The sequence below is a fragment of the Hemiscyllium ocellatum genome, unplaced genomic scaffold (assembly GCF_020745735.1).
Source record: "Hemiscyllium ocellatum isolate sHemOce1 unplaced genomic scaffold, sHemOce1.pat.X.cur. scaffold_3063_pat_ctg1, whole genome shotgun sequence".
Classification (NCBI taxonomy): domain Eukaryota; kingdom Metazoa; phylum Chordata; class Chondrichthyes; order Orectolobiformes; family Hemiscylliidae; genus Hemiscyllium; species Hemiscyllium ocellatum.
This window is the reverse complement of record NW_026868295.1, coordinates 1-58364: the sequence shown is the minus strand read 5'-3', so window position 1 is coordinate 58364 and position 58364 is coordinate 1. Positions and strand designations below refer to the sequence as shown.

Here is a 58364-nt window from a genome sequence, read left to right as displayed (position 1 = left end):
TCATTTGCTCATTAATGGAAATATAAAAGCAGCTGGTCTCCACTCCTCCTATTTCTGACCTGCACCGTCCAACACAAGGGCAACAATTATTGTCCGTTTTCTTATTCTCTCTGATCTGGAACTTCATTGTTGCACAAGTTAGTGACCGCTACTGACCACAAGTGGGAATTGAAACCAACCCGCAGAAATACTCAAGAGTCTGTCAGGGTGAATGAAGTCAGCAAACAGATTCTGTCTGTGCACGACACAATCAGATTGGTGTACATTTCGATTCAAAATAAAATAACCGACCTGATAACATAAGTAATGCTGTGCCCATAAACAATGGACTGCCCAGACAGTTTTTACACTGATATTAGGCTGTAATTCACAAAAACACTGCGAGTAATGTTGAAAGGAGGGAAATCTAGAAATAAAATGAAAAACTCAGGATTTCTGTCAAGACGCCAGTTTATATGAAACGGGTATCGCCCTGACTCCTTAATCTTCTAGGGTCCCTCCTCAATTTCAAAGTGGTGGGAAACCGCACTGCAGAGGTTTGGCGCCGTTCGTGTGGCTGACTCAAGCTTCTGTGCATATCGAAGTGTTTCATTCCCACAGCGGAAAGTGGTCTTTTGGTGTTGAGCGGTTTAAAAGCCGCCGCATGCGATGGCCGGGAATCGAACCCGGGTCAACTGCTTGAAAGGCAGCTATGCTCACCACTGCACCCCCTTTGCTACACAATGCAAGTGTTGGAGAAATCCGCTGATGTGCAATTCAAGCAATAGTTGTTGATTCTAAATTTCGTTCTTCTTTTATTAGAAATGTTGCAGTGAAATGTTCGAATTGAGAAGTCACAACAGAAAGAGTGTTACTGTGTGGATAGATCTCATTATGCCCCGCCTCACTTTTAATACACACAAAGCAGTATTTCGGATTTCTCATGATCTGAAATCAATCAATAACAAAAGTACCAAGGAAGTCTCAGGGCAACAGTGAAACCATCACACAATTCAAACTTGTGAAGTTCTCAGAAAGGGTCACCCGACCGAAATATGAACTCTTCATACAGCTTTCCCCCCGACTTCGGTTTTGGTTTCTGATTTACAGCATCCGCAATTCTTTCGGGTTTTAAAACTTGGGAAGGCTTTTTGGAAACCAAAACGGCACCAAAAAACAGGAACTGTTGGACAGACTGAGCAGATGCTGCAGTAATTGTGCAGAGTCGGAAAACCCTCTCGAGAAATGTGCACTAATGCACAGTTGGATTCCGTTGATCGATTTGCAGTTTCTTCTTTTGCTTTGTAGAAGAGGGGGAGGGTGGAGTCGCCGCTGGGAGGGAGAGAAACCAGGCTCATTTCCAAATTTTAGAATCAGAGTGTTATACAGCATGGAAACAGATCCTTGGGTCTCACCAGATCACACTGACCATGTTCCCAAACTCAACTTGAACCACCCGCGTGTGCTTGAACATTTCCCATTTGCCAGTATTTCGTCATATCCCTCTAGACCTTTCCAACTCATGATTCGAAGGTGCCGGTGTTGGACTGTGGTGGACAACGTTAAAATCACACTACACCCGGGGTATAGTCCAGCAGGTTTCTTTGGAAGTATAACCTTTCCAAACGCTGTCTCTTCATCAGGTGGTTGTGGAATGAACTATTAGACACAGAATTATAGCAACAGATTGCAGGTATCATGGAATGTAATATTAAATAATATTAGATTAAGTATCTCATCTTTAGAATGACCATGTTAGTTTCAGTTCTTTCATATGTAAATCCCAGAACTTTTTTAGAAGTTATCTTCTCAAGATATCTTTAACAATAGTGCCACCTCAGCTCAGATAATGCATTGAAGAGTGAGGTTAAAGTTTGTCTGGTCCAGTGTACAGATTCTTGCATGATTTATGCCGTTTTTGACCAAAATAAAATATAATTCTGTAAGTACAAATTCACCCCACAAACTTATAGTGTGTGCGTGATGGGGAGACCGAGTGTGTGTGTGCAATGAGAGGTGTGAGTGTCTGTCAGAGAGTGTGTGTGGGTGTATGTCTGAGTGTATGGTGTATCAGACTGTGAGAGGGCGCATGCGTGAGTGTGACTGTGGGGAATGTGTGTTTGAGCTTATGAGAGAGAGCTTGCATATGAGAGGGCCTGCATGAGTATGGAGTGTGTGTGTGTGTGTGTGTGTGTGTGAAGTGTGAGAGAGAGTGAGAGAGAGAGAGAGAGAGAGTGTAAAGTGCAGTGGGGTCACCTGTAGTGTGACATGAACTCAAGGTCCCTGTTGAGGCCAGCCCCATGGCTACCAAACTTAACCATCAGCTTCTGCTTGGTCACTTTGCGTTGTTGCCTGCGCCAAAGTCCGCCTTGAAGGATGGTCACCCAAATGACCAAGACTGAATGTCCCAGACTGCTGAAGAGTACTCCGAATGGGAAGGAATCAGTGTGGCCATTCCCAATGTTTTAAATAATCAATAACCATCAGAGCCCTCATCAGAACATAAGTGCGGAACATCTTGGTGCATGGAATCATCAACCTTTCCCTTTCAGATAGATTGATCCAGCTCATAACAACCAGCTGTTCGAAAACAAAACACATCTCCTGTAACAATGTTTTACTACTATCAAATATCGCAATTCCATTTTCTGATTTTTCTCATTCTTTCTTGGTAATGTAAACACTTTGTTTTTCATTATGCAAATGTATTTCACTGTGAACTCCTTTATCAATTAGAGGATCATAATTCTGTTTTTCGATATTTCCAGTATTTTTGTTTACCAGTGGAAGCACATTGTTCCTTATTACTGAAATTGATTTCACTTTCAACTCCTTTGTCCAATCACCATTTCATTGTTTAGGTGAACAAATCAACTTCTTATCACTGACTCTTCGCATCAGTGAAGTATTTTTTGTTGTTTGTGGGTTGTGGACAGACCATAACATATAGGAGCAGCTCACTGAGTCTGCTTTGCCATTCAATCATGGCTGATGTGAGACACAAAGCTCACTCACTGCAATAATTTCAGTCCGAGACAAGATCTGAATCAGTAGTGCCCTTTATTTCACACTTGCAAGTGGGTGTGATGTCCACAAGGCAGGGACAAAACACACTGAATTCAACAAATACTCGATATTTATATAATTTGGTTCCTACATATTTTTTCTTATTTCATTGCTTCCCCCCTGTTTACATCCTCCACTCCCTAAGACCGGTACCCATTACTCCTGTTTATCTCGTGTCTTATCCGGTCTTGTCTGTGAAAAAACATGCTCATTCCTGTTCTCAAGGCCATTTGACCTCTTCCTGCTGTGGGCACATCCTGGCCTTACCATTAATTACTCCCTCCATCTGTGCCGCCCCTCTCAGCATCTTATCATTAAGACTCGTTTAATTGGGGTTTGTTCCTGTGTTTCTGTAAAAGTGGGAAACAGATGTTTATACCTATTGTTTATACAGGCATATTGAGTTTAACTGTCTGTCTTCACAGCATCTTATCACGAAGCCCCTTTAATTGGGGTTACCATTGTTGTGTAGTCCCTTTTCTTTCTTGCATACATTTTTAGCTAACACAAAAAAAACAATTATGCATTTCCTCCACATAACTCCCATTCTTGTTGACTCAGCTCCTGGCTAAAACAATTACACACTGATGTGCGTTCAGTTATTTTTTCTATAATGTATTAGAATTGCAGAAGCAACATTAATTTACCATATCCCACAGCTGATATGGTTTTTAACCCCATTCTCCTGCCTTCTCTCCATAATCCTCAATCCCCTTACCAATCAAGGTCTTACCTATCTGAGTATTACATACCCTTAATGATTTGGCCTCCATAGCCCTCTGCAGCAGTGAATTCCTCAGATTTACCACCCTCTGGTTGAAGAAATTCCTCATTGTTTCATTTCTAAAGAGTCGTTCCCTTCACTCTGAGGCTGGGTGCCCCAGATCCTAGTCAACAGTGGAAAGGTCTGCTTCACATCCACTCTGTCTAGGCCTCTCAGTATTCAGTAAGTTTCAATGAAATCTTCTCTCATCCTTCTAACCTCCAATCAGTACAGATTCAAAGTTCTCAATCACTTATTTTTATTTCACCTGCAAACTAGCAACAGTGCCCTCAATCCCTTCATCCAGATCATTAATGTATAACATGAACAGTTGTTGTCCCTAAACTGACACATGCGAAATTCAACTAGTAACCAACTGCCACCTGAAAAAGACCCCTATCCCACTCTCTGCCTTCTGCCTCAATGTTGCTGGCAGTATCAGCACTTTTTGCCCATTGTTAATTCTTTTTCAGAATGTGATGCTGAGTCACTAGCTGAGGTGCTGTCGTCCACCTTGTAATATGTCTTGTCTGTGGCATTGTTTTGGTAATTCGGCTCTGCATCTTTTCTAGTTCCTGAAGCGTGAGACCTACAATTAGATGCAGTGTGTTTGTCAGGTCTAAACCAATAATTTGAAAAGATTAACTATACTGTCCTCATTAAAGAATTGTCTCAACATATCCTGTTTTCTTTTAAAATCTGTGAATGCAATTCTTCAAGACTCTCTGTTCCTGAACCACTGCTCAAATTGTATCACAAACTGGCATTTTAAATGTGAAGGGTTCAGCTGCAAATCTGGAATCTATCATTAAATAAGCGTTGGTTAAAGCATATTTAGATGTGATAATGAGGTGGCATTTTAGACCATCCAGGTTCGTTCTGAAGTTTCTTTGTCGATCTCCTGTGTGATGCATTCCCACCTGTGCCTTGAACAGAGTCTGTGAATTCTGACTATTCCTCAATGGATATCAAAGTGTTCTCATACAGGATGATAGAATCATGCTGTACTGAAGAGGCCCTTTGGCCCATCAAGTCTGTACTTTCCAAAAATACAGTATTACTTACACCAATCCTACATTACAGCACTAGGCCCACAGCTTTGAATATTATGATGTCTGAATGCTCATCAAAGTGCTTTAAAAAACATTTTGAGGTTTTCCATCTCAAAGACTCTCCCCCGACAGTGAGATCCAGAGCCCCAACTTCCTTTGGTTGAACATGTTTTCGGCAAATCCCCTCTTAAACCTCCTGCCTTTCACTTTAAAGTTATATCTCCTTGTTATTGACCCTTCATCTGAAGTGAACAGCTGCTATCTATGCCCTTCAAAATATTTTATACCTCTTTGAATACGCCCCTCTCTGCTCCGAAGAAAACAAGCTGAGCTTATCCAATCTCTCTTCATTGCTGAAATACTCCATCCCAGAACCATCCTGGCGAATCTCCTCTGCAGCCCCTCCAGTGCAATCACATCATCCTTATAATTGCAGTGATGATATAGAAGCAGGATAGAAGATGAAAGCCTGACTAACAGGAAGCAGAGACTCAGAATAAACAGTTCCATTTCAAACTGGTAACTAGTGGAATGCCACAGGGATCAATGCTGTGATCTCAAATATTTACAAATTGCATTAAACTACTGGATTCGGTTGAGCAAATGGGAAGAAAAAGTATAATGTGGCCACAGCATAGTGGTATCTTATTGACAGGAATAATAGAAAGCAGTGGAAGGAGACAGACTGCAGAATTCAGCAGGAGAGGGATCTGGCTGTTGTTGTACATGAATCACAGAAAAAGTAGCATACATGTGCATTAAGTAATTAAGTACTCAAATGTAATATTGACCTTTAATGTTAGGGGGTGAAGCCCTCCCACCGGCTGTGGCCCGATCAGTCAATGTTCTATCTTGGTAACTCAACGTGGAGATTCTGTGCCCTCCCCTTCACTGTTTGATCATGCTGCATTGCCCTTTGAGAAGGGCACTGCTTGTGACTGGCCACTCAGGTGTTTCCTTTCTTCCTGGTGGTGGAATTTAAATAAAGTACAGACTAGTTGTTTTCACTGTGACCAACACCTGCACACACACGACATGGGTGCTGGGGAAAAATAAGCACAATCGCTGTCAGGTGATAGTGTTGGGGTAAAAAACAGAATTGTCAGAGGTTGTGTTCACTCTGACAGTGGCAAAAAAAAAGGGGGTGATATATAAATGCAGGGTGGTCTTAAGACGGGAACCATCAAAACCATTTGAGAAACATTTAGAGATTAAATATAGAAAGCTATGGGTCAAGTACTGGAAAATGGGATTAGGAATAGACGGATATTAGGTAACTGGCACAAATGTGATTGGGCAATGGTCACTTTTCTGTGCTGTAAAAAGAAATTCCATGACTCCATCTCCCACTTTCTAACTATGAAGTCAATCTCTTTGTCCTCTCTCTCTCTCTCTCTCTCTCTCTAGGTTCCGCCTCCATTCTCTGGATTACACTGAATTCTCAACTAAAGGAACTGTGGACCTTGGAAATCAGAAGAAAAGTAAGAAATTGCTGGAAAGTATCATCATGCCCATGCAGTGATCCTTCTTCTGAACTTTTTCCATGAACACACCCACTTCCCTTATTCCAACCTCAAACCAATCCCTGCCCCATTCCCACTCATCCCACACGGACTCCGGACCACCTTTAAACCAGCAGTGTTCAGACCCGAACAGGACAAACGGTACAGACTACAGATTCAAAAACACCAGCAACAGCTCTCCTTCAAGATCCTCCGCTCCACGCTCGCAGCAATGCGCCGCACCTAACCTCTCTACAGTCAGCCCTGCCTCAGCTGAGGGCCACACTCTCTCAGAATTGCAAAGGACCCACTCTGTACTACATCCTCAGGAGAATTCATATTCTCAACAAACAGTATTTCAATTCCATTTCAAACATCAAAAACTGTAAGTACAACAAACTTATATCTACCCACCTCCATAACCAGTGCTCCTCAAACATTCCAGCAGATTCCCCGGCCTCAGAAATGACTCAGACGCCATTAACCATCCAGCTGATGCAGCTACCACCCGCACGCTGATTGATGATGTCACTTCCGATCCACACATCACTTCCGCCCCTCACAATTCCTCATGCATCACACGTGACACTACTTATGCCCCCACCAGCGCCACTCACCTGCATTCTGCTGACACGCCCCCCACGGATCCCACTGTCACTATCCCCACCCGCCAGAACCCTGAGGGGAACACTACCCCCGCTCATGACTCCACCCCCATCCCCCCACAATCACACCCACTCCAGTTACAGGTTCCGCCCCCACTCCCAGCTCCACACCCACACCAGATCCCAGCTCCCAGCCCTGCTGAGTTTTCACTATCCCCACAAACCTCCCCCTCACTGAGGATGAACGATCAGTCCTCAGCAAAGGACTCCCCTCCGTCCACGCATCAATGAATTTAATCCACGCCATGACGTCGAAAATTCTTCTGTCGCCTTTGCCTCCGAGCTTACTTTCACAAACAGGATTCCCGACCACCTTTCGAGGACCCCTTCGCCCACCTCCAACATACTGCATCCACCTGGACACCCCGCGCTGGCCTATTCCCTGTCCTCGACCTCCTCATTTCCAACTGCCGCCCGGACATTAACCGCCTCAACCTGTCTACCCCCCTCCCCTACTCCAACCTCTCACCCTCACAACGCGCAGCCCTCCAATCCCTCTGCTCCAATCCCAACCTCACTATCAAGCCAGTGGATAAAAGTGGTAGTCTGGGACACTGACCTCTACACCGCTGAAGCCAAACGCCAACTCGAGGACACCTCTTCCTACTGCCCCCTCGACAATGACCCAACCCCCCCATCACCAAACCATCATCTCCCAGACCATACAGCACCTCATCAACTCAGGAGGTCTGCCACCCACAGCTTCCAAACTCATAGTCCAGGAACCCCGCACTGCCCGGTTCTAACTCCTTCCCAAGATCCACAAGCCTGACCACCCTGGCCGACCCATTGTCTCAGCATGCTCCTGCTCCACTGAACTCATCTCTACCTACCTCGACACTGTCCTATATTCCCTAGTCCAGGAACTCCCCACATACATTCGAGACACCAACCATGCCCTCCACCTCCTCTAAGACTTCCGTTTCCCCAGCCCCCAATGCCTCATCTTCACCATGGATATCCAATCCCTCTACACCTCCATCCGCCATGACCAGAGCCTCCAAGCCCTCCGAATTTTCCTCTCCAGATGTCCCCAACAGTACCCTTCCACCACTCTCATTCGTTTGGCCGAACTGGTCCTCACCCTTAACAATTTCTCCTTCGAATCCTCCCACTTCCTCCAGACCAAAGGCGTAGCCCTGGGTACACGTATGGGCCCCAGTTATGCCTGTCTCTTTGTTGGCTACATAGAACAGTTGATCTTCCGTAATTACACCAGCACCACTCCCCACCTCTTCCTCCGCTACATTGATGACTGCATTAGCGCCACCTCGTGCTCCCGCAAGGAGGTTGAGCAATTCGTCAACTTCACCAACACATTCCACCCTGACCTTAAATTTACCTGGACCATCTCCGACACCTCCCTCCCCTTCCTGGACCTCTCCATCTGCATTAATGACGACCGACTTGACACTGACATTTTTTACAAACCCACCGACTGGAATGTGTTGGTTTTTCACCAACCGTAACAAGGACAGAACGCCCCGGTGCTCACCTTCCACCCTACAAACCTTCGCATAAACCAAATAATCTGCTGACGTTTCTGCCACCTCCAAACAGACCCCACCACCAGGGATATATTTCCCTCCCCACCCCTTTCCGCCTTCCGCAAAGACCGGTCCCTCCGTGACTACCTGGTAAGGTCCACGCCTCCCTACAACCCACCCTCCCCTCCTGGCACTTTCCCCTGCCACCGCAGGAACCTTCTACCTCACCTCTATCCAAGGCCCTAAAGGAGCCTTCCACATCCATCAAAGTTCTACCTGCACATCCACTAATATCATTTATTGTATCCGTTGTTCCCGATGCGGTCTCCGATACATTGGGGAGACTGGGCGTCTCCTACCAGAGCGCTTTAGGGAACATCTCCGGGACACCCGCACCAATCAACCACACCGGCCCGTGGCCCAACATTTCAACTCCTCCTGCCACTCTGCCGAGGACATGGAAGTCCTGGGCCTCCTTCACCGCCGCTCCCTCGCCACCAGATGCCTGGAGGAAGAATGCCTCATCTTCCGCCTCGAAACACTTCAAACTCAGGCATCAATGTGGACTTCAACAGTTTCCTCATTTCCCCTTCCCCCACCTCACCCTAGTTCGAAACTTCCAGCTCAGCACTGTCCCCATGATTGTCCAGGCTTGTCCAACCTGCCTACCTCCTTTTCCACCTATCCACTCCACCGTCTCCTCCCTGACCTATCACCTTCATTCCCCCCCCCCCCGCCCATCCATTGTACTCTATGCTACTTTCTCCCCACCCCCACACGCCTCTGGCTTATCTCTCCACGCTTCAGGCTCTCTGCCTTTATTCCTGATGAAGGACTTTTGCCTGAAACGTCGATTTCGCTGCACTTTAGATACTGCCTGAACTGCTGTGCTCTTCCAGCACCACTAATCCATTCCAACAAAGCTGACCAATCGGATCATAAGAACGTCAGTAGACTGGTCCTCTCCAGCCTCCCATTGGCTAGAACCGGAAAAATGACAGCCTCGCGATCGAATCGGACAGACCAGGATCTAAGCCCCGCCCCATAACAATGTAGCCGTTTCATGCACCCGGAAGCTGGTGTTGGCTGCAGTCGGAGGGAAGTTGCTGGTTGGTTTGTGAAGACGGTGAGAAATGGGATTGGTGTTCTTTCTGCTAGTGGAAGATTATAGTGAGGATATGTAGTCATACTGTAGTGTTACTACAAGCACAGATTGTTCCGGGAAGTCCAACTGCAGTTTCCACATGGGGGGAAAAATATAGAAACTCCCGTCTTGAGGAGCATGGAGCTCCTATCACTGAGCAGGCAGTGTGTGACCCAGGGAGAATGGAGATAGAGAGATCAGAGAGTGTGCAGCTCCCAGCAAAGGGACAATTAAGCAGCTACTTTTAAATTGTAACCTCCCTATTTTGTTCTATAAATCTACAATAGTAAGTGGAGTTGGTTCATCTTGATTCCATGTTTTTATTGAGATCTGTAATGAGCTGCCAGAGGAAGTGGTGGAGGCTGGTACAATGAAAAACATTTAAAAGTAATCTGGATGGGTATATGAATAGAAAGGATTTAGAGGGATATAGGTCAAATGCTGGCAAATGGGACCAGATTAATCTGGTCAGCATGGACGAGTTTGATAGAAAGGGTCTGTTTCGGTGGCTATAAATCTCTATGACTCTACGACCTGGCGAAGGTGTGAGATCAGACGTTATGTGACCCTGTGCGGTGGGTGGGAAGTTGGAGCCAGTGAGACCAGACGCACTTAGATGGCAGCAGGGGGAGGTGGGGGGTTGGAGCCAGTGAGATTAGATACTGTGTGACCTGGGAAGCCAATCTCCATCAGATGCCTCATGTGCAGTTTAATGTCTGTCATTGCAGCTGCTAAAGTTGTGCTGATGCAGTATACTGGCATTGCCTCACACTATATAAAAAAAAGGAGAGGACTTACACGGCAAATGGTAGGGCCCTGGGGATTGCTGACAAGCAGAGACCTTGACGTGCACGTACTATACAAAACGCTGGTGCGGCGGTACTTGGAATATTGTGTACAGTTCTGGTCGCCCCATTACAGGAAGGATGTGGAAGCATTGGAAAGGGTGCAGAGGAGATTTACCAGGATGTTGCCTGGTTTGGAGGGATGCTCTTATGAGTAAAGGCTGAGAGACTTGGGTCAGTTCTCATTGGAAAGAAGAAAGCTAAGAGAGGATTTGGTAGAGGCATACAAGATGATCAGAAGATTTGATGGGGTAGATAGTGAAAGTCGTTTTCCTAGGATGATGACACCAGTTTGTACGAGGAGGCATAGCAACAAATTGAGGGGCTTAAGACTGATGTCAGAGACAGGTTCTTTACTCAGAGAGTGATAAGGGTGTGGAATGCCCTGCCTGCCAATGGCTTTTGCCCGAAATGTCGCTTTTACTACTCCACGGATGCCGCCTGAAGTGCTGTGCTTTTCCAGTCCCACTAATCCAGAATGTAGTTAGCTCAGCCACATTAGGGTGATTTAAACAATCCTTGGATAAGCGCATGGATAATGATGGAGTTGAAAATCACACAACACCAGGTCATAGTCCAACAGGTGTAACTGGAAGCACATTAGCTTTCCAATTAAACCTGTTGGATTATGACCTGGTGTTTTGTGATTGTTAACTTTGGACACTCCAGTCCAACACCAGCATCTCCAAATAATGGATAATGATGGGATAGTGTAGGAGGATGGGCTTAACTTAGTTCACAGATCAGCACAACATCGAGGGCTGAAGGGCCTGTTCTGCGTTGTATTGTTCTATGTTCTAAGTTCGTTGAAAATGGAAGACAGAGTGCTGAAGGAAGTGTTTGGAACACTTGCCTTAATTGGTCAGGACCAAAGCCATGTGTGGACTACTGCCTATAATTTAGGTCGCCCTGCTAGAGGAAGAATGTTATTAACTTGGAAGAGTGCAAAAAAGACTTACTGGGATGTTACAAAGATGAGAATATTTGAGTTATAACAACAGGCTGGTTAGGCTGTGATTTCTTTTCCTGGGGTGCAAGGGGTGACCTTATAGAGGGTTTATCAAATCATGAAGGGGATGGCTAAGGTTAATAGCAAAGGTCTTTACCCCAGGTTGGTGGTTTCCAAACCTAGAGGGCATAGGTTTAAAAGGGACCTGAGAGGCAACTTTTTCACACAGGATACTGTATGTAGAGGTGGGTACAATTATAACATTTAAAAGACATTTGGACAAGGACATGGTTGGGAAAGGTTTACAAAGATATGGACCAAATGCTGGCAAATTGTAAATGTACAGTTCCCAAGCTAACAGCAATTGTATTGACACAGAGGAAGGTTTAATGGGCAATTTAATGTATTCAAAAACACTCCAATTTTTTGTTCCAGAGTATTATTATTTGGGAAGGTGTAACACCACCATGGCTAAAGGTTTGAACAGGAGAGAAAATTTGGTATCTTCAAGAGTGGAAATGGATGCAGGTACTTGCATAGAATTTTTGACCTGGAAAAAAGCTTCTGATCTCAAACAAGAACTTTACATCGGAAATGGGAACAGGCTAAGGGCTGAGCAGAATGAGGAGAAAGTGATCACGTAGAATAGGCTTGTCCATTTGGGGACCCAGCAGCCAAAATGAGGCTTAGCAGGGTGTTTTATTCATGTTTTATCAACCTGCTTGAAAATCCTACAACACGCCTTCTGGGGTGACATTCAAACATGAGCCTTGTGACCCAGAAGCAGAGACACTGCCCCCTGTGCCACTAGAGCCCAGGACTAAATTATTTTGACTGCCTCCTGTTTCATTACATGCTGTGCTACTTTCAAATAATGTCTAACCAACTCACCCATGCTATTTAATCGCTCCCTAAAATTTTACACATAATCCAAATATCTGGTCTCTGAACTCAGACTCACCAATTTCTCCTTAATTAATTATCAACTCATGCCCGAAAAGTAATTCAAATAAACTGAATTTACTTGATTCATTAGGTGCATACTTAATTACACAGAGTACAAATGGAATTCCTTTATCCCAATCCTCTGGAGGACCTTGACTATAACCCCTGAACATGGTCTTTAAATTTTGATGCCACCATTCAATGCTTCCTGCAATTCTGGATGGTATGCAGTGGATTTGAATTGTCTTAGAACTACTATTGTTGAATATTTCCTTGAATATCTTTGATGTAAAATTTTACCTTAATCTGATTGTATCTCTGTGGGTAGTCTGTATTTGATTAAAAAAAATTGAGTAGCCCTTCTACAATCTTTTTAGCCATGATACTGTGGCCTCTGGAATTTTAGTAGATACGTCAATTATGGTTAACAAGTATTGATTCCCACTTTTTGTTTAAGGTAGGGGTCCTACACAATCAATTAAAACTCTTGTAAAAGGCTCTTCAAATGCTGCAATGGGTGTTAAAAGTGTTGATTTTATCACTGCCTGAGATTACCCAATTGCCTGAAATGTATGATGTGTCTGGCAAATGCAAGCACATCCTTGCGCAGTCCAGACCAAAATAAAAGTTTGCTTTTTGAACTGAGTTTTTCTTACTCCCAAATGACCTCCTGCTGGTAATTCATTGCTACCTGCAACATTTCCTTTCCATACGATCTGATGAACTTCTGCCCATTTTTCATCTGCTCTCACTTTCTGATAAATGACATCTTGGTGAGGAAATGAACAAGGAGCAGGAGAATCGACGTTTCAGGCATGAGCCCTGCTTCAGGAATAAAGTGGTTGGTTCGGGCTCACGCCCGAAATGTCGATTCTCCTGCTCCTTGGATGCTGCCTGACCTGCTGTGCTTTTCCAGCACCACATTTTCAGCTCTGATCTCCAGCAGCTGCAGTCCTCACTTTCTCCTCTGAGGAAATGAACAGTCTGGGATACACTCAGATTCTTCTTCTATATTGATTTTGGATACAGCTGCTTTAGTTTTTCATCTTTCCACTGGAACTCAGCTAATTTTTCTGACCTAAAAATATCCAATTCATTCGCCACCTGTTCTTGTTTTTCCCCTGCCATCCCCCCACCCCACCCCACCCCCAACTATTTGATCAAACATAGTTTCTGATAATTGAACTTATCTCTTTTCTTTGATTTCTCCTCCTGTGGCTTTGTGACCTTTTCCCAGAGAAACAAAAACCTGGACATACTTCCTGTAAAACCTAGTTGCCTGATTTTCCAATAGCTTTTCAACCACAGTAGGCATCACTCTCCCAGCCTGCCCCTTGATGCACCTATGTCATCACCAAAGATAAATTGTATTTCTGGAACTGAGAATCTCTCTATTACCCCTACCACTTCGACACCATTTTTCACCAGATCCTGCACCCCCACTTTATATCATGGAACACTGCTCTTCTCACCATGAATTCCACATACTGCCACCTTCTCTAGCAATACTCTTTCTGAAGTATATATCTCATCTCTCATCAAAGATCAACTTGCTCCTGTATCTCTTAAAATCTTAATTTCTTTACATACTCCTCTGGCACATTGGAGTAAACTTTATCCATGCCAGTAAATTCTTTAGAGATCTGGCACATTCTTCTCAACCAACCCCTGACCAGGCTGTACATTCTTTTGCAGCATTTTAGCTTCCACTGTGCTTTCCTTTACCACTTCAACAAAACTCGCTGGCTTATTCTGTTTCCTCTCTGCATTCTCAGTGCTTTTTCTAAACTATCAACACTACAACTTCAATGAAAACACCTGAGATTTTTTACTTCAGTTTCCCCTCATGGTACGTTTTCACCCTGTGATAAAGTATCTTCAACGTGATCCCCCTTTACCTCACTACCTGAAAACTTCTCTTTTCCCCAATTTCTATCCCTCAAAGATTGAAATTGATATTAGAAACCAACTTTGATTTATGAACTAACTCATAGGCATTTCTGTTCCTAATCTTGAAGTCTGAATTCTTTGCTCTTCCACATTTGAACTCCTCCAAACTAATCATCAAAGAGCATCATACCTTGATCTATTTCAATGCCTTTATCGATCTATCGAAATTACTTTGCTTCACATTTTCAAACCCAATGTGTGTTTGACCAGGGTCCGTCCTTAGCACTGAAACATTGTCCCTTGGCAAAGTTTGTCCGAAGATTTGTAGCTCGGGTGCTTGTTGCAGTGGTTCTGTTTGCCGATCTGGAAGTTTATGTTGCAAACGTTTCGTCCCCTGGCTAGGAGACATCATCAGTGCTCTGGAGCCTCCTGCGAAGCGCTTCTTTGATGTTTCTTCCGGCATTTATAGTGGTCTGTCCTTGCCGCTTCCGGGTGTCAGTTTCAGCTGTCCGCTGTAGTGATTGGTATATTGGGTCCAGGTCGATGTGTCTGTTGATGGAGTTTGTGGATGAATGCCATGCCTCTAGGAATTCCCTGGCTGTTCTCTGTCTGGCTTGCCCTATGATAGTAGTGTTTTCCCAGTCGAATTCATGTTGCTTGTTGTCTGAGTGTGTGGCTGCTAGGGATAGCTGGTCGTGTCGTTTCATGGCTAGTTGATGTTCATGTATGCGGATTGTTAGCTGTCTTCCTGTTTGTCCTATATAGTGTTTTGTGCAGTCCTTGCATGGACTTTTGGCGCGCAATTTCTTGTTTGTATTTGTGCAGGGAAACAGCCAAGCAGAACGGACTCAGGATGATCCAGGTAATGATCACAGACGCTCACAACCGACTGCACAAATACAAACAAGAAATTGCGCGCCAAAAGTCGTTAATTTCAAAGACCGCTAATCATGAATGGACCCGGGCCATAGAACATGCTGTCACTATAGGACAGAACAGGACAACACATCGCAAAAAAACGGCATTAAAAGAAAAGCTGGCCAAACTAACACACAAAAAAGAGGACACTACAACACACACCTGGGTTAAAAACTTCTCCCACAAACAGCTCACAGACATGGAAAGAACTATACTGACCAAGGGACTCAACTACAACCACAGGGACGCCAAGACAGCAGACTTCCTAGCAGCACTAGAATGCACACTCAGGAACAATGGACTGACTGAAGAGACACAACAAACAGTGAGACAAACGGTCGTACCTATGATGATAAGAAAAAGACAAACACATAACCTCAACACCAAGGAGAGGGAAGCACTGAAAGCACTAAGAAATGATAAGAACATAATCATACTACCAGCAGATAAAGGCAGAATGACTGTCATCCTAGATAAATCAGACTACATCAAAAAAGCACAACACCGACTAGCAGACACCAACACCTACCAAATGAAGGATTCGGACCCCACGCCACAACTCACCAATAGAATAAATAACACTCTAAGGAATCTATAAAAAAAAACGGACAGATAACCAAAGCGGACCTACGAAGAATGAAACCGGAAAGCAACAACACCCCCAGATTCTATGGACTACCCAAAGTACACAAACCAGACATCCCACTCAGACCCATAGTATCACTACCAGGGACACCAGCATACAAACTGGCCAAAGAACTACAACAGAAACTGAAACACCTGGTCAGCGGATCCAAACACTCCATACAATCAACACAGGAATTCTTGGACGCCATCAGGAATACACACACAGACAAAGAAGAAACCATGATCTCATTCGACATGACAGCACTGTTCACTTCGATTGACAAAACCCTAGCCAGAGAAACAATAGCCAACCTACTGGACATACATAACAGAAACCAGGAGGCGGAACCTATCAACAAAGACGGCATACTTAAACTACTGGACTTATGCCTCACTACACACTTTACATTCAACAATCAGATATACGAACAAATCAACGGAACACCCATGGGATCACCAATCTCGGGACTCATAGCAGAGGCAGTTATGCAAAGGTTAGAACAAACAGCCCTACCACAAATTCAACCCAAACTCTGGGTCAGATATGTCGATGACACTTTCGTAATCATCAAAAACACGGAAATAGAAAAACACACCAGATCATCAACGCCACATTCACAGGAATCTGATTCACGAGAGAAGTAGAAAAGGATAGCCAACTCCCATTCCTAGACGTGATAGTACAGAGAACACCGAACGGAGAATACACCACAAGGGTACACAGGAAAAAACACACACAGACCAAGTCCTAAACTATGAAAGTAACCACCCCAACACACACAAACGAAGCTGCATCAGGACACTGTTCAAAAGAGCTACAACACACTGCAGTACACCAGAACTGCGAAAAGAGGAAGAGGAACACCTATACAAGGTATTCGCCAAAAACGGATACCCGCGCAACTTTATCAACAGATGCCTAAGCGATAGACCACGGAACGAGGACATGCCACAACCAAAAGGACTAGCCACACTATCATACATCAGGAGCGTTTCAGAACTGACAGCCAGACTACTGCGACCCCTAGGACTCATAATGGCACACAAACCAACAGCCACGCTCAGACAACAACTTACTAGAACAAAGGAGCCAATACCCAACATAAGCAAAACTAATGTAGTTTATAAAATACCATGCAAGGACTGCACAAAACACTATATAGGACAAACAGGAAGACAGCTAACAATCCGCATACATGAACACCAACTAGCCATGAAACGACACGACCAGCTATCCCTAGCAGCCACACATTCAGACAACAAGCAACATGAATTCGACTGGGAAAACACTACTATCATAGGGCAAGCCAGACAGAGAACAGCCAGGGAATTCCTAGAGGCATGGCATTCATCCACAAACTCCATCAACAGACACATCGACCTGAACCCAATATACCAATCACTACAGCAGACAGCTGAAACTGACACCCGGAAGTGGCAAGGACAGACCACTATAAATGCCGGAAGAAACATCAAAGAAGCACTTCGCAGGAGGCTCCAGAGCACTGATGATGTCTCCTAGCCAGGGGACGAAACGTTTGCAACAAAAACTTCCAGCTCGGCGAAGAGAACCACTACATTGTCCCTTGGCTTCTGGTACGAGCTCATATGCGCTTAAGATAGCACATTTCATCTCCTCATACTCCCAGATACCTCCTCTGACAGTGATGCAAATATCTCACTAACTTTGAATCAAAGAAAGATACTCTCATAATCACTGGCTATAATTTTTGTTTAGCCACTGTCTTAAATGAAATGAAAAAGGCTTCTACATTCTGTTGGTCAAACTTTGGCAATGCTTGGACCTATATGAACAGTTCCCTACCAGGCCTTTGACTACAATGGGATTGCTGTCCATCACTGTCCTCATCGCTACTCCTACTTTCATCTCCACCTCTGCCATTTTGAGATGAATTTGAGTATTCAGTTCCAACCACCTTTTCTCTTTCTTTTTGTTTTGCCTCTAAATTGGAGCAAGTGAATGGCCTGAGTGTGAGGACATGTATTGGCTGAAATTGAGTACAGTAACAGAATTGTTGAAACTTACATTTACTTTCATATAAACAAGAGGGAGGTTGGAACTGTGAGGGAGCCGTGGTTTAATAAGGAATTGGAATCCCTTGCAAAAGGGAAGAGGGCGGCCTATGTAAAGATGAGGCGTGAAGGTTCAGTTGGGGTGATTGAGAGTTATAAGGTAGCCAGGAAGGATCTAAAGAGAGAGCTAAGAGCAGCGAGAAGGGGACATGAAAACTCCTTAGTTGGTAGGATTAGGGAAAACCCAAAGGCTTTCTATAGGTATGTCAGGAATAAAAGGATGACTAGGGTAGGTATCGGTCCAGTCAAGGATAGTAGTGGGAAGTTGTGCGTGGAGGCGGAGGAGATTGGAGAGACACTAAATCAATACTTTTCGTCAGTATTCACTTAGGAACAGGACACTATTGCTGATGTGAATATAGAGTCACAAGTGATTAGAATGGATGGCCTTGAGGTATGTAGGGAAGAGGTCTGGGGAACACCGGAAAGGATGAAAATAGATAAGTCCCCTGGGCCTGATGGCATTTATCCTAGGATCCTCTGGGAAGCTAGGGAGGAGATAGCAGAACCATTGGCCTTGATTTTTATGTCGTCATTATCTACGGGAATAGTGCCAGAAGACTGGAGGATAGCGAATGTGGTTCCCTTGTACAAGAAGGGGAGTAGGGATAGCCCGAGTAACTATAGGCCAGTGAGTCTTACCTCTGTTGTGGTCAAAGTCTTAGAGAGAATTGTAAGGGATAGGATTTATGAACATCTGGATAGGAATAATGTGATCAAGGATAGTCAGCATGGTTTTGTGAAGGGCAGGTCGTGCCTCACAAACCTTATTGAGTTCTTTGAGAAGGTGGCTAAGGAGGTGGACGAGGGTAAAGCAGTAGATGTGGTGTATATGGATTTTAGCAAGGCGTTCGATAAGATACCCCATGGGAGACTAATGCAAAAACTACGGAGGTATGGCATTGAGGTTGCATTAGAGGTTTGGATTAGGAATTGGCTGGCTGGAAGGAGACAGAGGGTAGTAGTTGATGGAATAAGTTCACCTTGGAGTGCAGTTACTAGCGGTGTACCACAAGGATCTGTTTTGGGACCATTGCTGTTTGTCATCTTTATAAATGATCTAGAGGAGGGGCTTGAAAGCTGGGTGAGCAAGTTTGCGGATGACACAAAAGTCGGTGGAGTTGTGGACAGCGAAGAAAGATGTGCCAGGTTACAGCGGGATATAGATAAGTTGCAGAGCTGGGCAGAAAGGTGGCAAATGGAGTTCAATGTAGCTAAGTGTGAAGTCATTCACTTTGGTAGGAGTAACAAGAAGTTGGATTACTGGGCTAATGGTAGGCTACTTGGTAGTGTGGATGAGCAGAGGGGTCTTGGTGTCCATGTACACAGATCTCTGAAAGTTGCCACCCAGGTAAATAGTGCTGTGAAGAAGGCATATTGTGTACTGGGCTTTATTGGTAGAGGAATTGAGTTCTGGAGTCCTGAGGTCATATTGCAGTTGTATAAGACTCTGGTGCGGCCTCATCTGGAGTATTATGTGCAGTTTTGGTCGCCAAACTATAGGAAGAATGTGGAGGCATTGGAACGAGTGCAGAGGAGGTTTACCAGGATGTTGCCTGCATGGTAGGAAGATCATATGAGGAAAGGCTGAGGCACTTGGGGCTGTTCTCGTTGGAGAAAAGAAGGTTTAGGGGAGATTTGTTGGAGGTGTACAAGATGATTAGGGATTTAGATAGGGTTGACACTGAGAACCTTTTTCCGCTAATGGAGTCAGCTGTTACTAGGGGACACAGCTTTAAATTAAGGGGAGGTAGGTATAGGACAGATGTTAGGGGTAGATTCTTTACTCAGCGGGTTGTGAGTTCATGGAATGTCCTGCCAGTAGCAGTGGTGGACTTTCCCTCTTTATGGTCATTCAAGCGGGCATTGGATAAGCATATGGAGGTTATTGGGCTAGTGTAGGTTAGGTAGGCTTTGGTCGGCGCAACATCGAAGGCCGAAGAGACTATACTGTGCTGTATTTTTCAATGTTCTTTGTTCTAAGATTTCGGGGACAGTTAAGATCTCTGCCGGTTCATGTTGACCAGTCTGAAGAGAGGATGATAGATGTGGAACCAGTGATCGTTCACTGAATCCCAACCTTCTCCAGATCGAATCCTTTTTCACAGCTTTTCTGTGCAGCTCACCAGCTGATGTAAATCTCCCCACAGTCTGCAGACAGCTTCCCCAAAACCAATGACTAATGTTTTATCATCTGCAAATTTGATATCCGACACCAATTCCACATCAGTGATAGATACACCAGATAAACAGGCGACTAATACTGAAGCCTGAGGAAAAATCAAAGAATTGCGAAACTTCATCAAATGGGGACGTACCAAACTCAAAATGTCAACTCTGCTTTCTCCCCACTGAAGGTGCAACACTGCGCAGATTCTCCGGCAATTTCTGTTCAGTTTCTGAACCTTGAGGAACTGAAGTTTTTCAAAACACATGCAGCATTCTTCTTACCATCAGGTTGGTCTACATCACAAACACCTCCTTCATTCTTTATCCTTTAAAGAAAATCAGTCAAGTTCATCCGACACTGCCTACCCTTAACAATTCCATGATGACTATCTTGGATGATGGCGTGGAGGAGCTGGTGTTGGACTGTAGTGGACAATGTTAAAAACCACATAACACCAGCTTATAGTCCAACAGCTTTATTTGGAAGCAATAGTTGCTCCTTCTTCAGGTAACAATGTGCGTTTTTTTTCCAACTTCATCTTGGATTAAACTTTCACTCACCGTGTGGTTATTTCTATCATCTCTCAGAGTTTTACCGAGTCATTTGCTCATTAATGGAAATATAAAAGCAGCTGGTCTCCACTCCTCCTATTTCTGACCTGCACCGTCCAACACAAGGGCAACAATTATTGTCTGTTTTCTTATTCTCTCTGATCTGGGAACTTCATTGTTGCACAAGTTAGTGACCGCTACTGACCACAAGTGGGAATTGCAACCAACCCGCAGAAATACTCAAGAGTCTGTCAGGGTGAATGAAGTCAGCAAACAGATTCTGTCTGTGCACGACACAATCAGATTGGTGTACATTTCGATTCAAAAATAAAATAACCGACCTGATATCATAAGTAATGCTGTGCCCATAAACAATGGACTGCCCAGACAGTTTTCACTTGATATTAGGCTGTATTTCACAAAAACACTGCGAGTAATGTTGAAAGGAGGGAAATCTAGAAATAAAATGAAAAACTCAGGATTTCTGTCAAGACGCCAGTTTATTTGAAACGGGTATCGCCCTGACTCCTTAATCTTCTAGGGTCCCTCCTCAATTTCAAAGTGGTGGGAAACCGCACTGCAGAGGTTTGGCGCCGTTCGTGTGGCTGACTCAAGCTTCTGTGCATATCGAAGTGTTTCATTCCCACTGCGGAAAGTGGTCTTTTTGGTGTTGAGCGGTTTAAAAGCCGCCGCATGCGATGGCCGGGAATCGAACCCGCGTCAACTGCTTGGAAGGCAGCTATGCTCACCACTATACCACCATCGCAACTGGGACATGTCCTCCACACATCAGCTAATGTGCAATTCGACCAATAGTTCTTCATTCGAAATTTCAGTCTTCTTGCAAATTTTACGCTGAAATATTGCAATTCACCAGTAATAAAAGACTGACTTTTACTCGTTCCATACTTCTCATTATACCTTTTCATTCACACTTTCTCATGCACACAAACCAGCATTTATCATCATCTCAGATAAATCCACAGCTAAAATATCAACAAAATCTCACCGCAACCCGGGATCTGTCACACAATCAAAACTTGTCAACTTCTCACAAACGCTTTTGCCCCAAACATCCATTCTCCTGCTCCTCGGATGCTGTCTGACCTGCTCTGCTTTTCCACCACCACTCTCATCTCCACCAGTGGCAGTACCCACTTTCGCCTTTCTCTTCATACACTTTTCCCACCAACTTTGCTTTTTCTTTCTGATTTACCGCATCTGTACTACTTTCCGCTTTTAACATTTCTGAAGGGTTTTCCACAAACAAAAAGGCAAAAAGAAGGAACTGTTAGACTGAGTACATGCTGCAGTAATTCTGGAGAAGAGGAAACTCCTGGTAACAGTTCACGAAGCAGAAATCTCTCGAGAAATCTGTATTAATCCGCACTTCCATTCTCTTGATCGATTTGTAGTTTTCTCTGTTACATTGTAGAAGAGGGGGAGGGTGGAGTCGCAGCTGGGAGGGAGAGAAACCAGGCTGATTTTCAAAGTTTTAGAATCAGAGTGTCATACAGCATGGAAACAGATCCTTAGGTCCAGCCAGTTTATGCTGACCATTTCCCCAAACACAACTGTAACCACCTGCATGCAATTGAACATTTCCCATTTGCTAGCATTTGGTCATATCTCTCTAAACCTTTCCTATTCGTGAACTTATCCAAGCGTCTTTTCAACGTTGTAACTGTACCTGCGTCCACCACTTTCTCTGACAGTTCATTGCACGCACCAAGCACTCGATGTGTAAAAAAATTGTCCCTCATTTCCTTTTAAAATCCATAATCCCCCTGTCCACGCAACAGTAAATCAAAGATCCATCTCAATGCTTTTCACAATAAGTACCTCCCCCAGTCCCTCACTAATAAATCAATGGTCCATTTAAACAAACTGGGAATTGCATTCCACAGTCTGCAGACAGCTTCCCCAAAACCAATGACTAATGTTTTATCATCTGCAAATTTGATATCCGACACCAATTCCACATCAGTGATAGATACACCAGACAAACAGGTGACTAATACTGAAGCCTGGGGAAAAATCAAAGAATTGCGAAACTTCATCAAATGGGGACATACCAAACCCAAAATGGCAACACTGCTTTCTCCCCACTGAAGGTGCAACACTGCTCAGATTCTCCGGCAATTTCTGTTCAGTTTCTGAACCTTGAGGAACTCAACTATTTCAAAACACATGCAGTATTCTTCTTATCATCAGGTTGGTCTACATCACAAACACTTCCTTCTTCTTTATCCTTTAAAGCAAATCAGTCAAGTTCATCCGACACTACCTTCCCTTAACAATTCCATGATGACTATCTTGGATGATGACGTGGAGGAGCCGGTGTTGGACTGGAGTGGACAATGTTAAAAACCACATAACACCAGCTTATAGTCCAACAGCTTTATTTGGAAGCAATAGCTGCTCCTTCATCAGGTAACAATGTGTGATTCCTTTTCAGCTTCATCTTGGATTGAACTTTCACTCACCGTGTGGTTATTTCTATCATCTCTCAGAGTTTGACCGAGTCATTTGCTCATTAATGGAAATATAAAAGCAGCTGGTCTCCACTCCTCCTATTTCTGACCTGCACCGTCCAACACAAGGGCAACAATTATTGTCTGTTTTCTTATTCTCTCTGATCTGGGAACTTCATTGTTGCACAAGTTAGTGACCGCTACTGACCACAAGTGGAATTGCAACCAACCCGCAGAAATACTCAAGAGTCTGTCAGGGTGAATGAAGTCAGCAAACAGATTCTGTCTGTGCACGACACAATCAGATTGGTGTACATTTCGATTCAAAAATAAAATAACCGACCTGATATCATAAGTAATGCTGTGCCCATAAACAATGGACTGCCCAGACAGTTTTCACTTGATATTAGGCTGTATTTCACAAAAACACTGCGAGTAATGTTGAAAGGAGGGAAATCTAGAAATAAAATGAAAAACTCAGGATTTCTGTCAAGACGCCAGTTTATTTGAAACGGGTATCGCCCTGACTCCTTAATCTTCTAGGGTCCCTCCTCAATTTCAAAGTGGTGGGAAACCGCACTGCAGAGGTTTGGCGCCGTTCGTGTGGCTGACTCAAGCTTCTGTGCTTATCGAAGTGTTTCATTCCCACTGCGGAAAGTGGTCTTTTTGGTGTTGAGCGGTTTAAAAGCCGCCGCATGCGATGGCCGGGAATCGAACCCGGGTCAACTGCTTGGAAGGCAGCTATGCTCACCACTATACCACCATCGCAACTGGGACATGTCCTCCACACATCAGCTAATGTGCAATTCGACCAATAGTTCTTCATTCGAAATTTCAGTCTTCTTGCAAATTTTACGCTGAAATATTGCAATTCACCACTAATAAAAGACTGACTTTTACTCGTTCCATACTTCTCATTATACCTTTTCATTCACACTTTCTCATGCACACAAACCAGCATTTATCATCATCTCAGATAAATCCACAGCTAAAATATCAACAAAATCTCACCGCAACCCGGGATCTGTCACACAATCAAAACTTGTCAACTTCTCACAAACGCTTTTGCCCCAAACATCCATTCTCCTGCTCCTCGGATGCTGTCTGACCTGCTCTGCTTTTCCACCACCACTCTCATCTCCACCAGTGGCAGTACCCACTTTCGCCTTTCTCTTCATACACTTTTCCCACCAACTTTGCTTTTTCTTTCTGATTTACCGCATCTGTACTACTTTCCGCTTTTAACATTTCTGAAGGGTTTTCCACAAACAAAAAGGCAAAAAGAAGGAACTGTTAGACTGAGTACATGCTGCAGTAATTCTGGAGAAGAGGAAACTCCTGGTAACAGTTCACGAAGCAGAAATCTCTCGAGAAATCTGTATTAATCCGCACTTCCATTCTCTTGATCGATTTGTAGTTTTCTCTGTTACATTGTAGAAGAGGGGGAGGGTGGAGTCGCAGCTGGGAGGGAGAGAAACCAGGCTGATTTTCAAAGTTTTACGATCAGAGTGTCATACAGCATGGAAACAGATCCTTAGGTCCAGCCAGTTTATGCTGACCATGTCCCCAAACACAACTGTAACCACCTGCATGCAATTGAACATTTCCCATTTGCTAGCATTTGGTCATATCTCTCTAAACCTTTCCTATTCGTGAACTTATCCAAGCGTCTTTTCAACGTTGTAACTGTACCTGCGTCCACCACTTTCTCTGACAGTTCATTGCACGCACCAAGCACTCGATGTGTAAAAAAATTGTCCCTCATTTCCTTTTTAAATCCATAATCCCCCTGTCCACGCAACAGTAAATCAAAGATCCATCTCAATGCTTTTCACAATAAGTACCTCCCCCAGTCCCTCACTAATAAATCAATGGTCCATTTAAACAAACTGGGAATTGCATTCCACAGTCTGCAGACAGCTTCCCCAAAACCAATGACTAATGTTTTATCATCTGCAAATTTGATATCCGACACCAATTCCACATCAGTGATAGATACACCAGACAAACAGGTGACTAATACTGAAGCCTGAGGACAAATCAAAGAATTGCGAAACTTCATCAAATGGGGACATACCAAACCCAAAATGGCAACACTGCTTTCTCCCCACTGAAGGTGCAACACTGCTCAGATTCTCCGGCAATTTCTGTTCAGTTTCTGAACCTTGAGGAACTCAACTATTTCAAAACACATGCAGTATTCTTCTTATCATCAGGTTGGTCTACATCACAAACACTTCCTTCTTCTTTATCCTTTAAAGCAAATCAGTCAAGTTCATCCGACACTACCTTCCCTTAACAATTCCATGATGACTATCTTGGATGATGACGTGGAGGAGCCGGTGTTGGACTGGAGTGGACAATGTTAAAAACCACATAACACCAGCGTATAGTCCAACAGCTTTATTTGGAAGCAATAGCTGCTCCTTCATCAGGTAACAACGTGTGATTCCTTTTCAGCTTCATCTTGGATTGAACTTTCACTCACCGTGTGGTTATTTCTATCATCTCTCAGAGTTTGACCGAGTCATTTGCTCATTAATGGAAATATAAAAGCAGCTGGTCTCCACTCCTCCTATTTCTGACCTGCACCGTCCAACACAAGGGCAACAATTATTGTCTGTTTTCTTATTCTCTCTGATCTGGGAACTTCATTGTTGCACAAGTTAGTGACCGCTACTGACCACAAGTGGGAATTGCAACCAACCCGCAGAAATACTCAAGAGTCTGTCAGGGTGAATGAAGTCAGCAAACAGATTCTGTCTGTGCACGACACAATCAGATTGGTGTACATTTCGATTCAAAAATAAAATAACCGACCTGATATCATAAGTAATGCTGTGCCCATAAACAATGGACTGCCCAGACAGTTTTCACTTGATATTAGGCTGTATTTCACAAAAACACTGCGAGTAATGTTGAAAGGAGGGAAATCTAGAAATAAAATGAAAAACTCAGGATTTCTGTCAAGACGCCAGTTTATTTGAAACGGGTATCGCCCTGACTCCTTAATCTTCTAGGGTCCCTCCTCAATTTCAAAGTGGTGGGAACCGCACTGCAGAGGTTTGGCGCCGTTCGTGTGGCTGACTCAAGCTTCTGTGCATATCGAAGTGTTTCATTCCCACTGCGGAAAGTGGTCTTTTTGGTGTTGAGCGGTTTAAAAGCCGCCGCATGCGATGGCCGGGAATCGAACCCGGGTCAACTGCTTGGAAAGCAGCTATGCTCACCACTATACCACCATCGCAACTGGGACATGTCCTCCACACATCAGCTAATGTGCAATTCGACCAATAGTTCTTCATTCGAAATTTCAGTCTTCTTGCAAATTTTACGCTGAAATATTGCAATTCACCACTAATAAAAGACTGACTTTTACTCGTTCCATACTTCTCATTATACCTTTTCATTCACACTTTCTCATGCACACAAACCAGCATTTATCATCATCTCAGATAAATCCACAGCTAAAATATCAACAAAATCTCACCGCAACCCGGGATCTGTCACACAATCAAAACTTGTCAACTTCTCACAAACGCTTTTGCCCCAAACATCCATTCTCCTGCTCCTCGGATGCTGTCTGACCTGCTCTGCTTTTCCACCACCACTCTCATCTCCACCAGTGGCAGTACCCACTTTCGCCTTTCTCTTCATACACTTTTCCCACCAACTTTGCTTTTTCTTTCTGATTTACCGCATCTGTACTACTTTCCGCTTTTAACATTTCTGAAGGGTTTTCCACAAACAAAAAGGCAAAAAGAAGGAACTCTTAGACTGAGTACATGCTGCAGTAATTCTGGAGAAGAGGAAACTCCTGGTAACAGTTCACGAAGCAGAAATCTCTCGAGAAATCTGTATTAATCCGCACTTCCATTCTCTTGATCGATTTGTAGTTTTCTCTGTTACATTGTAGAAGAGGGGGAGGGTGGAGTCGCAGCTGGGAGGGAGAGAAACCAGGCTGATTTTCAAAGTTTTAGAATCAGAGTGTCATACAGCATGGAAACAGATCCTTAGGTCCAGCCAGTTTATGCTGACCATTTCCCCAAACACAACTGTAACCACCTGCATGCAATTGAACATTTCCCATTTGCTAGCATTTGGTCATATCTCTCTAAACCTTTCCTATTCGTGAACTTATCCAAGCGTCTTTTCAACGTTGTAACTGTACCTGCGTCCACCACTTTCTCTGACAGTTCATTGCACGCACCAAGCACTCGATGTGTAAAAAATTGTCCCTCATTTCCTTTTTAAATCCATAATCCCCCTGTCCACGCAACAGTAAATCAAAGATCCATCTCAATGCTTTTCACAATAAGTACCTCCCCCAGTCCCTCACTAATAAATCAATGGTCCATTTAAACAAACTGGGAATTGCATTCCACAGTCTGCAGACAGCTTCCCCAAAACCAATGACTAATGTTTTATCATCTGCAAATTTGATATCCGACACCATTTCCACATCAGTGATAGATACACCAGACAAACAGGTGACTAATACTGAAGCCTGGGGAAAAATCAAAGAATTGCGAAACTTCATCAAATGGGGACATACCAAACCCAAAATGGCAACACTGCTTTCTCCCCACTGAAGGTGCAACACTGCTCAGATTCTCCGGCAATTTCTGTTCAGTTTCTGAACCTTGAGGAACTCAACTATTTCAAAACACATGCAGTATTCTTCTTATCATCAGGTTGGTCTACATCACAAACACTTCCTTCTTCTTTATCCTTTAAAGCAAATCAGTCAAGTTCATCCGACACTACCTTCCCTTAACAATTCCATGATGACTATCTTGGATGATGACGTGGAGGAGCCGGTGTTGGACTGGAGTGGACAATGTTAAAAACCACATAACACCAGCTTATAGTCCAACAGCTTTATTTGGAAGCAATAGCTGCTCCTTCATCAGGTAACAATGTGTGATTCCTTTTCAGCTTCATCTTGGATTGAACTTTCACTCACCGTGTGGTTATTTCTATCATCTCTCAGAGTTTTACCGAGTCATTTGCTCATTAATGGAAATATAAAAGCAGCTGGTCTCCACTCCTCTTATTTCTGACCTGCACCGTCCAACACAAGGGCAACAATTATTGTCTGTTTTCTTATTCTCTCTGATCTGGGAACTTCATTGTTGCACAAGTTAGTGACCGCTACTGACCACAAGTGGGAATTGCAACCAACCCGCAGAAATACTCAAGAGTCTGTCAGGGTGAATGAAGTCAGCAAACAGATTCTGTCTGTGCACGACACAATCAGATTGGTGTACATTTCGATTCAAAAATAAAATAACCGACCTGATATCATAAGTAATGCTGTGCCCATAAACAATGGACTGCCCAGACAGTTTTCACTTGATATTAGGCTGTATTTCACAAAAACACTGCGAGTAATGTTGAAAGGAGGGAAATCTAGAAATAAAATGAAAAACTCAGGATTTCTGTCAAGACGCCAGTTTATTTGAAACGGGTATCGCCCTGACTCCTTAATCTTCTAGGGTCCCTCCTCAATTTCAAAGTGGTGGGAAACCGCACTGCAGAGGTTTGGCGCCGTTCGTGTGGCTGACTCAAGCTTCTGTGCTTATTGAAGTGTTTCAGTTCCACTGTGGAAAGTGGTCTTTTTGGTGTTGAGCGGTTTAAAAGCCGCCGCATGCGATGGCCGGGAATCGAACCCGGGTCAACTGCTTGGAAGGCAGCTATGCTCACCACTATACCACCATCGCAACTGGGACATGTCCTCCACACATCAGCTAATGTGCAATTCGACCAATAGTTCTTCATTCGAAATTTCAGTCTTCTTGCAAATTTTACGCTGAAATATTGCAATTCACCACTAATAAAAGACTGACTTTTACTCGTTCCATACTTCTCATTATACCTTTTCATTCACACTTTCTCATGCACACAAACCAGCATTTATCATCATCTCAGATAAATCCACAGCTAAAATATCAACAAAATCTCACCGCAACCCGGGATCTGTCACACAATCAAAACTTGTCAACTTCTCACAAACGCTTTTGCCCCAAACATCCATTCTCCTGCTCCTCGGATGCTGTCTGACCTGCTCTGCTTTTCCACCACCACTCTCATCTCCACCAGTGGCACTACCCACTTTCGCCTTTCTCTTCATACACTTTTCCCACCAACTTTGCTTTTTCTTTCTGATTTACCGCATCTGTACTACTTTCCGCTTTTAACATTTCTGAAGGGTTTTCCACAAACAAAAAGGCAAAAAGAAGGAACTGTTAGACTGAGTACATGCTGCAGTAATTCTGGAGAAGAGGAAACTCCTGGTAACAGTTCACGAAGCAGAAATCTCTCGAGAAATCTGTATTAATCCGCACTTCCATTCTCTTGATCGATTTGTAGTTTTCTCTGTTACATTGTAGAAGAGGGGGAGGGTGGAGTCGCAGCTGGGAGGGAGAGAAACCAGGCTGATTTTCAAAGTTTTAGAATCAGAGTGTCATACAGCATGGAAACAGATCCTTAGGTCCAGCCAGTTTATGCTGACCATTTCCCCAAACACAACTGTAACCACCTGCATGCAATTGAACATTTCCCATTTGCGAGCATTTGGTCATATCTCTCTAAACCTTTCCTATTCGTGAACTTATCCAAGCGTCTTTTCAACGTTGTAACTGTACCTGCGTCCACCACTTTCTCTGACAGTTCATTGCACGCACCAAGCACTCGATGTGTAAAAAAATTGTCCCTCATTTCCTTTTTAAATCCATAATCCCCCTGTCCACGCAACAGTAAATCAAAGATCCATCTCAATGCTTTTCACAATAAGTACCTCCCCAGTCCCTCACTAATAAATCAATGGTCCATTTAAAGAAACTGGGAATTGCATTCCACAGTCTGCAGACAGCTTCCCCAAAACCAATGACTAATGTTTTATCATCTGCAAATTTGATATCCGACACCAATTCCACATCAGTGATAGATACACCAGACAAACAGGTGACTAATACTGAAGCCTGGGGAAAATCAAAGAATTGCGAAACTTCATCAAATGGGGACATACCAAACCCAAAATGGCAACACTGCTTTCTCCCCACTGAAGGTGCAACACTGCTCAGATTCTCCGGCAATTTCTGTTCAGTTTCTGAACCTTGAGGAACTCAACTATTTCAAAACACATGCAGTATTCTTCTTATCATCAGGTTGGTCTACATCACAAACACTTCCTTCTTCTTTATCCTTTAAAGCAAATCAGTCAAGTTCATCCGACACTATCTTCCCTTAACAATTCCATGATGACTATCTTGGATGATGACGTGGAGGAGCCGGTGTTGGACTGGAGTGGACAATGTTAAAAACCACATAACACCAGCGTATAGTCCAACAGCTTTATTTGGAAGCAATAGCTGCTCCTTCATCAGGTAACAATGTGTGATTCCTTTTCAGCTTCATCTTGGATTGAACTTTCACTCACCGTGTGGTTATTTCTATCATCTCTCAGAGTTTGACCGAGTCATTTGCTCATTAATGGAAATATAAAAGCAGCTGGTCTCCACTCCTCCTATTTCTGACCTGCACCGTCCAACACAAGGGCAACAATTATTGTCTGTTTTCTTATTCTCTCTGATCTGGGAACTTCATTGTTGCACAAGTTAGTGACCGCTACTGACCACAAGTGGGAATTGCAACCAACCCGCAGAAATACTCAAGAGTCTGTCAGGGTGAATGAAGTCAGCAAACAGATTCTGTCTGTGCACGACACAATCAGATTGGTGTACATTTCGATTCAAAAATAAAATAACCGACCTGATATCATAAGTAATGCTGTGCCCATAAACAATGGACTGCCCAGACAGTTTTCACTTGATATTAGGCTGTATTTCACAAAAACACTGGGAGTAATGTTGAAAGGAGGGAAATCTAGAAATAAAATGAAAAACTCAGGATTTCTGTCAAGACGCCAGTTTATTTGAAACGGGTATCGCCCTGACTCCTTAATCTTCTAGGGTCCCTCCTCAATTTCAAAGTGGTGGGAAACCGCACTGCAGAGGTTTGGCGCCGTTCGTGTGGCTGACTCAAGCTTCTGTGCATATCGAAGTGTTTCATTCCCACTGCGGAAAGTGGTCTTTTTGGTGTTGAGCGGTTTAAAAGCCACCGCATGCGATGGCCGGGAATCGAACCCGGGACAACTGCTTGGAAGGCAGCTATGCTCACCACTATACCACCATCGCAACTGGGACATGTCCTCCACACATCAGCTAATGTGCAATTCGACCAATAGTTCTTCATTCGAAATTTCAGTCTTCTTGCAAATTTTACGCTGAAATATTGCAATTCACCACTAATAAAAGACTGACTTTTACTCGTTCCATACTTCTCATTATACCTTTTCATTCACACTTTCTCATGCACACAAACCAGCATTTATCATCATCTCAGATAAATCCACAGCTAAAATATCAACAAAATCTCACCGCAACCCGGGATCTGTCACACAATCAAAACTTGTCAACTTCTCACAAACGCTTTTGCCCCAAACATCCATTCTCCTGCTCCTCGGATGCTGTCTGACCTGCTCTGCTTTTCCACCACCACTCTCATCTCCACCAGTGGCAGTACCCACTTTCGCCTTTCTCTTCATACACTTTTCCCACCAACTTTGCTTTTTCTTTCTGATTTACCGCATCTGTACTACTTTCCGCTTTTAACATTTCTGAAGGGTTTTCCACAAACAAAAAGGCAAAAAGAAGGAACTCTTAGACTGAGTACATGCTGCAGTAATTCTGGAGAAGAGGAAACTCCTGGTAACAGTTCACGAAGCAGAAATCTCTCGAGAAATCTGTATTAATCCGCACTTCCATTCTCTTGATCGATTTGTAGTTTTCTCTGTTACATTGTAGAAGAGGGGGAGGGTGGAGTCGCAGCTGGGAGGGAGAGAAACCAGGCTGATTTTCAAAGTTTTAGAATCAGAGTGTCATACAGCATGGAAACAGATCCTTAGGTCCAGCCAGTTTATGCTGACCATTTCCCCAAACACAACTGTAACCACCTGCATGCAATTGAACATTTCCCATTTGCTAGCATTTGGTCATATCTCTCTAAACCTTTCCTATTCGTGAACTTATCCAAGCGTCTTTTCAACGTTGTAACTGTACCTGCGTCCACCACTTTCTCTGACAGTTCATTGCACGCACCAAGCACTCGATGTGTAAAAAAATTGTCCCTCATTTCCTTTTAAATCCATAATCCCCCTGTCCACGCAACAGTAAATCAAAGATCCATCTCAATGCTTTTCACAATAAGTACCTCCCCCAGTCCCTCACTAATAAATCAATGGTCCATTTAAACAAACTGGGAATTGCATTCCACAGTCTGCAGACAGCTTCCCCAAAACCAATGACTAATGTTTTATCATCTGCAAATTTGATATCCGACACCATTTCCACATCAGTGATAGATACACCAGACAAACAGGTGACTAATACTGAAGCCTGGGGAAAAATCAAAGAATTGCGAAACTTCATCAAATGGGGACATACCAAACCCAAAATGGCAACACTGCTTTCTCCCCACTGAAGGTGCAACACTGCTCAGATTCTCCGGCAATTTCTGTTCAGTTTCTGAACCTTGAGGAACTCAACTATTTCAAAACACATGCAGTATTCTTCTTATCATCAGGTTGGTCTACATCACAAACACTTCCTTCTTCTTTATCCTTTAAAGCAAATCAGTCAAGTTCATCCGACACTACCTTCCCTTAACAATTCCATGATGACTATCTTGGATGATGACGTGGAGGAGCCGGTGTTGGACTGGAGTGGACAATGTTAAAAACCACATAACACCAGCGTATAGTCCAACAGCTTTATTTGGAAGCAATAGCTGCTCCTTCATCAGGTAACAATGTGTGATTCCTTTTCAGCTTCATCTTGGATTGAACTTTCACTCACCGTGTGGTTATTTCTATCATCTCTCAGAGTTTTACCGAGTCATTTGCTCATTAATGGAAATATAAAAGCAGCTGGTCTCCACTCCTCTTATTTCTGACCTGCACCGTCCAACACAAGGGCAACAATTATTGTCTGTTTTCTTATTCTCTCTGATCTGGGAACTTCATTGTTGCACAAGTTAGTGACCGCTACTGACCACAAGTGGGAATTGCAACCAACCCGCAGAAATACTCAAGAGTCTGTCAGGGTGAATGAAGTCAGCAAACAGATTCTGTCTGTGCACGACACAATCAGATTGGTGTACATTTCGATTCAAAAATAAAATAACCGACCTGATATCATAAGTAATGCTGTGCCCATAAACAATGGACTGCCCAGACAGTTTTCACTTGATATTAGGCTGTATTTCACAAAAACACTGGGAGTAATGTTGAAAGGAGGGAAATCTAGAAATAAAATGAAAAACTCAGGATTTCTGTCAAGACGCCAGTTTATTTGAAACGGGTATCGCCCTGACTCCTTAATCTTCTAGGGTCCCTCCTCAATTTCAAAGTGGTGGGAAACCGCACTGCAGAGGTTTGGCGCCGTTCGTGTGGCTGACTCAAGCTTCTGTGCATATCGAAGTGTTTCATTCCCACTGCGGAAAGTGGTCTTTTTGGTGTTGAGCGGTTTAAAAGCCGCAGCATGCGATGGCCGGGAATCGAACCCGGGTCAACTGTTTGGAAGGCAGCTATGCTCACCACTATACCACCATCGCAACTGGGACATGTCCTCCACACATCAGCTAATGTGCAATTCGACCAATAGTTCTTCATTCGAAATTTCAGTCTTCTTGCAAATTTTACGCTGAAATATTGCAATTCACCACTAATAAAAGACTGACTTTTACTCGTTCCATACTTCTCATTATACCTTTTCATTCACACTTTCTCATGCACACAAACCAGCATTTATCATCATCTCAGATAAATCCACAGCTAAAATATCAACAAAATCTCACCGCAACCCGGGATCTGTCACACAATCAAAACTTGTCAACTTCTCACAAACGCTTTTGCCCCAAACATCCATTCTCCTGCTCCTCGGATGCTGTCTGACCTGCTCTGCTTTTCCACCACCACTCTCATCTCCACCAGTGGCAGTACCCACTTTCGCCTTTCTCTTCATACACTTTTCCCACCAACTTTGCTTTTTCTTTCTGATTTACCGCATCTGTACTACTTTCCGCTTTTAACATTTCTGAAGGGTTTTCCACAAACAAAAAGGCAAAAAGAAGGAACTCTTAGACTGAGTACATGCTGCAGTAATTCTGGAGAAGAGGAAACTCCTGGTAACAGTTCACGAAGCAGAAATCTCTCGAGAAATCTGTATTAATCCGCACTTCCATTCTCTTGATCGATTTGTAGTTTTCTCTGTTACATTGTAGAAGAGGGGGGGGTGGAGTCGCAGCTGGGAGGGAGAGAAACCAGGCTGATTTTCAAAGTTTTAGAATCAGAGTGTCATACAGCATGGAAACAGATCCTTAGGTCCAGCCAGTTTATGCTGACCATTTCCCCAAACACAACTGTAACCACCTGCATGCAATTGAACATTTCCCATTTGCTAGCATTTGGTCATATCTCTCTAAACCTTTCCTATTCGTGAACTTATCCAAGCGTCTTTTCAACGTTGTAACTGTACCTGCGTCCACCACTTTCTCTGACAGTTCATTGCACGCACCAAGCACTCGATGTGTAAAAAAATTGTCCCTCATTTCCTTTTTAAATCCATAATCCCCCTGTCCACGCAACAGTAAATCAAAGATCCATCTCAATGCTTTTCACAATAAGTACCTCCCCCAGTCCCTCACTAATAAATCAATGGTCCATTTAAACAAACTGGGAATTGCATTCCACAGTCTGCAGACAGCTTCCCCAAAACCAATGACTAATGTTTTATCATCTGCAAATTTGATATCCGACACCAATTCCACATCAGTGATAGATACACCAGACAAACAGGTGACTAATACTGAAGCCTGGGGAAAATCAAAGAATTGCGAAACTTCATCAAATGGGGACATACCAAACCCAAAATGGCAACACTGCTTTCTCCCCACTGAAGGTGCAACACTGCTCAGATTCTCCGGCAATTTCTGTTCAGTTTCTGAACCTTGAGGAACTCAACTATTTCAAAACACATGCAGTATTCTTCTTATCATCAGGTTGGTCTACATCACAAACACTTCCTTCTTCTTTATCCTTTAAAGCAAATCAGTCAAGTTCATCCGACACTATCTTCCCTTAACAATTCCATGATGACTATCTTGGATGATGACGTGGAGGAGCCGGTGTTGGACTGGAGTGGACAATGTTAAAAACCACATAACACCAGCGTATAGTCCAACAGCTTTATTTGGAAGCAATAGCTGCTCCTTCATCAGGTAACAATGTGTGATTCCTTTTCAGCTTCATCTTGGATTGAACTTTCACTCACCGTGTGGTTATTTCTATCATCTCTCAGAGTTTTACCGAGTCATTTGCTCATTAATGGAAATATAAAGGCAGCTGGTCTCCACTCCTCCTATTTCTGACCTGCACCGTCCAACACAAGGGCAACAATTATTGTCTGTTTTCTTATTCTCTCTGATCTGGGAACTTCATTGTTGCACAAGTTAGTGACCGCTACTGACCACAAGTGGAATTGCAACCAACCCGCAGAAATACTCAAGAGTCTGTCAGGGTGAATGAAGTCAGCAAACAGATTCTGTCTGTGCACGACACAATCAGATTGGTGTACATTTCGATTCAAAAATAAAATAACCGACCTGATATCATAAGTAATGCTGTGCCCATAAACAATGGACTGCCCAGACAGTTTTCACTTGATATTAGGCTGTATTTCACAAAAACACTGGGAGTAATGTTGAAAGGAGGGAAATCTAGAAATAAAATGAAAAACTCAGGATTTCTGTCAAGACGCCAGTTTATTTGAAACGGGTATCGCCCTGACTCCTTAATCTTCTAGGGTCCCTCCTCAATTTCAAAGTGGTGGGAAACCGCACTGCAGAGGTTTGGCGCCGTTCGTGTGGCTGACTCAAGCTTCTGTGCATATCGAAGTGTTTCATTCCCACTGCGGAAAGTGGTCTTTTGGTGTTGAGCGGTTTAAAAGCCACAGCATGCGATGGCCGGGAATCGAACCCGGGTCAACTGCTTGGAAGGCAGCTATGCTCACCACTATACCACCATCGCAACTGGGACATGTCCTCCACACATCAGCTAATGTGCAATTCGACCAATAGTTCTTCATTCGAAATTTCAGTCTTCTTGCAAATTTTACGCTGAAATATTGCAATTCACCACTAATAAAAGACTGACTTTTACTCGTTCCATACTTCTCATTATACCTTTTCATTCACACTTTCTCATGCACACAAACCAGCATTTATCATCATCTCAGATAAATCCACAGCTAAAATATCAACAAAATCTCACCGCAACCCGGGATCTGTCACACAATCAAAACTTGTCAACTTCTCACAAACGCTTTTGCCCCAAACATCCATTCTCCTGCTCCTCGGATGCTGTCTGACCTGCTCTGCTTTTCCACCACCACTCTCATCTCCACCAGTGGCAGTACCCACTTTCGCCTTTCTCTTCATACACTTTTCCCACCAACTTTGCTTTTTCTTTCTGATTTACCGCATCTGTACTACTTTCCGCTTTTAACATTTCTGAAGGGTTTTCCACAAACAAAAAGGCAAAAAGAAGGAACTGTTAGACTGAGTACATGCTGCAGTAATTCTGGAGAAGAGGAAACTCCTGGTAACAGTTCACGAAGCAGAAATCTCTCGAGAAATCTGTATTAATCCGCACTTCCATTCTCTTGATCGATTTGTAGTTTTCTCTGTTACATTGTAGAAGAGGGGGGAGGGTGGAGTCGCAGCTGGGAGGGAGAGAAACCAGGCTGATTTTCAAAGTTTTAGAATCAGAGTGTCATACAGCATGGAAACAGATCCTTAGGTCCAGCCAGTTTATGCTGACCATTTCCCCAAACACAACTGTAACCACCTGCATGCAATTGAACATTTCCCATTTGCTAGCATTTGGTCATATCTCTCTAAACCTTTCCTATTCGTGAACTTATCCAAGCGTCTTTTCAACGTTGTAACTGTACCTGCGTCCACCACTTTCTCTGACAGTTCATTGCACGCACCAAGCACTCGATGTGTAAAAAAATTGTCCCTCATTTCCTTTTTAAATCCATAATCCCCCTGTCCACGCAACAGTAAATCAAAGATCCATCTCAATGCTTTTCACAATAAGTACCTCCCCCCAGTCCCTCACTAATAAATCAATGGTCCATTTAAACAAACTGGGAATTGCATTCCACAGTCTGCAGACAGCTTCCCCAAAACCAATGACTAATGTTTTATCATCTGCAAATTTGATATCCGACACCAATTCCACATCAGTGATAGATACACCAGACAAACAGGTGACTAATACTGAAGCCTGGGGAAAAATCAAAGAATTGCGAAACTTCATCAAATGGGGACATACCAAACCAAAATGGCAACACTGCTTTCTCCCCACTGAAGGTGCAACACTGCTCAGATTCTCCGGCAATTTCTGTTCAGTTTCTGAACCTTGAGGAACTCAACTATTTCAAAACACATGCAGTATTCTTCTTATCATCAGGTTGGTCTACATCACAAACACTTCCTTCTTCTTTATCCTTTAAAGCAAATCAGTCAAGTTCATCCGACACTATCTTCCCTTAACAATTCCATGATGACTATCTTGGATGATGACGTGGAGGAGCCGGTGTTGGACTGGAGTGGACAATGTTAAAAACCACATAACACCAGCGTATAGTCCAACAGCTTTATTTGGAAGCAATAGCTGCTCCTTCATCAGGTAACAATGTGTGATTCCTTTTCAGCTTCATCTTGGATTGAACTTTCACTCACCGTGTGGTTATTTCTATCATCTCTCAGAGTTTTACCGAGTCATTTGCTCATTAATGGAAATATAAAAGCAGCTGGTCTCCACTCCTCCTATTTCTGACCTGCACCGTCCAACACAAGGGCAACAATTATTGTCTGTTTTCTTATTCTCTCTGATCTGGGAACTTCATTGTTGCACAAGTTAGTGACCGCTACTGACCACAAGTGGGAATTGCAACCAACCCGCAGAAATACTCAAGAGTCTGTCAGGGTGAATGAAGTCAGCAAACAGATTCTGTCTGTGCACGACACAATCAGATTGGTGTACATTTCGATTCAAAAATAAAATAACCGACCTGATATCATAAGTAATGCTGTGCCCATAAACAATGGACTGCCCAGACAGTTTTCACTTGATATTAGGCTGTATTTCACAAAAACACTGGGAGTAATGTTGAAAGGAGGGAAATCTAGAAATAAAATGAAAAACTCAGGATTTCTGTCAAGACGCCAGTTTATTTGAAACGGGTATCGCCCTGACTCCTTAATCTTCTAGGGTCCCTCCTCAATTTCAAAGTGGTGGGAAACCGCACTGCAGAGGTTTGGCGCCGTTCGTGTGGCTGACTCAAGCTTCTGTGCATATCGAAGTGTTTCATTCCCACTGCGGAAAGTGGTCTTTTTGGTGTTGAGCGGTTTAAAAGCCACCGCATGCGATGGCCGGGAATCGAACCCGGTCAACTGCTTGGAAGGCAGCTATGCTCACCACTATACCACCATCGCAACTGGGACATGTCCTCCACACATCAGCTAATGTGCAATTCGACCAATAGTTCTTCATTCGAAATTTCAGTCTTCTTGCAAATTTTACGCTGAAATATTGCAATTCACCACTAATAAAAGACTGACTTTTACTCGTTCCATACTTCTCATTATACCTTTTCATTCACACTTTCTCATGCACACAAACCAGCATTTATCATCATCTCAGATAAATCCACAGCTAAAATATCAACAAAATCTCACCGCAACCCGGGATCTGTCACACAATCAAAACTTGTCAACTTCTCACAAACGCTTTTGCCCCAAACATCCATTCTCCTGCTCCTCGGATGCTGTCTGACCTGCTCTGCTTTTCCACCACCACTCTCATCTCCACCAGTGGCAGTACCCACTTTCGCCTTTCTCTTCATACACTTTTCCCACCAACTTTGCTTTTTCTTTCTGATTTACCGCATCTGTACTACTTTCCGCTTTTAACATTTCTGAAGGGTTTTCCACAAACAAAAAGGCAAAAAGAAGGAACTCTTAGACTGAGTACATGCTGCAGTAATTCTGGAGAAGAGGAAACTCCTGGTAACAGTTCACGAAGCAGAAATCTCTCGAGAAATCTGTATTAATCCGCACTTCCATTCTCTTGATCGATTTGTAGTTTTCTCTGTTACATTATAGAAGAGGGGGAGGGTGGAGTCGCAGCTGGGAGGGAGAGAAACCAGGCTGATTTTCAAAGTTTTAGAATCAGAGTGTCATACAGCATGGAAACAGATCCTTAGGTCCAGCCAGTTTATGCTGACCATTTCCCCAAACACAACTGTAACCACCTGCATGCAATTGAACATTTCCCATTTGCTAGCATTTGGTCATATCTCTCTAAACCTTTCCTATTCGTGAACTTATCCAAGCGTCTTTTCAACGTTGTAACTGTACCTGCGTCCACCACTTTCTCTGACAGTTCATTGCACGCACCAAGCACTCGATGTGTAAAAAAATTGTCCCTCATTTCCTTTTTAAATCCATAATCCCCCTGTCCACGCAACAGTAAATCAAAGATCCATCTCAATGCTTTTCACAATAAGTACCTCCCCCAGTCCCTCACTAATAAATCAATGGTCCATTTAAACAAACTGGGAATTGCATTCCACAGTCTGCAGACAGCTTCCCCAAAACCAATGACTAATGTTTTATCATCTGCAAATTTGATATCCGACACCAATTCCACATCAGTGATAGATACACCAGACAAACAGGTGACTAATACTGAAGCCTGGGGAAAAATCAAAGAATTGCGAAACTTCATCAAATGGGGACATACCAAACCCAAAATGGCAACACTGCTTTCTCCCCACTGAAGGTGCAACACTGCTCAGATTCTCCGGCAATTTCTGTTCAGTTTCTGAACCTTGAGGAACTCAACTATTTCAAAACACATGCAGTATTCTTCTTATCATCAGGTTGGTCTACATCACAAACACTTCCTTCTTCTTTATCCTTTAAAGCAAATCAGTCAAGTTCATCCGACACTATCTTCCCTTAACAATTCCATGATGACTATCTTGGATGATGACGTGGAGGAGCCGGTGTTGGACTGGAGTGGACAATGTTAAAAACCACATAACACCAGCGTATAGTCCAACAGCTTTATTTGGAAGCAATAGCTGCTCCTTCATCAGGTAACAATGTGTGATTTCTTTTCAGCTTCATCTTGGATTGAACTTTCACTCACCGTGTGGTTATTTCTATCACCTCTCAGAGTTTTACCGAGTCATTTGCTCATTAATGGAAATATAAAAGCAGCTGGTCTCCACTCCTCCTATTTCTGACCTGCACCGTCCAACACAAGGGCAACAATTATTGTCTGTTTTCTTATTCTCTCTGATCTGGGAACTTCATTGTTGCACAAGTTAGTGACCGCTACTGACCACAAGTGGGAATTGCAACCAACCCGCAGAAATACTCAAGAGTCTGTCAGGGTGAATGAAGTCAGCAAACAGATTCTGTCTGTGCACGACACAATCAGATTGGTGTACATTTCGATTCAAAAATAAAATAACCGACCTGATATCATAAGTAATGCTGTGCCCATAAACAATGGACTGCCCAGACAGTTTTCACTTGATATTAGGCTGTATTTCACAAAAACACTGCGAGTAATGTTGAAAGGAGGGAAATCTAGAAATAAAATGAAAAACTCAGGATTTCTGTCAAGACGCCAGTTTATTTGAAACGGGTATCGCCCTGACTCCTTAATCTTCTAGGGTCCCTCCTCAATTTCAAAGTGGTGGAAACCGCACTGCAGAGGTTTGGCGCCGTTCGTGTGGCTGACTCAAGCTTCTGTGCATATCGAAGTGTTTCATTCCCACTGCGGAAAGTGGTCTTTTTGGTGTTGAGCGGTTTAAAAGCCGCCGCATGCGATGGCCGGGAATCGAACCCGGGTCAACTGCTTGGAAGGCAGCTATGCTCACCACTATACCACCATCGCAACTGGGACATGTCCTCCACACATCAGCTAATGTGCAATTCGACCAATAGTTCTTCATTCGAAATTTCAGTCTTCTTGCAAATTTTACGCTGAAATATTGCAATTCACCACTAATAAAAGACTGACTTTTACTCGTTCCATACTTCTCATTATACCTTTTCATTCACACTTTCTCATGCACACAAACCAGCATTTATCATCATCTCAGATAAATCCACAGCTAAAATATCAACAAAATCTCACCGCAACCCGGATCTGTCCACACAATCAAAACTTGTCAACTTCTCACAAACGCTTTTGCCCAAAACATCCATTCTCCTGCTCCTCGGATGCTGTCTGACCTGCTCTGCTTTTCCACCACCACTCTCATCTCCACAGTGGCACTACCCACTTTCGCCTTCTCTTCATACACTTTTCCCACCAACTTTGCTTTTTCTTTCTGATTTACCGCATCTGTACTACTTTCCGCTTTTAACATTTCTGAAGGGTTTTCCACAAACAAAAAGGCAAAAAGAAGGAACTCTTAGACTGAGTACATGCTGCAGTAATTCTGGAGAAGAGGAAACTCCTGGTAACAGTTCACGAAGCAGAAATCTCTCGAGAAATCTGTATTAATCCGCACTTCCATTCTCTTGATCGATTTGTAGTTTTCTCTGTTACATTGTAGAAGAGGGGGAGGGTGGAGTCGCAGCTGGGAGGGAGAGAAACCAGGCTGATTTTCAAAGTTTTAGAATCAGAGTGTCATACAGCATGGAAACAGATCCTTAGGTCCAGCCAGTTTATGCTGACCATTTCCCCAAACACAACTGTAACCACCTGCATGCAATTGAACATTTCCCATTTGCTAGCATTTGGTCATATCTCTCTAAACCTTTCCTATTCGTGAACTTATCCAAGCGTCTTTTCAACGTTGTAACTGTACCTGCGTCCACCACTTTCTCTGACAGTTCATTGCACGCACCAAGCACTCGATGTGTAAAAAAATTGTCCCTCATTTCCTTTTTAAATCCATAATCCCCCTGTCCACGCAACAGTAAATCAAAGATCCATCTCAATGCTTTTCACAAATAAGTACCTCCCCCAGTCCCTCACTAATAAATCAATGGTCCATTTAAACAAACTGGGAATTGCATTCCACAGTCTGCAGACAGCTTCCCCAAAACCAATGACTAATGTTTTATCATCTGCAAATTTGATATCCGACACCAATTCCACATCAGTGATAGATACACCAGACAAACAGGTGACTAATACTGAAGCCTGGGGAAAATCAAAGAATTGCGAAACTTCATCAAATGGGGCATACCAAACCCAAAATGGCAACACTGCTTTCTCCCCACTGAAGGTGCAACACTGCTCAGATTCTCCGGCAATTTCTGTTCAGTTTCTGAACCTTGAGGAACTGAACTATTTCAAAACACATGCAGTATTCTTCTTATCATCAGGTTGGTCTACATCACAAACACTTCCTTCTTCTTTATCCTTTAAAGCAAATCAGTCAAGTTCATCCAACACTATCTTCCCTTAACAATTCCATGATGACTATCTTGGATGATGACGTGGAGGAGCCGGTGTTGGACTGGAGTGGACAATGTTAAAAACCACATAACACCAGCGTATAGTCCAACAGCTTTATTTGGAAGCAATAGCTGCTCCTTCATCAGGTAACAATGTGTGATTCCTTTTCAGCTTCATCTTGGATTGAACTTTCACTCACCGTGTGGTTATTTCTATCACTCTCAGAGTTTTACCGAGTCATTTGCTCATTAATGGAAATATAAAAGCAGCTGGTCTCCACTCCTCCTATTTCTGACCTGCACCGTCCAACACAAGGGCAACAATTATTGTCTGTTTTCTTATCTCTCTGATCTGGGAACTTCATTGTTGCACAAGTTAGTGACCGCTACTGACCACAAGTGGGAATTGCAACCAACCCGCAGAAATACTCAAGAGTCTGTCAGGGTGAATGAAGTCAGCAAACAGATTCTGTCTGTGCACGACACAATCAGATTGGTGTACATTTCGATTCAAAAATAAAATAACCGACCTGATATCATAAGTAATGCTGTGCCCATAAACAATGGACTGCCCAGACAGTTTTCACTTGATATTAGGCTGTATTTCACAAAAACACTGCGAGTAATGTTGAAAGGAGGGAAATCTAGAAATAAAATGAAAAACTCAGGATTTCTGTCAAGACGCCAGTTTATTTGAAACGGGTATCGCCCTGACTCCTTAATCTTCTAGGGTCCCTCCTCAATTTCAAAGTGGTGGGAAACCGCACTGCAGAGGTTTGGCGCCGTTCGTGTGGCTGACTCAAGCTTCTGTGCATATCGAAGTGTTTCATTCCCACTGCGGAAAGTGGTCTTTTTGGTTGAGCGGTTTAAAAGCCACAGCATGCGATGGCCGGGAATCGAACCCGGGTCAACTGCTTGGAAGGCAGCTATGCTCACCACTATACCACCATCGCAACTGGGACATGTCCTCCACACATCAGCTAATGTGCAATTCGACCAATAGTTCTTCATTCGAAATTTCAGTCTTCTTGCAAATTTTACGCTGAAATATTGCAATTCACCACTAATAAAAGACTGACTTTTACTCCTTCCATACTTCTCATTATACCTTTTCATTCACACTTTCTCATGCACACAAACCAGCATTTATCATCATCTCAGATAAATCCACAGCTAAAATATCAACAAAATCTCACCGCAAACCCGGGATCTGTCACACAATCAAAACTTGTCAACTTCTCACAAACGCTTTTGCCCCAAACATCCATTCTCCTGCTCCTCGGATGCTGTCTGACCTGCTCTGCTTTTCCACCACCACTCTCATCTCCACCAGTGGCACTACCCACTTTCGCCTTTCTCTTCATACACTTTTCCCACCAACTTTGCTTTTTCTTTCTGATTTACCGCATCTGTACTACTTTCCGCTTTTTAAAATTTTAAAAAAAAAAGAAGTTTTCCAACAAAAAGGCAAAAAGGTTATTCTGAGTGGAGCAGTATGCTGTGAAGGAGGTAAGAGTTCACGAAGCAGAAATCTCTCGAGAAATTCTCGTATTTGTATTAATCTGCATTTCCATTGTGTTTGAAGGGTTTGGTGTTTTCGCAGATTGAGGGAGGGAAGGGTGGATAGGTGAGTGGGTGGGAGGGAGAGAATGATTTTCAAAGTTTTAACATCAGAGTGTGTGTAAAGCATTGATTTGGTGGTCCCAGTTTATGCTGACCATTTCAAACACAACTGTAACCACCTGCATGCAATTGAACATTTCCATTTGCTAGCATTTGTGGTCATCTCTCTAAACTTTCCTATTCGTGAACTTATCCAAGCGTTTTTTCAACGTTACCTAGCGTCCACCACCACTCTTGACTGACAGTTCATTGCACGCACCAAGCACTCGATGTGTAAAAAAATTGTCCCTCATTTCCTTTTATAAATCCATAATCCCCCTGTCCACGCAACAGTAAATCAAAGATCCATCTCAATGCTTTTCACAATAAGTACCTCCCCCAGTCCCTCACTAATAAATCAATGGTCCATTTAAACAAACTGGGAATTGCATTCCACAGTCTGCAGACAGCTTCCCCAAAACCAATGACTAATGTTTTATCATCTGCAAATTTGATATCCGACACCAATTCCACATCAGTGATAGATACACCAGACAAACAGGTGACTAATACTGAAGCCTGGGGAAAAATCAAAGAATTGCGAAACTTCATCAAATGGGGACATACCAAACCCAAATGGCAACACTGCTTTCTCCCCACTGAAGGTGCAACACTGCTCAGATTCTCCGGCAATTTCTGTTCAGTTTCTGAACCTTGAGGAACTCAACTATTTCAAAACACATGCAGTATTCTTCTTATCATCAGGTTGGTCTACATCACAAACACTTCCTTTCTCTTTTCCTTTAAAAGCAAATCAGTCAAGTTCATCCGACACTATCTTCCCTTAACAATTCCATGATGACTATCTTGGATGATGACGTGGAGGAGCCGGTGTTGGACTGGAGTGGACAATGTTAAAAACCACATAACACCAGCGTATAGTCCAACAGCTTTATTTGGAAGCAATAGCTGCTCCTTCATCAGGTAACAATGTGTGATTCCTTTTCAGCTTCATCTTGGATTGAACTTTCACTCACCGTGTGGTTATTTCTATCATCTCTCAGAGTTTTACCGAGTCATTTGCTCATTAATGGAAATATAAAAGCAGCTGGTCTCCACTCCTCCTATTTCTGACCTGCACCGTCCAACACAAGGGCAACAATTATTGTCTGTTTTCTTATTCTCTCTGATCTGGGAACTTCATTGTTGCACAAGTTAGTGACCGCTACTGACCACAAGTGGGAATTGCAACCAACCCGCAGAAATACTCAAGAGTCTGTCAGGGTGAATGAAGTCAGCAAACAGATTCTGTCTGTGCACGACACAATCAGATTGGTGTACATTTCGATTCAAAAATAAAATAACCGACCTGATATCATAAGTAATGCTGTGCCCATAAACAATGGACTGCCCAGACAGTTTTCACTTGATATTAGGCTGTATTTCACAAAAACACTGCGAGTAATGTTGAAAGGAGGGAAATCTAGAAATAAAATGAAAAACTCAGGATTTCTGTCAAGACGCCAGTTTATTTGAAACGGGTATCGCCCTGACTCCTTAATCTTCTAGGGTCCCTCCTCAATTTCAAAGTGGTGGGAAACCGCACTGCAGAGGTTTGGCGCCGTTCGTGTGGCTGACTCAAGCTTCTGTGCATATCGAAGTGTTTCATTCCCACTGCGGAAAGTGGTCTTTTTGGTGTTGAGCGGTTTAAAAGCCACAGCATGCGATGGCCGGGAATCGAACCCGGGTCAACTGCTTGGAAGGCAGCTATGCTCACCACTATACCACCATCGCAACTGGGACATGTCCTCCACACATCAGCTAATGTGCAATTCGACCAATAGTTCTTCATTCGAAATTTCAGTCTTCTTGCAAATTTTACGCTGAAATATTGCAATTCACCACTAATAAAAGACTGACTTTTACTCGTTCCATACTTCTCATATACCTTTTCATTCACACTTTCTCATGCACACAAACCAGCATTTATCATCATCTCAGATAAATCCACAGCTAAAATATCAACAAAATCTCACCACCGCAACCCGGGATCTGTCACACAATCAAAACTTGTCAACTTCTCACAAACGCTTTTGCCCCAAACATCCATTCTCCTGCTCCTCGGATGCTGTCTGACCTGCTCTGCTTTTCCACCACCTCTCATCTCCACCAGTGGCACTACCCACTTTCGCCTTTCTCTTCATACACTTTTCCACCAACTTTGCTTTTTCTTTCTGATTTACCGCATCTGTACTACTTTCCGCTTTTAACATTTCTGAAGGGTTTTCCACAAACAAAAAGGCAAAAAGAAGGAACTCTTAGACTGAGTACACGCTGCAGTAATTCTGGAGAAGAGGAAACTCCTGGTAACAGTTCACGAAGCAGAAATCTCTCGAGAAATCTGTATTAATCCGCACTTCCATTCTCTTGATCGATTTGTAGTTTTCTCTGTTACATTGTAGAAGAGGGGGAGGGTGGAGTCGCAGCTGGGAGGGAGAGAAACCAGGCTGATTTTCAAAGTTTTAGAATCAGAGTGTCATACAGCATGGAAACAGATCCTTAGGTCCAGCCAGTTTATGCTGACCATTTCCCCAAACACAACAGTAACCACCTGCATGCAATTGAACATTTCCCATTTGCTAGCATTTGGTCATATCTCTCTAAACCTTTCCTATTCGTGAACTTATCCAAGCGTCTTTTCAACGTTGTAACTGTACCTGCGTCCACCACTTTCTCTGACAGTTCATTGCACGCACCAAGCACTCGATGTGTAAAAAAATTGTCCCTCATTTCCTTTTTAAATCCATAATCCCCCTGTCCACGCAACAGTAAATCAAAGATCCATCTCAATGCTTTTCACAATAAGTACCTCCCCCAGTCCCTCACTAATAAATCAATGGTCCATTTAAACAAACTGGGAATTGCATTCCACAGTCTGCAGACAGCTTCCCCAAAACCAATGACTAATGTTTTATCATCTGCAAATTTGATATCCGACACCAATTCCACATCAGTGATAGATACACCAGACAAACAGGTGACTAATACTGAAGCCTGGGAAAAATCAAAGAATTGCGAAACTTCATCAAATGGGGCATACCAAACCCAAAATGGCAACACTGCTTTCTCCCCACTGAAGGTGCAACACTGCTCAGATTCTCCGGCAATTTCTGTTCAGTTTCTGAACCTTGAGGAACTCAACTATTTCAAAACACATGCAGTATTCTTCTTATCATCAGGTTGGTCTACATCACAAACACTTCCTTCTTCTTTATCCTTTAAAGCAAATCAGTCAAGTTCATCCGACACTATCTTCCCTTAACAATTCCATGATGACTATCTTGGATGATGACGTGGAGGAGCCGGTGTTGGACTGGAGTGGACAATGTTAAAAACCACATAACACCAGCGTATAGTCCAACAGCTTTATTTGGAAGCAATAGCTGCTCCTTCATCAGGTAACAATGTGTGATTCCTTTTCAGCTTCATCTTGGATTGAACTTTCACTCACGTGTGGTTATTTCTATCATCTCTCAGAGTTTTACCGAGTCATTTGCTCATTAATGGAAATAAAAGCAGCTGGTCTCCACTCCTCCTATTTCTGACCTGCACCGTCCAACACAAGGGCAACAATTATTGTCTGTTTTCTTATTCTCTCTGATCTGGGAACTTCATTGTTGCACAAGTTAGTGACCGCTACTGACCACAAGTGGGAATTGCAACCAACCCGCAGAAATACTCAAGAGTCTGTCAGGGTGAATGAAGTCAGCAAACAGATTCTGTCTGTGCACGACACAATCAGATTGGTGTACATTTCGATTCAAAAATAAAATAACCGACCTGATATCATAAGTAATGCTGTGCCCATAAACAATGGACTGCCCAGACAGTTTTCACTTGATATTAGGCTGTATTTCACAAAACACTGCGAGTAATGTTGAAAGGAGGGAAATCTAGAAATAAAATGAAAACTCAGGATTTCTGTCAAGACGCCAGTTTATTTGAAACGGGTATCGCCCTGACTCCTTAATCTTCTAGGGTCCCTCCTCAATTTCAAAGTGGTGGGAAACCGCACTGCAGAGGTTTGGCGCCGTTCGTGTGGCTGACTCAAGCTTCTGTGCATATCGAAGTGTTTCATTCCCACTGCGGAAAGTGGTCTTTTTGGTGTTGAGCGGTTTAAAAGCCGCAGCATGCGATGGCCGGGATCGAACCCGGGTCAACTGCTTGAAGGCAGCTATGCTCACCACTATACCACCACCGCAACTGGGACATGCCTCCACACATCAGCTAATGTGCAATTCGACCAATAGTTCTTCATTCGAAATTTCAGTCTTCTTGCAAATTTTACGCTGAAATATTGCAATTCACCAGTAATAAAAGACTGACTTTTACTCGTTCCATACTTCTCATTATACCTTTTCATTCACACTTTCTCATGCACACAAACCAGCATTTATCATCATCTCAGATAAATCCACAGCTAAAATATCAACAAAATCTCACCGCAACCCGGGATCTGTCACACAATCAAAACTTGTCAACTTCTCACAAACGCTTTTGCCCCAAACATCCATTCTCCTGCTCCTCGGATGCTGTCTGACCTGCTCTGCTTTTCCACCACCACTCTCATCTCCACCAGTGGCACTACCCACTTTCGCCTTTCTCTTCATACACTTTTCCCACCAACTTTGCTTTTTCTTTCTGATTTACCGCATCTGTACTACTTTCCGCTTTTAACATTTCTGAAGGTTTTTCCACAAACAAAAAGGCAAAAAGAAGGAACTGTTAGACTGAGTACATGCTGCAGTAATTCTGGAGAAGAGGAAACTCCTGGTAACAGTTCACGAAGCAGAAATCTCTCGAGAAATCTGTATTAATCCGCACTTCCATTCTCTTGATCGATTTGTAGTTTTCTCTGTTACATTGTAGAAGAGGGGGAGGGTGGAGTCGCAGCTGGGAGGGAGAGAAACCAGGCTGATTTTCAAAGTTTTAGAATCAGAGTGTCATACAGCATGGAAACAGATCCTTAGGTCCAGCCAGTTTATGCTGACCATTTCCCCAAACACAACTGTAACCACCTGCATGCAATTGAACATTTCCCATTTGCGAGCATTTGGTCATATCTCTCTAAACCTTCCTATTCGTGAACTTATCCAAGCGTCTTTTCAACGTTGTAACTGTACCTGCGTCCACCACTTTCTCTGACAGTTCATTGCACGCACCAAGCACTCGATGTGTAAAAAAATTGTCCCTCATTTCCTTTTTAAATCCATAATCCCCCTGTCCACGCAACAGTAAATCAAAGATCCATCTCAATGCTTTTCACAATAAGTACCTCCCCCAGTCCCTCACTAATAAATCAATGGTCCATTTAAACAAACTGGGAATTGCATTCCACAGTCTGCAGACAGCTTCCCCAAAACCAATGACTAATGTTTTATCATCTGCAAATTTGATATCCGACACCAATTCCACATCAGTGATAGATACACCAGACAAACAGGTGACTAATACTGAAGCCTGGGGTAAAATCAAAGAATTGCGAAACTTCATCAAATGGGGCATACCAAACCCAAAATGGCAACACTGCTTTCTCCCCACTGAAGGTGCAACACTGCTCAGATTCTCCGGCAATTTCTGTTCAGTTTCTGAACCTTGAGGAACTCAACTATTTCAAAACACATGCAGTATTCTTCTTATCATCAGGTTGGTCTACATCACAAACACTTCCTTCTTCTTTATCCTTTAAAGCAAATCAGTCAAGTTCATCCGACACTATCTTCCCTTAACAATTCCATGATGACTATCTTGGATGATGACGTGGAGGAGCCGGTGTTGGACTGGAGTGGACAATGTTAAAAACCACATAACACCAGCGTATAGTCCAACAGCTTTATTTGGAAGCAATAGCTGCTCCTTCATCAGGTAACAACGTGTGATTCCTTTTCAGCTTCATCTTGGATTGAACTTTCACTCACCGTGTGGTTATTTCTATCATCTCTCAGAGTTTTACCGAGTCATTTGCTCATTAATGGAAATATAAAAGCAGCTGGTCTCCACTCCTCCTATTTCTGACCTGCACCGTCCAACACAAGGGCAACAATTATTGTCTGTTTTCTTATTCTCTCTGATCTGGGAACTTCATTGTTGCACAAGTTAGTGACCGCTACTGACCACAAGTGGGAATTGCAACCAACCCGCAGAAATACTCAAGAGTCTGTCAGGGTGAATGAAGTCAGCAAACAGATTCTGTCTGTGCACGACACAATCAGATTGGTGTACATTTCGATTCAAAAATAAAATAACCGACCTGATATCATAAGTAATGCTGTGCCCATAAACAATGGACTGCCCAGACAGTTTTCACTTGATATTAGGCTGTATTTCACAAAAACACTGCGAGTAATGTTGAAAGGAGGGAATCTAGAAATAAAATGAAAAACTCAGGATTTCTGTCAAGACGCCAGTTTATTTGAAACGGGTATCGCCCTGACTCCTAAATCTTCTAGGGTCCCTCCTCAATTTCAAAGTGGTGGGAAACCGCACTGCAGAGGTTTGGCGCCGTTCGTGTGGCTGACTCAAGCTTCTGTGCATATCGAAGTGTTTCGTTCCCACTGCGGAAAGTGGTCTTTTTGTGTTGATGAGCGGTTTAAAAGCCACAGCATGCGATGGCCGGGAATCGAACCCGGGTCAACTGCTTGGAAGGCAGCTATGCTCACCACTATACCACCATCGCAACTGGAACATGGCCTCCACACATCAGCTAATGTGCAATTCGACCAATAGTTCTTCATTCGAAATTTCAGTCTTCTTGCAAATTTTACGCTGAAATATTGCAATTCACCACTAATAAAAGACTGACTTTTACTCGTTCCATACTTCTCATTATACCTTTTCATTCACACTTTCTCATGCACACAAACCAGCATTTATCATCATCTCAGATAAATCCACAGCTAAAATATCAACAAAATCTCACCGCAACCCGGGATCTGTCACACAATCAAAACTTGTCAACTTCTCACAAACGCTTTTGCCCCAAACATCCATTCTCCTGCTCCTCGGATGCTGTCTGACCTGCTCTGCTTTTCCACCACCACTCTCATCTCCACCAGTGGCACTACCCACTTTCGCCTTTCTCTTCATACACTTTTCCCACCAACTTTGCTTTTTCTTTCTGATTTACCGCATCTGTACTACTTTCCGCTTTTAAACATTTCTGAAGGGTTTTCCACAAACAAAAAGGCAAAAAGAAGGAGCTGTTAGACTGAGTACATGCTGCAGTAATTCTGGAGAAGAGGAAACTCCTGGTAACAGTTCACGAAGCAGAAATCTCTCGAGAAATCTGTATTAATCCGCACTTCCATTCTCTTGATCGATTTGTAGTTTTCTCTGTTACATTGTAGAAGAGGGGGAGGGTGGAGTCGCAGCTGGGAGGGAGAGAAACCAGGCTGATTTTCAAAGTTTTAGAATCAGAGTGTCATACAGCATGGAAACAGATCCTTAGGTCCAGCCAGTTTATGCTGACCATTTCCCCAAACACAACTGTAACCACCTGCATGCAATTGAACATTTCCCATTTGCGAGCATTTGGTCATATCTCTCTAAACCTTTCCTATTCGTGAACTTATCCAAGCGTCTTTTCAACGTTGTAACTGTACCTGCGTCACCACTTTCTCTGACAGTTCATTGCACGCACCAAGCACTCGATGTGTAAAAAAATTGTCCCTCATTTCCTTTTAAATCCATAATCCCCCTGTCCACGCAACAGTAAATCAAAGATCCATCTCAATGCTTTTCACAATAAGTACCTCCCCCAGTCCCTCACTAATAAATCAATGGTCCATTTAAACAAACTGGGAATTGCATTCCACAGTCTGCAGACAGCTTCCCCAAAACCAATGACTAATGTTTTATCATCTGCAAATTTGATATCCGACACCAATTCCACATCAGTGATAGATACACCAGACAAACAGGTGACTAATACTGAAGCCTGGGGTAAAATCAAAGAATTGCGAAACTTCATCAAATGGGGCATACCAAACCCAAAATGGCAACACTGCTTTCTCCCCACTGAAGGTGCAACACTGCTCAGATTCTCCGCAATTTCTGTTCAGTTTCTGAACCTTGAGGAACTCAACTATTTCAAAACACATGCAGTATTCTTCTTATCATCAGGTTGGTCTACATCACAAACACTTCCTTCTTCTTTATCCTTTAAAGCAAATCAGTCAAGTTCATCCGACACTATCTTCCCTTAACAATTCCATGATGACTATCTTGGATGATGACGTGGAGGAGCCGGTGTTGGACTGGAGTGGACAATGTTAAAAACCACATAACACCAGCGTATAGTCCAACAGCTTTATTTGGAAGCAATAGCTGCTCCTTCATCAGGTAACAACGTGTGATTCCTTTTCAGCTTCATCTTGGATTGAACTTTCACTCACCGTGTGGTTATTTCTATCATCTCTCAGAGTTTTACCGAGTCATTTGCTCATTAATGGAAATATAAAAGCAGCTGGTCTCCACTCCTCCTATTTCTGACCTGCACCGTCCAACACAAGGGCAACAATTATTGTCTGTTTTCTTATTTCTCTCTGATCTGGGAACTTCATTGTTGCACAAGTTAGTGACCGCTACTGACCACAAGTGGGAATTGCAACCAACCCGCAGAAATACTCAAGAGTCTGTCAGGGTGAATGAAGTCAGCAAACAGATTCTGTCTGTGCACGACACAATCAGATTGGTGTACATTTCGATTCAAAAATAAAATAACCGAACTGATATCATAAGTAATGCTGTGCCCATAAACAATGGACTGCCCAGACAGTTTTCACTTGATATTAGGCTGTATTTCACAAAAACACTGGGAGTAATGTTGAAAGGAGGAAATCTAGAAATAAAAATGAAAAACTCAGGATTTCTGTCAAGACGCCAGTTTATTTGAAACGGGTATCGCCTGACTCCTTAATCTTCTAGGGTCCCTCCTCAATTTCAAAGTGGTGGGAAACCGCACTGCAGAGGTTTGGCGCCGTTCGTGTGGCTGACTCAAGCTTCTGTGCTTATTGAAGTGTTTCATTCCACTGTGGAAAGTGGTCTTTTTGGTGTTGAGCGGTTTAAAAGCCGCAGCATGCGATGGCCGGGAATCGACCCGGGTCAACTGCTTGGAAGGCAGCTATGCTCACCACTATAACCACCACCGCAACTGGGACACGTCCTCCACACATCAGCTAATGTGCAATTCGACCAATAGTTCTTCATTCGAAATTTCAGTCTTCTTGCAAATTTTACGCTGAAATATTGCAATTCACCACTAATAAAAGACTGACTTTTACTCCTTCCATACTTCTCATTATACCTTTTCATTCACACTTTCTCATGCACACAAACCAGCATTTATCATCATCTCAGATAAATCCACAGCTAAAATATCAACAAAATCTCACCGCAACCCGGGATCTGTCACACAATCAAAACTTGTCAACTTCTCACAAACGCTTTTGCCCCAAAACATCATTCTCCTGCTCCTCGGATGCTGTCTGACCTGCTCTGCTTTTCCACCACCACTCTCATCTCCACCAGTGGCACTACCCACTTTCGCCTTTCTCTTCATGCACTTTTCCCACCAACTTTGCTTTTTCTTTCTGATTTACCGCATCTGTACTACTTTCCGCTTTTAACATTTCTGAAGGGTTTTCCACAAACAAAAAGGCAAAAAGAAGGAACTCTTAGACTGAGTACATGCTGCAGTAATTCTGGAGAAGAGGAAACTCCTGGTACAGTTCACGAAGCAGAAATCTCTCGAGAAATCTGTATTAATCCGCACTTCCATTCTCTTGATCGATTTGTAGTTTTCTCTGTTACATTGTAGAAGAGGGGGAGGGTGGAGTCGCAGCTGGGAGGGAGAGAAACCAGGCTGATTTTCAAAGTTTTAGAATCAGAGTGTCATACAGCATGGAAACAGATCCTTAGGTCCAGCCAGTTTATGCTGACCATGTCCCCAAACACAACTGTAACCACCTGCATGCAATTGAACATTTCCCATTTGCTAGCATTTGGTCATATCTCTCTAAACCTTTCCTATTCGTGAACTTATCCAAGCGTCTTTTCAACGTTGTAACTGTACCTGCGTCCACCACTTTCTCTGACAGTTCATTGCACGCACCAAGCACTCGATGTGTAAAAAAATTGTCCCTCATTTCCTTTTTAAATCCATAATCCCCCTGTCCACGCAACAGTAAATCAAAGATCCATCTCAATGCTTTTCACAATAAGTACCTCCCCCAGTCCCTCACTAATAAATCAATGGTCCATTTAAACAAACTGGGAATTGCATTCCACAGTCTGCAGACAGCTTCCCCAAAACCAATGACTAATGTTTTATCATCTGCAAATTTGATATCCGACACCAATTCCACATCAGTGATAGATACACCAGACAAACAGGTGACTAATACTGAAGCCTGAGGAAAAATCAAAGAATTGCGAAACTTCATCAAATGGGGACATACCAAACCCAAAATGGCAGCACTGCTTTCTCCCCACTGAAGGTGCAACACTGCTCAGATTCTCCGGCAATTTCTGTTCAGTTTCTGACCTTGAGGAACTCAACTATTTCAAAACACATGCAGTATTCTTCTTATCATCAGGTTGGTCTACATCACAAACACTTCCTTCTTCTTTATCCTTTAAAGCAAATCAGTCAAGTTCATCCGACACTACCTTCCCTTAACAATTCCATGATGACTATCTTGGATGATGACGTGGAGGAGCCGGTGTTGGACTGGAGTGGACAATGTTAAAAACCACATAACACCAGCGTATAGTCCAACAGCTTTATTTGGAAGCAATAGCTGCTCCTTCATCAGGTAACAATGTGTGATTCCTTTTCAGCTTCATCTTGGATTGAAACTTTCACTCACCGTGTGGTTATTTCTATCATCTCTCAGAGTTTTACCGAGTCATTTGCTCATTAATGGAAATATAAAAGCAGCTGGTCTCCACTCCTCCTATTTCTGACCTGCACCGTCCAACACAAGGGCAACAATTATTGTCTGTTTTCTTATCTCTCTGATCTGGGAACTTCATTGTTGCACAAGTTAGTGACCGCTACTGACCACAAGTGGGAATTGCAACCAACCCGCAGAAATACTCAAGAGTCTGTCAGGGTGAATGAAGTCAGCAAACAGATTCTGTCTGTGCACGACACAATCAGATTGGTGTACATTTCGATTCAAAAATAAAATAACCGACCTGATATCATAAGTAATGCTGTGCCCATAAACAATGGACTGCCCAGACAGTTTTCACTTGATATTAGGCTGTATTTCACAAAAACACTGCGAGTAATGTTGAAAGGAGGGAAATCTAGAAATAAAATGAAAAACTCAGGATTTCTGTCAAGACGCCAGTTTATTTGAAACGGGTATCGCCCTGACTCCTTAATCTTCTAGGGTCCCTCCTCAATTTCAAAGTGGTGGGAAACCGCACTGCAGAGGTTTGGCGCCGTTCGTGTGGCTGACTCAAGCTTCTGCGCATATCGAAGTGTTTCATTCCCACTGCGGAAAGTGGTCTTTTTGGTGTTTGAGCGGTTTTAAAAGCCGCCGCATGCGATGGCCGGGAATCGAACCCGGGTCAACTGCTTGGAAGGCAGCTATGCTCACCACTATACCACCATCGCAACAGGACATGTCTCCACACATCAGCTAATGTGCAATTCGACCAATAGTTTCTTCATTCGAAATTTTCAGTCTTCTTGCAAATTTTACGCTGAAATATTGCAATTCAAACTAAATAAAAAGACTGACTTTTACTCGTTTCCATACTTCTCATTATACATTTTCATTCACACTTTTCTCATGCACACAAACCAGCATTTATCATCATCTCAGATAAATCCACAGCTAAAATATCAACAAAATCTCACCGCAACCCGGTATCTGTCACACAATCAAAACTTGTCAACTTCTCACAAACGCTTTTGCCCCAAACATCCATTCTCCTGCTCCTCGGATGCTGTCTGACCTGCTCTGCTTTTCCACCACCACTCTCATCTCCACCAGTGGCACTAACCACTTTCGCCTTTCTCTTCATACACTTTTCCCACCAACTTTGCTTTTTCTTTCTGATTTACCGCATCTGTACTACTTTCCGCTTTTTAACATTTCTGAAGGGTTTTCCACAAACGAAAAGGCAAAAAGAAGGAACTGTTAGACTGAGTACATGCTGGCTGCAGTAATTCTGGAGAAGAGAAACTCCTGGTAACAGTTCACGAAGCAGAAATCTCTCGAGAAATCTGTATTAATCCGCACTCCATTCTCTTGACGATTTGTAGTTTTCTCTGTTAACATTGTAGAAGAGGGGAGGGTGGAGGTCGCGCAGCTGGGAGGGAGAGAAAACCAGGCTGATTTTCAAAGTTTTAGAATCAGAGTGTCATACAGCATGGAAACAGATCCTTAGGTCCAGCCAGTTTTATGCTGACCATTTCCCCCCAACACAACTGTAACCACCTGCATGCAATTGAACATTTCCCATTTGCGAGCATTTGGTCATATCCTCTAAACCTTTCCTATTCGTGAACTTATCCAAGCGTCTTTTCAACGTTGTAACTGTACCTGCGTCCACCACTTTCTCTGACAGTTCATTGCACGCACCAAGCACTCGATGTGTAAAAAAAATTGTCCCTCATTTCCTTTTTAAATCCATAATCCCCTGTCCACGCAACAGTAAATCAAAGATCCATCTCAATGCTTTTCACAATAAGTACCTCCCCCAGTCCCTCACTAATAAATCAATGGTCCATTTAAACAAACTGGGAATTGCATTCCACAGTCTGCAGACAGCTTCCCCCAAAACAATGACTAATGTTTTATCATCTGCAAATTTGATATCCGACACCAATTCCACATCAGTGATAGATACACCAGAACAGGTGACTAATACTGAAGCCTGGGGAAAAATCAAAGAATTGCGAAACTTCATCAAATGGGGACATACCAAACCAAAAAGGCAACACTGCTTTCTCCCCACTGAAGGTGCAACACTGCTCAGATTCTCCAGCAATTTCTGTTCAGTTTCTGAACCTTGAGGAACTCAACTATTTCAAACACATGCAGTATTCTTCTTATCATCAGGTTGGTCTACATCACAAACACTTCCTTCTTCTTTATCCTTTAAAGCAAATCAGTCAAGTTCATCCGACACTACCTTCCCTTAACAATTCCATGATGACTATCTTGGATGATGACGTGGAGGAGCCGGTGTTGGACTGGAGTGGACAATGTTAAAAACCACATAACACCAGCGTATAGTCCAACAGCTTTATTTGGAAGCAATAGCTGCTCCTTCATCAGGTAACAATGTGTGATTCCTTTTTCAGCTTCACCTTGGATTGAACTTTCACTCACCGTGTGGTTATTTCTATCATCTCTCAGAGTTTTACCGAGTCATTTGCTCATTAATGGAAATATAAAGCAGCTGGTCTCCACTCCTCCTATTTCTGACCTGCACCGTCCAACACAAGGGCAACAATTATTGTCTGTTTTCTTATTCTCTCTGATCTGGGAACTTCATTGTTGCACAAGTTAGTGACCGCTACTGACCACAAGTGGAATTGCAACCAACCCGCAGAAATACTCAAGAGTCTGTCAGGGTGAATGAAGTCAGCAAACAGATTCTGTCTGTGCACGACACAATCAGATTGGTGTACATTTCGATTCAAATAAAAATAACCGACCTGATATCATAAGTAATGCTGTGCCCATAAACAATGGACTGCCCAGACAGTTTTCACTTGATATTAGGCTGTATTTCACAAAAACACTGGGAGTAATGTTGAAAGGAGGGAAATCTAGAAATAAAATGAAAAACTCAGGATTTCTGTCAAGACGCCATTTATTTGAAACGGGTATCGCCCTGACTCCTTAATCTTCTCGGGTCCCTCCTCAATTTCAAAGTGGTGGGAAACCGCACTGCAGAGGTTTGGCGCCGTTCGTGTGGCTGACTCAAGCTTCTGTGCATAT

General features: G+C 43.1%; 13 non-coding genes across 13 annotated transcripts; all 13 read right to left on the bottom strand.

Moving 5' to 3' along the window:
* Positions 1-21341: 21341 nt before the first annotated feature.
* Positions 21342-21413, bottom strand: trnag-ucc (transfer RNA glycine (anticodon UCC)). The gene has a single exon. It is a non-coding gene; the product is annotated as a tRNA-Gly (tRNA).
* Positions 21414-23817: 2404 nt separating this feature from the next.
* trnag-ucc (transfer RNA glycine (anticodon UCC)) lies at positions 23818-23889 on the bottom strand. The gene has a single exon. It is a non-coding gene; the product is annotated as a tRNA-Gly (tRNA).
* A 2404-nt stretch (positions 23890-26293) lies between these two features.
* On the bottom strand, positions 26294-26365 carry trnag-ucc (transfer RNA glycine (anticodon UCC)). The gene has a single exon. It is a non-coding gene; the product is annotated as a tRNA-Gly (tRNA).
* A 2404-nt stretch (positions 26366-28769) lies between these two features.
* Positions 28770-28841, bottom strand: trnag-ucc (transfer RNA glycine (anticodon UCC)). Its single transcript has one exon. It is a non-coding gene; the product is annotated as a tRNA-Gly (tRNA).
* Positions 28842-31244: 2403 nt separating this feature from the next.
* Positions 31245-31316, bottom strand: trnag-ucc (transfer RNA glycine (anticodon UCC)). Its single transcript has one exon. It is a non-coding gene; the product is annotated as a tRNA-Gly (tRNA).
* A 2404-nt stretch (positions 31317-33720) lies between these two features.
* trnag-ucc (transfer RNA glycine (anticodon UCC)) lies at positions 33721-33792 on the bottom strand. Its single transcript has one exon. It is a non-coding gene; the product is annotated as a tRNA-Gly (tRNA).
* Positions 33793-36193: 2401 nt separating this feature from the next.
* trnag-ucc (transfer RNA glycine (anticodon UCC)) lies at positions 36194-36265 on the bottom strand. Its single transcript has one exon. It is a non-coding gene; the product is annotated as a tRNA-Gly (tRNA).
* A 2406-nt stretch (positions 36266-38671) lies between these two features.
* Positions 38672-38742, bottom strand: trnag-ucc (transfer RNA glycine (anticodon UCC)). The gene has a single exon. It is a non-coding gene; the product is annotated as a tRNA-Gly (tRNA).
* A 2404-nt stretch (positions 38743-41146) lies between these two features.
* trnag-ucc (transfer RNA glycine (anticodon UCC)) lies at positions 41147-41218 on the bottom strand. Its single transcript has one exon. It is a non-coding gene; the product is annotated as a tRNA-Gly (tRNA).
* Positions 41219-43616: 2398 nt separating this feature from the next.
* Positions 43617-43688, bottom strand: trnag-ucc (transfer RNA glycine (anticodon UCC)). The gene has a single exon. It is a non-coding gene; the product is annotated as a tRNA-Gly (tRNA).
* A 2371-nt stretch (positions 43689-46059) lies between these two features.
* trnag-ucc (transfer RNA glycine (anticodon UCC)) lies at positions 46060-46131 on the bottom strand. The gene has a single exon. It is a non-coding gene; the product is annotated as a tRNA-Gly (tRNA).
* A 4870-nt stretch (positions 46132-51001) lies between these two features.
* Positions 51002-51073, bottom strand: trnag-ucc (transfer RNA glycine (anticodon UCC)). Its single transcript has one exon. It is a non-coding gene; the product is annotated as a tRNA-Gly (tRNA).
* Positions 51074-55951: 4878 nt separating this feature from the next.
* Positions 55952-56023, bottom strand: trnag-ucc (transfer RNA glycine (anticodon UCC)). Its single transcript has one exon. It is a non-coding gene; the product is annotated as a tRNA-Gly (tRNA).
* Between the last annotated feature and the right edge of the window lie 2341 nt (positions 56024-58364).